This window comes from Nyctibius grandis, chromosome 5, assembly GCF_013368605.1.
Source record: "Nyctibius grandis isolate bNycGra1 chromosome 5, bNycGra1.pri, whole genome shotgun sequence".
Taxonomy (NCBI): domain Eukaryota; kingdom Metazoa; phylum Chordata; class Aves; order Nyctibiiformes; family Nyctibiidae; genus Nyctibius; species Nyctibius grandis.
Genome location: NC_090662.1, coordinates 12,930,647 through 13,002,735, shown reverse-complemented (window position 1 = coordinate 13,002,735; position 72,089 = coordinate 12,930,647). Strand labels below are relative to the sequence as shown.

Here is a 72,089-nt window from a genome sequence, read left to right as displayed (position 1 = left end):
CTCTATGATACAAAATTTCTCCCAGCATTCAGTCAGGCTTTTGTTTTGCTCTGAATAGATCCTATTAAAAAGCAGAAATGCATGAATAGAGAGATACCGCACTGCCCGCTTCAACCCACTAGAAGCTGTAACATGCTTGTGAATAAACAATATATATACATATATAAAGAGGAAGTTAAAATGAAAATGTTTTGGGTGAAAAATAACATTTATATTTGGATAGACGAGGCTGGTGTGGCCATGTCAGTACCGTAACACCTGTTCCTGAGAAAACTGCCATGTTTGTGTGATACCTTTACTGTTCCTTGTCCCTGAAATCTGGGTTGTTTGTTCTCTTATTATGGCATTAAATAGGGCACAGCAAGCTATGAACGTTCATTACTGTTTTGTAGTGCGGACACTAGTCTGGGTCAGACAGACACTTTCAAACCGTGCTGAGGAGCCGGAGGAGCTGGGGAGCCAATTCTGCAGTTTAGGCGAGGTACTGCACTGCGCCCGACCTTATAAGCCCTCCTTGAAGCATGGTAATGCAAAGAGTTTTTCTTGCACAGCCCTGTTAGCTCAGAAATTGCCATGCTCCCAACCACTGCACAGCATGGGCATCCCCTGTGTAAAATCAACTCACTATCAGCGCTGGTCACAGTCTCCTTTGTCTCTGTAATCTCCACACTTAAGTCACATATTCGCATCACATGTTCACCCATGATGCCGTAACTGGAAAGCGCTATCTGTTCTCTCCCCAGTTCTCATTATCATATTTATCAATTACGTATACTATCCTCTTTAGATATCAGATGAGAGACTGAAGAATTGGACTACTCCACACAATAATATAACTACAAAAGCGATTTTTTAATGCCAACACCAGCTTCTCCTTTCTGTCAATCACCAAGATCTAAAACTTTAGTAAGAATCAAAATTCAGCAGATCCAGTAAAAGGCTTGGTAAACCTGGTAGATAGACCTGTACTGCACACTTATGTGCCCATAATTCTCTTTTCCAAAGGCTTTTAGGTGATTTTTAATCAGTAACATAAATCAGGCTTTGAACTGTAAGGCCTAGCAGCTGTTAGGCTAGCAATGAGCTAAAAAGGAGTTCAAAGGAACATGAAAGTTGCCAGGTATCTCTGCCACGCTTCATAATGAATTGAAAGGTTCCTTTTATTCAAATCACAGAATTCTGTATCACATCTACCTGTGGCAAGTCCCACAGCTTTAGTTTAACTAAGGAACAATCATGCTGTTTTGAGAATCAGTTCACTTGTGGCCCAGAAAGCCAACCGTATCCTGGGCTGCATCAAAAGCAGCGTGGCCAGCAACTCAAGGGAGGTGATTCTGCCCCTTTACTCTGCTCTCGTGAGACCCCACCTGCAGTGCTGCATCCAGCTCTGGGGGCCCCAACATAAGAAGGACACCGAGCTGTTGGAGCGAGTCCAGAGGAGGACCACGAAGACGGTCAGAGGGCTGGAGAACCTCTCCTATGAAGACAGGCTGAGAGAGTTGGGGCTGTTCAGCCTGAAGAAGAGAAGGCTCCGGGGAGACCATCTAGCAGCCTTCCAGTACCTGAAGGGGCTACAGGAAAGCTGAAGAGGGAGCTTTTACAAGTGCATGGAGTGATAGGATGAGGGGGAATGGTTTTAAACTGAAAGAGGGTAGATTTAGATTAGATATTAGGAAGAAATTCTTTACTGTGAGGGTGGTGAGACACTGGCACAAGTTGCCCAGAGAAGCTGTGGCTGCCCCTCCCTGGCAGTGTTCAAGGCCAGGTTGGATGGGGCTTTTAGCAACCTGGTCTAGTGGAAGGTGTCCCTGCCTGTGGCAGGGGGGTTTGAACTAGATGATCTTTAAGGTCCCTTCCAACCCAAACCATTCTATGATTCTGTGATTCTATGATCTTCCGCATGATCACATTGATGCAATTTGTAATCTCTGATTAGAAGAGATTTGCAACAGTTCATTCCTAAATTATTTTATCATAGGTATGCTGACATTAAGGAAGTATAAAAAATGGATTATCCAGTTTGATTTTCCATCTATCACTGACCCTTGAATTATGTACTTGTCATTTGAGATAGAAAGTTACAACAGTCTCCTCAGCTCATTGCCTGGCATGAGGTGACTGCTCGGAATCCACACCTTCGTCTCCATGAAACACAGATGTGCAATGCCTTCTGAAGAGACTGTCCACGCTGCCGCGAGACACAGTGCAGCCAGCTCCTGTTGCTTCTCATGTGCCTCATCCTTTTTATTAGAGAATTCTCCCTGGGCATTTTTATGATGATTTATATATTGACTGTAGACTTTCAACTTCCTTATTTTGATGTGTCTACACTAGCTCTGTAAGTAATATTTCAATATTGTCTCATTAAAACTTCAAGAAGAGGTAAAATTGTCTCTTCATACACTTATACTTTGTTTAGTTGTATAAACACCTTTTTTCCCACCCCCGGGCTCCAGTATTACAATCGTTCTAGGTCACTGTAAAACTGCCTTAGCCTCATCATTACTCAATGTTTTGTTGGCCTGTGTGTCCTGTGCAAATTTTATCAGATATGGTATGTTAATTATTTTGAAGTTATCAAGTGCAGTGTTGAACAGAACAGAAATGAGTCCTGTTTCCTGCAGAACCCTTCTACAAATCCCATTCATCGGTGAAAATCTGGACATAATACTTACATAAGTGTCAAAACTGACAAAAATACTTATCTATATATAGATACAAAATTTTATATACATTTTAAAAATCTGCCAGCTCACTTCTCTTAAATATCTCTAAGGTCTGAATCATGGATAAAGCATATTTCTGCATTTTCAATCTGAATGTCATGGAATATTTAGTCAAAAAAAATGAGAGGATTTCAGAAGAAAAAAGAAAAATATTTATTTTGGGAAAATTAATTCAGTAAAATGTTGATTGTAATGGATTTTATTCCTACCTTTTAATCCATAAGGAAATGAATTGTGTATCTGTTTTCTGTTATTTTGACTCAGGCTGACCAGCCTACTGTAGCAGGGGATATCTCAGCACCACTATTTCAATGTTAATATCATATTTTTTTTTATAATATTACTATATGTATCATCCCATTCCTACTTTTTAATAGATAGTACAATAACACCAGATCTGTCTTTGTAGGAACAGAAACTTGTTGTAGAAACCTGCTGTTTATACATTAATTGAACACACTTCATAGTATCTCCTGAAATGAAAAAGCACAATATAGCCCAAACTGATGCCAACTTTGCCTAGCAAAAACAAGGGTTCTGATGGGACTTACTCTTACTTTGCTCCAATATGCAAAGGAAGTGTAGATCAATGACAGAGAAGGCTTATTTAAGATGAAGGAAACCTGCCAAATGGATCAGTTTAGAACTTAAGACAACATTATAAGGTTTTGGGGGTTTTTTGTTTGTGGTTTGGTTGTTTGGTTTTTACAAAAATGCAGTTTGTGGATTCCAAACCATTTTGCTCAGTACTTATCTGCTTTCAGTTTAAGACACAATTCTGGGGGGAAACTGGCCACTGCTGGCAGGTCTGCTCTGAAACCAGAGCCTCAGGCTCCAGCCCAGCCCAGCCGTGGGAGGTGGGCAGACCTCTGTGAGCCTCAGGGAGTGGAAACTTGTGAACTGCAGCTATTCATCAACATAATAATTCTTATCCATCAGCAAAGAAGCTGCTAAGAATCATACTGGTTTCTCTACTGACAAGTTTGGGTGAGCAGTGAGCCCTGCAAGCCTCTGAGTGTTCCTGAGATAAGCAGCACCATCTGCCCACCAAGTGCCCATCCATACCCTACCTGCCTCGCCACAGCCGTGGGAAGCCCAGCTCTTGACTCACACCATAAAGCACACTGTCATGATGCCATTTAAACCATTGCCACATCTTCCTTTTTTCCAAGGCTTTCTGTACGCTTCTTTTTTTTTTTTTCCTTTTTTCTGCAGATAACGACCCATTCTGTGTGCCAGCACCGTATCTGCTTGTACCTCCATTCATGATCAGCTCCTGATTACTGTATTCGTACCATATTACTCTGCTCCAGCTGGAGCTCACTGCTGGTCTGGACTTCACAGCTTGCCTCTGACTTCTCTGACCCTAGCTGTAATACTTCGCTTTCTTTAGAGTACCCTGCTCCTTTTTCTGATCATAATTCTTGTTTGCAACTTGGTCCGACTAATTTAAGGGATAGTTTAACTCCTGACTCCCTTGTCTCTAATTCCATTTTCAGCTGTTTTAACTAGCGCGGTACCTTGTGGACCGCTTTGCACTGCTGGCCTGGATTGTAGGTCTGGTTGCTGACCTTGGCCTGACTTTCTGTTAAAGCTCTAATCGTTTGGGCAATGGTCATCCTGCACACAGCATTAGCGTTCTGCAGTAACAAACAGTACTTGGTCTTTCCTGTTTAAATTCCTGATAGCTCTTTCTCATTTAAAAACATTTCCTGTTGTTGTTCCCTTGGACAGTTTTATCAATACATAGTTTTCTTAATCTGGGTTCCTCAAATTCTTGCAGCAAAGGCTCCTAACTCAGTTTTATAGTTCTGCCTCAGTTAGGGAAATATCTGGATCTTCCAAATGCCTCTCATGAGAGAAGCTGAAAACAGCATCTACTTTCTTGGGAACAAAGCCTAAATACACTAGCCAAAACTCAACATGACGGAATAAACTACGTAGAATAGTTTGCCAGATTATTTAATCAGGTGATCTTGTGACAGATGAGAAAGAATTATTTTTGCATACTGGAGAGGAGAAGAAAGCAATAAAAACCTTGTTAAGCAAGGTTTTTATTTCTGGATTCTTTTGCTGCTTTCTTCAACACTGTGGAATCCAAAGTTACAATCAAGATACCAATGACAGCATTCTTCTTTCCTTACAGTGTATGTAGGATTTGGTATTCATAACATTGACAGTATTTAGCTAATATATATTATTTATATTGCTAATCGTAACTTTAAAGAGAAAATATTACTGAAAATATTTTCTTGTTATTTTACAAATAGATTTTATGCCTGTTTCAACATAGTATTTTTATAAAAAACATTGTGTCACTTGATTTAATTCTGTTAACAGAATTGAATCTGCAAACTTTATTAATGAAAATAATCTGTCAGAATCATAGAATTGTTTTGGTTGGAAAGGAGCTTTAAGACGATCGAGTCCAACCATTAACCCATCACTGACAAGTCCACCACTAAACCATGTCCCTAAGCACCACATCTACACGTCTTTTAAATACCTCCAGGGATGGTGACTCCACCACTTCCCTGGGGAGCCTGTTCCACTGCTTGACAACCCTTTTGGTGAAGAAATTTTTCCTGATATCCAATCTAAACCTCCCTTGGCACAACTTGAGGCCGTTTCCTCTTGTCCTGTCATTTGTTACCTGGGAGAAGAGACCGACCCTCACCTCGCTACAACCTCCTTTCAGGTAGCTGTAGAGAGCGATAAGGTCTCCCCTGAGCCTCCTTTCCTCCAGACTAAACAACCCCAGTTCCCTCAGCTGCTCCTCATAAGACTTGTGCTCCAGACCCTTCACCAGCTTTGTTGCCCTTCTTTGGACTCGCTCCAGCACCTCAATGTATTTCTTGAAGTGAGAGGCCCAAAACTGAACACAGTATTCAAGGTGTGACCTCCTCTGGCAATGATTTTTTTTTTGGTGAGATTTAAACAGATCAACAGAATGCTCCAGGGCAAAACACCTTAGCTTTCAAAGGGAAGATTATATTCAAAATGTATTTTATAATACCAGGCACCATTAGACAGAATGTATTATTCAGCTAAACAATGTAATAGTATTCTCTTCACAACGAAAACTAAAATTTAATAACTTTGCAACCATTGATTTTCTGTATTCTGCACAGAGATTGAGAAAAGTGAACCAGATTATTTGAAAAAGAAGTTACCAGCCCATTTTTGCTACAAGTTTTAAGGACATTGAACATGTAAACAAAAAATAGAAAGAATAACCTTACCCAGGCAACTTGGACTAATGCGATATTTTTGTAAAAGTGAAGCAAATGCCAAGGCAAACAAAGGAGCACTGAAATATAATCAGCTATGGGCTGCGTTTACTTGTTCCTGATCGGAAGATGAAGGAAGAAGCATTAGAAACCGCTATTTCCCGTAATGAGGCTAATATCTGTTTTGCTCTGAGTAACTATTCATTTCATATAAATCAACAAAATACAACCCATCTTACCACTGCATTAGAGAATATCCTGCATATTTATCCACATTTCTGTGATGACAGGAAGTGTTCTGCTTTTTTTAGGCAATTTAAGAAGAAACTTAAATGAGAAAATCACTCAGCCCACACAAACACGAAATTTTGAATGGAGATGGAAATTAACTTAGACGTTACAATTTTAAGGCCTAAACTATATCCTTCCTCCCAAATCATTTAGAATCAGATTTTAGATGAAAAGTTATAACAACTTTCTTCATTTACCCAGTAAAAACTATGTTTTTGCAACACAGTAAGTGTCAGCATAATCTGTCTAACTACATAAGACTCAATTTTGAAAGATGCTGAGCACCCTGGCTGCAGATCAGGAATGCACTTAAACACATGTATAACTTGAAGCACTTGATCAGTTCCAAAAGAGAAATTCTGGCTGTACTGAAGTACAGTAATGGTAAAGTAATAGTAATGGTAACATTTCCACTGACGTCAGTGTAGCCAGGATTTGAACCATGAACTTCGTTGCTACTAATAAAGAGCTTAAAACTAAGGTTTGTTGGTAGAGGTGGTATCTTTTATTTAGATCAACTGGTGTATCTAAGGAAAAAAAGACAAGCTTTAGGGCACATGAGCCCTTCTTCAGAAGCAGCAGAGTTCAAAGCTAAGTACAAGCTAAGAGTAAAAGCAAGCATAGGTGTAAATATACTTCTGGATTGAATCTGGGACCTTTTATGACTGAGAATAAACACGAACATTGTGAAGATTGAGCATACGTGTAAACACAAAACCATGGCAAAGGCCTTCCTTCAGACCTGCTTCATGTTGCTGGTCAGTAATAATCACTAAAAGGAGACTGGCAGTTTTATGGCTTTGTTCCTTCTCCACCTCTTGTAATCAAGAGAATTCTGTAGTCACAGTAATAGAATCTCAAGGTCTAGCATTAGGCTTTATGTCATCGTGCCTGAGGAAGAGAAGGACAAACCCACTTTGATATACATTTCGAAATTACTTGACTTGGTGTTTATTTTTCAGTATTCACAGTTATGCAGCATTCTAAAATGGAAAGACTACTGCCATAACCCACACATAAATTTTTTTATTTATGGGTCTGGTTGAAGCGGTGAAGGTTGAGGGCAGCCTTGGTTGTAGTGACCATGAAATGGTAGAGTTCAGGATCTCATGTGGCAGGAACAGAATAGCTAGCAGAATTACAACCCTGGACTTCAGGAGGGCCAACTTTGGCCTTTTCAAGCAATTGCTAGGGGAAATCCCATGGGACAGGGTACTAGAAGGTAAGGGGGCCCAAGATAACTATCTTGAGCATTCAAGGACTGCTTCTTCCGAGCTCAAGATCAGAGCATCCCAACAGGTAGGAAGTCAAGGAAGGGTACCAGGAGACCTGCATGGTTAAACAGGGAACTGCTGGGCAAACTCAAATGGAAGAAGAGGGTGTACAGATCATGGAATGAGGGGCTGGCCACTTGGGAGGAGTATAAGTCTGTTGTCAGAGGATGTAGGGAGGCAACTAGGAAAGCTAAGGCCTCCTTGGAATTAAACCTTGCAAGAGAGGTCAAGGACAACAGAAAGGGCTTCTTCAAATACATTGCAGGTAAAACCAACACTAGAGGCAATGTAGGCCCACTGATGAATGAGGTGGGGGCCCTGGAGACAGAGGATAAAAAGAAGGCAGAGTTACTGAATGCCTTCTTTGCCTCTGTCTATACTGCTGGAGGCTGTCCTGAGGAGCCCCGGACCCCTGAGGCCCCAGAAGAAGTCAGGATAGTGGAGGAATCTGTCTTGGTTGATGAGTGCTGGGTCAGGGACCAATTAAGCAACCTGGACGTCCATAAATCCATGGGCCCTGATGGGATGCACCCGCGGGTGCTGAGGGAGCTGGTGGAAGTCATTGCTAGGCCACTCTCCATCATCTTTGCTAAGTCGTGGGCAACGGGAGAGGTGCCTGAGGACTGGAGGAAAGCGAATGTCACTCCAGTCTTCAAAAAGGGCAAGAAGGAGGACCTGGGTAACTATAGACCGCTCAGCCTCACCTCCATCCCCGGAAAGGTGATAGAACAACTTGTTCTTGGTGCTGTCTCTAGGCACATCAAGGCTAGGGGGATCATTAGGGGCACTCAGCATGGCTTCACCAAGGGGAAGTCATGTTTAACCAACTTGATAGCCTTTTATGAGGACATAACTCCGTGGATAGATGATGGTAAAGCTGTGGATGTGGTCTATCTTGATTTCAGTAAAGCGTTTGACACTGTCTCCCACAGCATCCTCGCAGCTAAACTGAGGAAGTGTGGTCTGGATGATCGGGTAGTGAGGTGGATTGTGAACTGGCTGAAGGAAAGAAGCCAGAGAGTGGTGGTCAGTGGGACAGAGTCCAGTTGGAGGCCTGTGTCTAGCGGAGTCCCGCAAGGGTCGGTACTGGGACCAGTTCTATTCAATATATTCATTAATGACTTGGATGAGGGAATAGAGTGCACTGTCAGCAAGTTCGCTGATGATACGAAACTGGGAGGAGTGGCTGACACACCGGAAGGCTGCGCAGCCATTCAGAGAGACCTGGACAGGCTGGAGAGTTGGGCGGGGAGAAATTTAATGAAATATAACAAGGGCAAGTGTAGAGTCCTGCATCTGGGCAAGAACAACCCCATGTACCAGTACAAGTTGGGGGCAGAGCTGTTGGAGAGCAGCGTAGGGGAAAGGGACCTGGAGGTCCTAGTGGACAGCAGGATGACCATGAGCCAGCAATGTGCCCTTGTGGCCAAGAAGGCCAATGGCATCCTGGGGTGTATTAGAAGGGGTGTGGTTAGCAGGTCAAGAGAGGTTCTCCTCCCCCTCTACTCTGCCCTGGTGAGGCCGCATCTGCAATATTGTGTCCAGTTCTGGGCCCCTCAGTTCAAGAAGGACAGGGAACTGCTAGAGAGAGTCCAGCGCAGAGCCACGAAGATGATTAAGGGAGTGGAACATCTCCCTTATGAGGAGAGGCTGAGGGAGCTGGGTCTCTTTAGCTTAGAGAAGAGGAGACTGAGGGGTGACCTCATTAATGTTTATAAATATGTAAAGGGCAAGTGTCATGAGGATGGAGCCAGGCTCTTCTCAGTGACATCCCTTGACAGGACAAGGGGCAATGGGTGCAAGCTGGAACACAGGAGGTTCCACTTAAATATGAGGAAAAACTTCTTTACGGTGAGGGTGACCGAACACTGGAACAGGCTGCCCAGAGAGGTTGTGGAGTCTCCTTCTCTGGAGACATTCAAAACCCGCCTGGACGCGTTCCTGTGTGATATGGTCTAGGTAATCCTGCTCTGGCAGGGGGATTGGACTAGATGATCTTTCGAGGTCCCTTCCAATCCCTAACATTCTGTGATTCTGTGATAAATGTTTGCAAAAATAAAAAGGACCACTTATTAAAAAATTATTTTTCATTTACATGTAAATGTCATCATTTGCAAGAAAACAAATAAAATTTATTGGATAACATAATCTATTCCATTCAATCAATAGACTTTACCTACAGTTTATTTTAAATTTGCAATTATTGAAAAAGCCTCTGAATCTCCATAAGTAATCAGTCTTATTCTTTGGTTTGTTGATATGCTTTATCACCAAAATGGTTGCCGGATTTGAAGTATATTTATAATTAGGAGGTTATACCTTGTATTAATACATTATAGAATCTACTTATCACAATAAGTAACGTTCATATGTAATTTTCAAATGCAGTAAAACAGACTATTCAAGCTACCTACTCATAAGAGCTGTCTTTCAGAATACAAGTGAAGACACCAGATATGACAGTCAAAAAGTTGTTATATATTCTTATGGTTACTTTGTGCTTATGTGAGAGAACAATGGAACATTCTTGCAGTAATTTTCCTGAATACCTTGTTTAGTACAACATCTTACATAGTTGTTTCACTCACTATGTTTTTACAGATTTTGAATAAAGATGTTTATCTTAAATTAATTTAAAAAGACACCAACTTACAATGACCTAGCATTATAAGAGTAAACATTATATTGATAAGTAATTTTGCATAAAGACTGATATTTGCTTCCTACAATTCGAAACTGAAAATCTCTACAAAAAAAGATTTACTAAAGCTTTACACAAATAGATATTGACTCTATAATTTTTGCTGATGTGACAATTGCACATGAATATACATATTCATGTATATAATGTATTCATGTATATAATTTTTACTCACATGCAATGACACTTATAAATACAACACTTAGTGTTTCACAGTACTGTTTCACACTCACTGTGAAAGAATTTCGATTTATCTATACCTGTAAAGGAACAAAGAATAATATAACTGCCCAGATCACATCACGGAGAGGCATGTATTTCACAATATTACATGTTTACCTAATTTTTTTGTGGTGTATTTTAGGTATTATTAATTTCTGCTATTAATATACTAAGGGCACAATGTTCTGAAGTTCTACAGGATTTTGTGCTGGCCTCTTAGCACTATGGAAATGCTTATCTGTGTGTCTCTCTCTTTCTCTCTCTCTTACAAATTAATATACACTTTATTACTAACATGCTCAATTTTTCAATGAGTTCTTCTTTTGTTTATTTATACTATGAAGTCCATATCATGATTAGTTCATTTGCAGCTCAGGGTTAGAACGGACAGTAGATTAGGTAGCTTCTTTTGCCATAACTATTCAATCTAACAAGACAATCTTTCAAAAACATGAAGACTGCACAAAAAGAAATCTGCCTTGCTGAACATTTGCTCCTGGCTCTATCATATTCTAGCAGAGGACTTATCTACAGTGTTTTGAACATTGAAATCATTGACTTACAAACTCGCACAACTTGTTGGAAACCTGATCTTTTGGAAAGGTTAACATAACATGAATTGAATGTCAAAATCCCCTCTGCCCCATATCTGAGCCTTCTCCTGGCAAAATACATGCAGTTCACCTTCAAGGACCCCTGGATTACACTAAATGCATACACAAATCTGGTTCTCCTCCCAAATCAGTGTAATTAGCATTGCTTTCATTGAAATTAACAGAATACTCACTGTATATTTCAGGGCAGCAGTGAGCACTAGGTTGTGCATGGCACTCACTGCATGGACTTCATGGCATACGTCCCCTCTCCCTCCCAACAGCACCGTCCTCACACAACACACACCTTGGAATTTCCTTGAAATCTCCCAAGGTACTGGCAACAACTACTTACATCCATATTAACAAGCACTGTGGCTGTTAGTATGCTACCGAGCCACAGCTTAATCAATTCAGTGTTGTTCAGCCACGGCATTAGGAAATTTTAAACCTGAACTTGTCTTGTGGTTCCAATAAAAATTTCATTTTGAATTAAATATACAAAATCTCTTAGTCCAGAAAAGCCTTTCACAGAGGTGTTGCACGTGACATCTGAAGTCTGCCCTGTTATTAGTGACATTGCTGAACAGGGACATTATAATAGCTAATTAACATCTAAAGTATCCACTGTCTATTAATTAATCACACTAATGTGAGAGGAGAATCAGCTTTGTGTATGCATACAGTGTAATCCAGAGGTCCTTGAAGGCAGACTGCACGTGTTTTGCCAGAAGCTCAGGAATGGGGCAGAGGAGCATTTGACATTTAATTCATAGAGTGGATTTTCACTTGCTAACTACCTTTGATGTCTGTTTTACCGTTTGTTCATCTGTTTAAATTTCAAATAGTATAATACAGCTTCTTACTGTTGGTAAGGATTAACATATGGTGCCACATGGGACCACGGCATCACCACAGTTAATCTGGAAAAAAATGGGGGTTACTAGAACTGTAAAAAAGTCAAGAAGCTGGCTAAAGGCAAAACTGCAATATACACACTTTAAAAGTGAAGCAATAGTATGCAAGAAGATATCTTGCATTGAATCGTCGTAACATTTTGTTTTCTTAGTACAAAAATAAATTAAATAAATTAGGTAAAATCTTATTTTAGCTTAGGCATTGAGTTATAATTATGCACATAGTTACATGCTTTATTCAGAAACTATTTTACTTTGGTCTATTCCCTTTTCCAAAGATAGAAATTTAAATTCTTTCCCACTATCCTCTATTTCTTTCATAACAATTATATTCAATTTCTCATATGTGATTTTGTGTAGTATGTCTAGTTAAAGACAAGAGCAAGTAAGGTGGATGAATCAGATGATTTAAATTAAAATCTGAAAAACAGCAAAACAGAAAGGTGAAGGCTGATCATTATGCCCACAAAGCACTGTATATGCCACACCAAACACAAAAAAATTTATCTATTAAGTTGATGCAATAACAGCTAAAGATAATCTTACAGAAAAATGAGCCCAAGAGCAGGTGATGGGGAGTCAGGAGGAGGTCATAACAAACAACAGCTATTTGTTGCTAAAGCAAGCAAAACAAAATCTCTTGAAATAATCCTCTTTCAGGAACAAGGCCACAAAACATACACACAGCTTCTAAGCAATCTCCCAACTTGTCAGATGAAGGGAAAAGCTGTGCAATTCTAACTATAGGGGTGAAACACACTATCTCATACAACTATACTGCTGTCAAGCAACTCTGATCACTGCATTAGAGCATACACATTCCTGACATTTTGGATTAAAACTGATAGATGGTATACTGTCCAAATACAGACTATATTTAACTATTTAACTATGGTTTCTTTTACTACACAGTAGAATATTTTAAATTATAAGAAAATACTTTAAGACACCAGAAGTGAACCTCTGCCACCATGTACAGATTATATTAGTTCTGGATGTAGATTCAGGCTTCCACTGCTCTACAACGTAACATCATGTAAGACATTATTTGTTGTAAAACATTGCACTGACAAACTTTGTTCTGAATATTGGGAGTTTCTTGGCCGCATCAGTTAGCACAATCATTCTTCAGCCCTCTTGTGCACTGTAAAAAGACTATGCATTATTCCATGATCCTGAGAGCTTCTATTGATGCCAAGTAACTCTGGTACATAATCATTTATCACCTGGGCCATTATTCCATAAATAGAACTAAACAACTGACACTGGTGAACACAGTTGAAAAGATCTTTTATGATTTCAAAGGAGACTGCATAAGAAAACAATATTGGTGAATCATATGTCACCTGTAACGAGTATTTCTTCTGCTCCTGTAAAATTAAGAAATAATACAAATTGTCTGAAAATTTCAACACAAGTATCACACACGTTAAACAGAACATACACCAGCAGATCTTCAGGAGTAGCCCTGTTTTTGGTAATGCTGTCCATGTACAAAAAGGTACACCTTATCCACAGGATTGTAATGGGAAAAAGGTAGTAAGAAAGTCCCTAATTATGAAATAAAGTGTTTTTAAGACAAACAGGGCTAAAAAGAGAATTGAATCTCTTTATATTTAAGACTAGCTAAGCCTGTAAAAAAGCAGATTCTACACAGTTCTGTTTTCCTGCTACAGGGTGATAAAAATAAAAGGAATTCAGGCCTATTTCACCCTTTATACCTACGGGTATAGTGACAGCGTTGAAAGGGCAAGAAGCGCAGAGACAGAACCGTAGCAGACACTCTTAGTAAAAAGTATAAAAATGTGTGTGCTAGGCACATGATTAAATGAAACAAAATCCATGCAAAGTTGGGGTGTCCTACTTGTAGTATTGCCATCCTTATAACATCTACCTCTCTCATTATCACATATTTCCATCTACCATAATCGCCGCTTACTACTTTCTTATCCCTTAATCTGCACACTTTCACTGGCCAATATCCAAACCACGTGTTGTTTACCTCAGAAATCATTCTTTATCCTTTATTTCCAAACCAGAAAACTATCCTTAAGCTTATTAATTTTCCTCTCCCCTCACTCCATTGTTTCCTAAGCAGCAGTCTACATCACTACCTCTGCCACTTTGTCACAGGAGACGCCAGGAACCCTAAACTAAGATTAGGTTCCCATATGTGAGCTGAACTGCTTTGTAAAAACTCTTATCCTGTGGTACCAGTGTGGAAGTCTGCGCAGGAGAACACAAAATGGACTGCGTACATGAACCACTCAGGAGGGCAAATGGCTGGTGGCAGAGAAGTGAGTCACACGTCTCAGCTGCCCAGCTGTTCTCCATACTGGTAGCACAACGAAGGTGGCCAAATAAAATGTCTCAGAGGTCTTATGAAGTCTTAAGAGTTAATGTTATTCAGGGTTCTTTAAGAAAGGATTTTATACCATACTTTGCTAGGGTTAAGGCATGCTTACCAACCAGAAAATGTTAAAATTATTTAAGTCACAGTTTAATTGAGTGTTATCTACTTCATTTTACATTCAGCATTCAAAAACCCCTGTAAAGAAGGAAATGCAATTCATTCAATAAAAATTGAACATTTGATACACTTTTCTGTCAAGATTAAGTATTACAGGAAAAAAAACCTTTTACTTTACCAAGTATAGTAATACCTGAGTCTAACTTAAAGTCTTCGTACTCTAATGCTAAAACATGTCTTGTACTGTAAAATTCTGCTCTTTTCGAGCTCTTTCTGGGGGCAGAAATTCTTGAGTTCCTATAGAAACAAAAAATCTTAAGGACTCACTGGGGAAAATGAAACTTAATTTAACAGATTTCCCTTGTAGACTCTTGTCTTATGAGACGTTTTGACTGAAACTTGTCCCGAGACTCACAAAGTTTTATCTCATCTCATGTGCAGGCTGTTTTATCTAAAAAATTGTGACATCTACTTTGTTTCAAACTGTCTGTGCTCACAAGTTGGAAGGGGGTGTGGGTACAAAGTCATGCAGAAGCTCAGCTGACTCTGCTTTGAGCAGGAGGTTGGCCAGGATGATCTCCTGAAGTCCCTTCCAGCCAGAATTTTTCTGTGATCCTATTATAAGGTAATAGGATCTTCCTTCTGTAATCCAAACAGCTCAACACATGCACGGTAGGGAGAGAGTTGGAGACATCGCATATAGTTTTCTTAGGGGTTTCATACTGAAGAACAAAACAAGCAAGAAACAAAACAGCCCATCGATGGGACGTGGATGCGCACAGTCCCACACCTGAGCTCTGAGAGAGCGCGCCAGGCACATGAGAGAGTTCACCGAGTGGTTTCGAGCCGTGGGGTGCGATATTTCGTTTGGCTTTCTTTTCGTGGGGCAAAACCGCTGCTGACTGCTGACTCTCCACAGTAGAAGGCCCCGCTACTGCCCTCTGCCCACTCCCGGCCTCCCCGACCCGAGGGGGCGATCGCCCTGCAGCCCACAAGCACCCAGCGCCGGTGGGGGCTGGACCTCGAGGCCCTTTGGAGGATCCCGGCAGCGAGGCGAGCACAAGGCAGGCGGGGATGCTGCTACACGACAGCGACTGAGGCGGCCTCAGGCGGTGCCGTGACTTGGAAGAGCGGCCGCCGCCTCCCCCGCCGGCTCCCGCTCCCCGCCACGCCTCAAGCGACCCCCGCCTCGGGAGCCGCTCCCGGGAGCGTTGGTACAGCCCCGCCCGGCGCTCCCCCGCCCCGATGAGGAATAGGACCGCCCGCACACAACCGTTTAAATCCGAGCCCCCAGCGGTCCCTCCCCCGCGCCACCGGCAGCCGGCCCGGGCTCGCGCCGCGCGCCATGGCATCACACAGACGCACCCACGGCGCGTGACGCCGCCTCCCGCGCCCGTTCTCAAGCTCATTCCCGTTCGGGTCCCCTCGCGCTCCCCCCACCCCCCGCCAAAACGCCCCGCTGATGCCGTGCGCACGCGCACCCGCCCCGTCCTTCCCGCCGTGCGCGCGCTCGCCGCTTCCCTCTCCTCCCCCGCGCCGCCGTGTGGGCGGTGCGCGCGGCCGAGCGGCTCCGGCGGGGCGGGGGCGGTGCCGCGGGAGCGCGAGGGCCGCGGCGGCGGGAGCAGCAGCAGCAGCAGCCCCTCGGCCGGCGGCAGTCCCCGGTGCGCGGTCTCCGTCAGCAGCCCTCTGCCTTCTCCCTCTTCGCCTTCCCCCGGGTACGGCTTCAGGCGAACCTCCCCCCGCTCCCCCCGCCCTGTTTTTTTCGTCTCCGCTTGCTTGTGTGTGAGGTGAACCCGGCGTGCGGTGCCGACGCTGCCGTTGCGTTTCAGGTGAGGGAGGGGGGGAAGAAGAAGGCGAGCGGGGGGGGACTCACTCTCCCTCCCTCCTCAGCGCCTCTCCGGCGGGCCCGGGCGCGAAACCCCGCCGCTCCCTCGCTTCTCTTCTCCCGGCGAAGTAAAAGCAGCCCCGTTCGCCAAAATGGGCTGCACGCTGAGCGCCGAGGACAAGGCGGCGGTGGAGAGGAGCAAGATGATCGACAGGAACCTGCGGGAAGATGGCGAGAAGGCGGCCAGGGAGGTCAAGCTGCTGCTCTTAGGTAAGGGCTCCCGTGAGGTAAGGGTCTCCCTCAAGTAATACCCCCGCCCAGGCCCTGAGGTGAGGTGCCCCTTGGGCTGCCCAGCCCTGAGGTGAGGGCCCCTGTGTAGGCGAGGGTGGGGCAGGTGCCAGCCGAGCCAGCTGGCACCTAATGTGGCACCCGAGGATGGCTGAGGAGAGGGCCCCGCTTTTGGGGCTCGGAGGGCGGCTGGGCGGTGGGATGGGCCCCCGGATAACGTGGCTCTGCCGTAGTGGGGTCTGTGCTCATGGCCCCCTCAGAAGTTTTTCGGGGTGAGGGGAGGCACAGCAGCCCGGTAACGCAGGTGGGTGCCGCGGCTTCTCTCGAGGCAGGGCCGTTCTGGGGAAACGGCACGGAGTAGTTTGTGCCGGGGCCCTTGCTTAGAGCGGGCCCTGACTTCCACATGAAGGGGATGAGATCTCAGACTTTTGACGGTGGATTCTGTATACCTCTGCTCAGACGAAGGAAATTTTAGGCTGGTGGGTGTTTGCTCTTAATATTTCTTTTAGAACCGAACATCTTCTAAACTGTTGCTCTAAGAATAAAGTGCAGAACGCATCAAAGGAGCACAAGGCAAACCACCATTTAACTTTTTGCATTGTTTTATTTTTGTGGAAGTTGCTTTTGTTGATGCAATCTCAGAACGGGAAGTACAACCTTCTTGGGGGTTCTAAATGTATAGTGACTCACATAATATGCTATCGTGTTCTTGAGTTTTGCTCACAAGTACTCGAAGCTAGCTTTTTTGTATATTTTAAGTGATATGTTTGTGTGTAAAGATAAGTAAAATAAGATTATTTTTTAAAAATACAAGACAGAAGTGAGGGTTTTAGTTAGAAATACCTTTGTGCAGGACTAAAACTACTGTACAACTTGAGGACAGCTGAATGCTGCAGGATTTGTGTTGTATTAATGTTGTAGGGAGTTTTGCAGTATATGCCGTATAGCTAAACCAGACTGGATCCTTCTAATCCAGAGTTAAAAAGCTATTGAGTTGCAGCTTTCCTCGTGCTGCCCTTCCCCTCCCAGAGCTACACTTTCAGGCAAACTTTTTAGGTGACTGCCCAATTTCTCACTCCCCTTGACACTGATTTTGCTGGATTGCTTGTCTACAGTGGTTTATTCACTACAAACATTGTACTAGACCTCTTAAATAAATTATTTCTATTGCTAAATTCTAAAATAGCTCCAGAAAGGTACAGGAGACTGAAGCACTTTCATGTGTAGATGAAGAGATTAAACAAACCCAGTATGGGAAAAGCAAATGTTCTAAAATGTGTTTATAGGTGTAAAAATTTGCTTGTGAGGGAAACAATTAAAGCTTTTCTTTTTGGTTTGATTTCCAGAAGGTGTTAGGCTTTTGGTAGTTACTGTGCCTAGTCCTGTACGCCTTTGGAATCCTCGGATGGTTGCACGGAAAGGTTACCCTGTGTGTGACCAGTAGAGATACTGCAGAAAACGTTACGGTCTTTTTCAAAAGTGGAAAAGTAATGCTTTATATGTCTTCTGGCAAGGCATTTAAAATGATTTTTCAGTATTTTGTTGTTCTATGTGGAACGTTTAGTACATGTAGTTTGGTAGTCTTCTTCATAACTTTAGTCATAGTGTATACGGATAAAGTCCACATCGACAGAAAGATGCTCTAAACTTGAGAATTTCGTCACTATTTTCAGTTGTTTAATGCTCTTATGTGTAGAGTCCTATGTTGTGAGCTTTTACTTTTAAATTTTATAAATTCTGTGTTTCTAATAAAAGTTTTTGAGGAAAGTATGTTTTTCTGCTGGAATCTCATAAAATCTTTAGGATATGGAACAAATGCTCAAATACATGTGTTTTCTCATAGTGCTCTGAGCTGTAGCTCAGTTGGTTTGATATTTCCCCCTCTCCTATTAAAAAGAGGTGTGAAAACTAGCAGGGTAACTTCTTTTAGGACCAGTGTTGGAATCATTATTTAAACAAAATTACATAAATGTTTCCTGAACTCAGAGTTTTGTATATACACCCATGGATGCATTTGTCTCTTTCGTATGTCTTGGAATGAAAGTTTTTCTGTTACTTTACCTTGCAGCTGTGTCAGATGTCTTAAATGTTATGTGAGTGCTTTATCTGATGGCAAAACTATTTAAAGTCACTTCCACTAGAGTAACTTTCTTCTCACCGCTTGCTTTCCTGATTGCTTGTTCAGCCCATATGTCATAGTTTATCATCTACTCGGTTGTACTCCTACATCTATGGGGTTGTTCTGTTAAAAAGATACTGAAATAAAAGGAAAAGTACAAATTGTGGTCTGCTGCCAGGAAAATACAATGTGTGAGAGGCATCTAAAATACCTTGCTTAAGTATAAGAAGAGCATGTAGCTGAATACCTATTGACCCAATAAGACAGATTTATTCCAGCATCTTTAAAAACTATATTTTTGTGTGGTAACTAGAGAATCCTACTGAAGCTTGAGCTAGAATGTTCAGCTGAGGGAAGATGTATTTATAAAATCAGTCTATTTCTAGCCTTTAAATTTAATTTATTCCATTATGTGCTTTTCTAAAGGTTTTTCTAAAACAGGAAATTGCAGTGATTTAACTGAGAGAAATGTCACATGGCTGTACCTAAACCATGACATTGTGAACAGTATCACTGATCCAGGTTAGATTTATGTTTTGCTGTCCTGTCTCTAGGAGGAAGCAGACATATTTAAGCTGTGCAAAATACTATTGACATGAATTATCTAACTTCTTTCATCCTATCAATAAATTGGTGCATCATTTTGTACAAATATGACTGCAGGACATGCATCAGGTCTTGGAATAAAAATACTGTATTCTGACCATTATCAGTATATAACAACATTTTAACATTGTAATTCTGTGCACTTCAATGTGATATTCCAACAGCAGGAGAACCTTTTCTGGAAAATTTCTGAAAGCTATCATCATTATTAGAAGTAAGCTGAATTTGAGCACATAGTTTGTAAGCCAAATGGAAGATGCTTGTTTATACATGGAATTTGGTGATTTTATTTTTTAAAATCATTAAATAAATGAGCTTCTTTCATTTAAAATTATTTTCAATCAATGTGTGACAAAAGAATACTTAAATTTTATGGGAACTCAACAGAAAATACAAGTGCAGTCTAGTATATTGTCCAGCACTAAAAGTTATTTATCATACAAAAGTACTTTTCCTTAAGCACTTTAGTATTTGTCAAGTTGACAGTTCCTAAACTTCTTTCAGTTTCCTAATGGTCTGAAGTAGTATTTTTGTTTTATTGTATTCTTTTGTTGTTGTTGTTGCTTACAGATAGGCTCATATACTTCCTCTGAGAAAGACTTTTGAAAAACAATGTATATTTTGGCTGGTTTCCAAGTAGAGAAAGCAGTGGACTCGAGTTGTTTTTGTCTTCCATCATTCCTCATCTTAACTTTTTAGTATTCAACAAATACATTCGTTCTGCAAGCATCACTGGAATTTTTAATTCTACCGATGTTGGGAGATGGTGGTTCTGTGTGACCGATCTGTGTGCTGCATTAATATACATGTGATCTAGATCAGGTGTGGATTTGCAAGTACGTTTCTGTTGAATTAACTAAAGCACATAAGACTGAATTTATGCCAACTGCAGGAGAACAGGCAGTACCTCATTTAGTAGAAAGCCTTCTGGTATGAGGTTAACTCATCAGGTTTTATTAATACTTTCAAACTGGCAGCATGAGTTTATAGGATTAGCACTTTGTCTTGTGGATTATCACATTCTTCACCTAATATAGCAAATTCAGTGTTCAGGTTCTTAGTAACTTGAATGCAGAAGGCAATAGATACGTCTTAAACATTCTTTAGGAGCAGATCTGGGGATCCAGGAGGTCACAGACCATATATTCGACAACTGTAATTATGTGTCTTCTTTCTGGATAATCATGTTTGCAGATTGAAGTTCAATGGATACCTTTACTCACGACCAGCAGAGCCACTTTTCCATTCTTGAACAGATCCTTGTGATTTGTACTAGAACATTGGCATGTCGTGTTTTTAAAGATACTTGTTTTTTAACTTAAGACAGAGTACTGCTCTTAATCTTTTTCATTGCAGTTCTTCCTATTCCTTAAGGCTGTAACTAGAACAATTCTATTCAGTTGTTCTTCTAAGCCTTCACGTCTCAGGTATCTTTTCCTGTCTGCTTTTCTTTTGTTACAGACCTGCATCTTTCTGCCTGCTCAGTCAACTGACTCCCACTGCATACTCATCTTTTCAACAGCATGATCCTCACAGTCCTTGGCAGTTACCTGCCTTCCTCCAGATGTGACTGCACATGGACTGAAAAAAATACATATGCTGTTTGTACCATTACTTCTCTTGCCTTTCCTCCAGAGTATTCTCTTTCTCCACGCTTGCAGACAAAAAAGGCTTTAGAAGTCTGAACTTATGGGAGCTCTCAAAAAAGCCTTATTCTCACAAACAAGTATTGCACATTCCAGAGGTGCTGACCTCATAAATTATGCCAGCCTAGTATAAAACATTTCTAACAATATATATCTGTCTCACCTTCAGAGTCAACTATCTATAGATATTTACAAAGTTCACCTCTTATTTAAAGGCTGTTTTGTGATACTTGAAAGAAGTGTTTAATGCTTGGTTTTGTTTTTTTTGGTGTTTTTGGTTTTGTTTTTTTTTTCTGTCTGCTTAGGTTTAGCAGGAGTTTTGAACTGGGAGCTCTTGCATTTCAATGTGGTACAGTTGGACTCTGGCAATCAGGATGTTACTTATATGGACTTTTATATCTGACTTTGTAGTTAAGTCAATGAAATCCTCAAACCTTTGTACTAAATATAACAATAATTTCAAAGAACAGAGTCAAAATTACTAGATTCCCATAGAGTAATAATCCCCCTTGCTTTTGTGAAAGGAGGCTCATGGATGTAGAGAAAACACAGCCATTCAGCTATGGTTGGTTGTGTAATTGCAGTTTGGGTTCTTTTATGCCTGTCTTTATCTGAATGTTGGTGTAATAATTTACAACATCATAATATTGGTCTTTAATGTGTATATAGACTTCTTTACTACAATACAAATTATCTTTAGTGATTTCAGGTCATCTGTGTTATTATTTTAAATCTTCATTTTGGAATTTTCTTTATAAAATCACCATTTATGATTGTATCATGATTTTAAGTCTTTAACATTCTTAGGAAAAAATTTACTTCAGTACATGTTGTTTTACAAAGGGCTAAAGAGAAACTGTACGTTTTGTACTAGGTCATGATACCAGTAATGGCGACTTTGATTTTTTTTGTCTATTGATTTAAAAGTGTAGTTATGGATATATAAAAACTACTTTAACTTATCTTTTGCATCAGGCATTAAAGCTTTTTTACAATATTTTATTTTAAGAGTTAGAAAACATTTTAAGTTTAACAAATTATTTTTCTTCAAGTTGTCTTTAAAAACAATGTAATGCTTTTTTTTTTCCACCTCCTGAATTAGAGACCATAAAAGCTCTGGTAAGGTACTTTTTGGTAAGCCATTCTCTCCCAGCATCAGTAGTGTTTCAAGACTACGTGTAAGTTCTGTAATAGACTGATTTATTAGTTTCTTTCTACTTCTGCTAGCAGCACAGTTTATTGTATCATCATTGTGCTGATATGAGAGATTAATTCAGTCCTACAGATATTACTGAAATGATCGTGTATTTAAGCTAACCTCCTTTTGTGAAGTTATTTTTAACTCACTTTAGAACTAAAGTTTACAGTATAGCTCCTTGCATAGTTGTGTTGGCACAACTTGAAGTCGGGCTTTGTGCTATAAAGAGCTAGACTGTGCTGATTTATATAATCATATCGCCAAAGTGGATTGTTCTTTTGCTGCCACATTTTACCCTTTAGTTGTTTTGTTCCTCTGAGAAGGAAGAATTGAGTAGTCGGCACATCCTAAAGTCTGGCTAAGTATTTTGAAACCAAGCCATGGGTCCGGCCTCAGAGGGCATGAAATTCTGAAGTCAGTTTTGCTGCTGAGCTTGATGGATGTCTGCGGTGTTGCCTGTAATGTGCTACCTGGCAAATGTCAAGGTAGAAAACTGGAAGTAGAAAAGAGGTACTTAAGATGTTCTGTTAAGTGTGAAGTTTTTCTGGCATGGAAATGCTGAGATAAAGATATGAACTGACTTGATAATTAGCTATTAAAAGGTTTTTTCAAGATGTGTGTGGGAGAACCTGTATTGATGAAAACTTGCTACTCTGAGGTTGACTCTTAGTCATTGTTCAGCTTTAGTGAGGTCAGATGTTCTATTTATTGCCCTTGTTTGCTCAGTGTCCTACTGTTACCTCAGGCTTTGTGTAAATTACTGTGCTGTTATTCTGTAAATGGAACTTAGTTGGCTTCACCTGGGAGATTCTGTATCCAAAAAGTGTTTGTTGGTAAAGTACATAAAGAGCAGTTGGAAAAATCAGAACTTTGAACTCATGAGAGCAAAAATGCGGAGGTTTTGAAGTGGCTCAACTTTTCTGAGCAAAAAGATAATTAAGATATTGGAATTTATTAGATGATTAAGACAAAAATAAACTCTTTTTGCTGAGACACTTTTGTGTACTAGGAATGTATGCTTTTGCAATAAAAGATTTGAACTGATCTCTTAATGCTAAACATATTTTGTTCTCCTTGTCTGTTGAATAGGAGCAGATATGACAAAGTAAGATTTCTTAATGAGAATCAGGGTGGGAAATGAAGGAATGATATGATGTCATAGACTAATTATCCATGTTTGTGACTGCTCATAACCCTTTTGCAGTGTAGCTGTAAGAAATGTTAAGAGTTGGAGATTTGGAAGATGTTTCCCATTATCATGGCTTTGCTCTTGGAATTTGCAAAGCTGTGGAGCCAGCTTCAAAATCCCTGGAATTATCTATAACTTGAATATGTAACAGGAGGTAAAGTATCATGTATCTTTTTATGCTGTCCCAGCAAAATGGCCTAAAAATCACCTAGTGTCACAGATACCCATATGCATTATTCCTTGATTTGAAAGTATGTTGTCTGTTCAGGTCAAATTTTGAGTTTGTTTCATTTTGGTTTAATTGTTGGCTAGCCCCTTCCTTGAAAACCATATTTCTGTGTAATTTTTAAAAATTTCTCTTTACGTCATTCTTTCAGGATCTGAACTGGTGGGGGTAATTGACATAAAACATTTAAGAACCAATTCTTTAAATAAGAGATTTGTTTTTAAGCATATGATAGACAAATAAATTGCTTTCCTTTCCTGGCTTTGGTAATTGAAGGGTCATTGAAGTGTTGACATATATCTATATGTTTATACGGGCGCTATGTATTTATAATTAAGAGATGCATGTAAACTGCAATATTGTATGTACCTATATAAACTGATATTGAAATTAGAAGATTCTTTTTGTAAAGCTACTTATTTAAAGGAATCAACACCATTCAAATATACAATGCTTCAATTTATGAAATAAACTGTATCTCATTCCTTTTCATAGATGCCTTTTAGAAATCTAGTATTGCATCTGAAGTGCGTAATATACTTAGTAAAGGTGCCTGATCAAATCTTTAGTGAAATATAACAGTATCTAGGCAACCAGAATGGACAGGAAGTCTTTACAATCATTGCTCTAAACAGATCGCTTTTAAAGAAGAAATCAGTGTACTGTAATGAAAATTACTGTTGAAGCTGTGAAGCAGGTTTATAATTCTTAATATCTTCTAGAATTTAATATGGTCTGTTTCTGGAAATGAAAATACTGTTGGAATCAAATGGCTACCTGTATTCCATCTTCCCTTTGCAAAGTTGATAAAATAATTTCTTGCATACAACTATATGTTGTTTTTTCACATGGATGAAGCTGTTGTAGGTGTTTGGCTCATAATATGAGTTGTTACCCATCACGACTGTAAGGATGTTCTGAATCTCTAGGGTTTTTTTTAACAGTTTCCAGTAAAACTCAAGAGGTCCTTGCCTACTTTCTAAATCCATACCGGAATGCGGAAAATAAGCAATGCATGTTGTGTAATAAGCAGTTGAGCCATTCTAGAAGCCCTGTGATGCTAAAAAGGAGAGTGCTCTTGCAGCATCTGGCTGAATGGTTTTGCCATCTCCGTGGCGCTCTTAAATGCTTAATTCAGTTTTGTGCTGGTTTAATAGTCAAATTGGCTGTCCTGTTTGGACTTAGTTTGCTGCTAGAGTGGTCGATGTAACTGGTATTTCGTGATGGTCTGTTGAGGACCTGAATAAAAGCATGATGAGGAGCAGAGATACATGCCTTATGCAAATGGAGTACTGGAAATGCATAGCAGCAGGTGGAGGGGAAGATGGGTGCAGAATAGGGTTCTTTCAATTTCTGCATTTCTGTGTCACAGGTTACTGTAGAATCAGATTAGGGATAATGTGAAGTTATGTTCACCTGCAAGGTCCAGTTGGTAGGCATGTTAAACTCTATTCAAAACCTTCTAATTTTAAAACTTCGTTGTTGGAATAGGAGATAATGCCAGTCTTTCTCAAGGAGTGTGTTGCTTAGGGCACTTCATCGGAAAATGGAGATAAGAGTTTTTGTTCCAAGTTCAAGGAGTCTCAGACCTATGTTTCCTTATGCTATTCTAATTTATAGGTTGTAGGCTTGACAAGGAACAATCCTAGCAATTGTACCTAGCACTTTGTGAAGAACACAAGATGGTAGTGGACATACAGTGTGAATGTAGTATTGGAATGAAATTCTAAAACTAGTAGTGGACAAGAAGCGTAACTGTCAGCTCAGTGTCTGAACAGTAGAGATGAGAATGGAGACATTAGTCTCCAGTTAAAACAGTAAAGTTATACTCATATTGTAAATAATAAGTATCTTGCAATAATAAAATTGGGAGTAAACAGGACAATTGTATTGAGTATTTATGGATTTTATTTAATGAAATGTTATTTTGAATGCTTGTTGATTTCAGAATCTACCAGTGATACACTGTACAAGGGTGGACTAAAAATAAGCTGCTGAGTCTCATTTAAGTGTTGTCTATATTCTTGATGCATTAAATATTTCTTGAAGCGTTTTGAAAGTGGATTTCTCAGCTGTATGCAGATTCAGTTGCTGATCCTTAATAAACCCGATAAACTCTTGGTAAAACCATTATATGCCTTCTAAAGCTCTTAAAGATGTTGACAGGGATTCCTTCTAATATGCTTTAGTGCTGCCTCAGCGTTTGCTAGCAAAGGCTGTCATTTAATTCCTAGATGAGACTACTTAGGTTATTTTCTCTGTCTGCTGTTCTGAACATAGGGCCTTTTGGGATTAGATTAGATGGGGCTTTGTTTGGGGCCTACCAAGATGCTATTTATGTAGGTGTCTATCTTATTTCTTGCTTCGGGGCTTGTTGGGTACAACTGCCTGTTTGGGTTGAAATTTTTGTATACTTTAAAGCTTTGTCAGTTTAATTTGAGACCAGTTAAATACAAAGGCTATTTAAACAACAACAACAAAAAGCCAGATTTTTGTTTTAGTACTGTTAACCACAAATAATATTCTGCTTGTAAGTAGCTTTGTGTGGAAAAGGCACATGCATGTAAGAAAAGAATACAGGTGAGTATACACATGAATCTTCTTTCCTGGTTCAAATACAAATAAGAGTTCTGAAAATGTTTGCTTTTGAAAAAGATCAATGTGGATAGCTAGATCTTTTCATTTAATGTTTCAATCTGTGTCACTTTGTAAGTCCTTAGAATTCTTTTGGTAGAGGTGGAGACCTTTTTTTTTTTTTGTAGTGAATTTAGGTTAACTATCAATATGCTTATTCTCCTTATTTTTGTGGCTCTTAGTCCTCGAGCTGCAAGATGAAAAACACTGTTAAGTTAGATGTGGGTGAAGACTGAGAACTGATGTGAACTAAAGTTTATTGCACTACTTTTACAGTAATGGGCTAACTTTTGGTATAACTGCATTTGCTGTGGTATAAACTTTGTCAGTGCCCATTTATCTCATTTGCAAATAATGCCTTGGTGGTACATGACAAGTAGAGCTCTGAATAAAATTAGTTGAGATTTACATGAGAGATCTTTTTTCCTGTTGTGATAGGAATGCACGCACTTTGCTTTCTCATTTTCCCCACTCTTTGTACAGTTACATAGTAATATGAGGTAGCAGGGACAGTGGGATCTGTCACAATTGTACATAATACAACAGTAGTGTTGTTCTGAATTGCAAGTGGAGCCTGAGATGAAAATATGCTGTGAATTCCAAGTACTTCTGTTGTGTATCTCCACCAGAATAACCTGCACAAAGTATGCCTCTGTTGCAGAGGGAATTTTTTGTAAGGTATCTTTGATTGTGTTTAATGATAGTCTGCTTAGTAGTAGAAGTTCTCTGGGATCTCAGTCACTGAACCTACCATCTTTGCACACCATATTTATAGCTCAGCGAACATTAAAAGGCCATGACGGCCAACCACACTGTCAAGAAAAATGTGAGGGCACTCTGGATTTCCAGAGGTTTATTAGATATATATTTGGAGGTCTGGATGAGGCATGCTGTACTCTGTTCACAGAAATTGACAGTAACTGTCTTGGAAACATTGTGAGAGCAAAGGAGGTGGTTCTTTCTGTTGGAGCGCTCAGCATTTATCTCGTGTAGTGTGGTCATACACAATATTCGCTCAAACTCATGTTCTAGAAGGTCTTTAATCATGTTCTTTCATACCATGATTTCAAATTATGTAGTGATTGTTTCTGAGAATACTACTATGTATGGAAGAAGATAACCACTGTAATTGTTTTACGTAACAAATTTAAATTTTATCTTAGTTTTGAAGAGAAGATCAGTTATTTGCTGTTAGTGATGTTCCATTAGAAACACTAACAAGTTTCTGGACTTTGAATTTTGAGGAGATTCCCAAATCTTTTAGAGGATACTAGTGTGGAGGCTGGCCTTTCATACATTTAAGTAGTTAACTGATACTCTTACCAAGCTGCTGTCAGTATTGACATATTAGATAAACCCAGAGCCACAAATGTTATAGCTGCTGGTGGTGTGGCATATAATTGTCAGGCAGCAAGCACGACTACTGTGTGGTTTTCATCTCTAAATGTGCATCCATTCCCTTATTTAATTTCTGGCATAAGAGGTTTATTTCCAAACCTTTGAGTCTCAGCTTGTCACGGTCCTGCTGGGTTTGGCACCTCACACAAAGGAAGCTACGCCTATGTCTTAACTGAAGAAAATGCTTCAGATTTTAATAGAACAATGCCACTGTCCCTCTGTAAGTTGTGATACTGTTCTTAAGCAATTTCTTGTATGTTCTCAACAGATATGTCTTTTTAAAGTAGATTCAATACCAAAGTACCATATTTCCCTTTGAATGTTTCACAGTGTCTGAAATAGTACACTTGGGAATGTACTGGTGCTCTACTTTATAGTGAGACAACGCGTCCACGATGTGGTTATGGTATAAATGATGCACATAATGATAAAAGGGTTCCTACTACAGTTGAGGAATATAAATATAAGAATAGTTTTGAAGAGCTAGGTATAATTTTTGTTCAAAAACTGCATGCATTCAAGTGTGTTGTACATAAAATTGCACATAAAAATTTCTACTAAGGTGTCTGCTTATCACATGGGTCAAATTCTAAGCAAAAAGATTTCATAAAACCTTTGTCATAAAAAGATACTAAGCACTAATAGAAAACTTGAAATAGCTGGAAACTCAATTCATACTTCTAAAGATAAAGATGTGAATAAAAGTTACCTTAAGGTTTGAAAATGGAGCGTATGCTCTGCTTGTTTCACCATAAGCTTTATTTTTTAGAATTCATTGCATTCCAGAGGTTATACCAAATATAAAACTATACTTTTTTGTTGTTGTTGTTTCAATAGTAAACTGATTCATACAGTCTTTATCACTTGCTTATGTGTTTACTATAGTAATAGCCTAGGTATCTAAGAAACTTAAAGCAGTTTATTGAAGATCTAGACCTGAATAAACACACAGGTTGCTAACGTGAGTTAATATGCGATTGCTTCTTGAGGTAACATTTTGTATTAACTGTTTTCTTAAATGAAGTTTTATATATAATATATTGACTATTTTGTTGTGTACTATTGTTTTCAAACATCTACTAAGAGTAATACTGAAGACCTAGGAAAGAAATAATTAGTTGTACTTAATTCTTGATTTGTTAGGGAATTTACAAAAGTCACAGTGGTTTATACCTTTAGATGATGCTGCTTCTGTAGAATTAAGGCAGTGTGCAGCTACTGAAAGCTTGAGAATTACCTCAAATCTTTTATCTGAGTCAGTGTCATAATTTTAGAATCTGTCACTCCTGTGGTTTCAACCAGTGATTTAATCTGGGATTCACACTCTATCACTACATTGCTAAGTTACTGAAATATTTTCTTCCAGATCTTATTCACACATCTTCTTTCTTAAGTCATTCAAAGTTTCCTGGCACGTTCAAATTCCAGTAGCTATGAAAATTCCGAGACTAATGCCACCTTATAAGTAATGAGTACTGTAAACCTTTGGTTGACTATATGAAAACAGTTGGAAAGGGGAAAAAGAACAGGAAGGAAAAAGGAAAAAGAACTCTGTCAGTGGCAGCATCTGTTCCAGAATTAGAAGAATACAAGATGGTAGTGGATAAGAAGTGTAAGTGCTGGGTGGCTTCAAGAAGAGGGAGTGGGGACACAAGACAAAGTAAATTTTGCAGGGAGGTAGAGCATAGTGGGTGCTGGTGTTGGAGAATGTTTCGTTTAGTCCTGTCTAGTGGATGCGTAGCAAAAAGTTTCGACTGTGGGTTTCTTGTACTAGCATTGATGTATTTTGAATATAGTAACAATGATGAGCAGCTTGAATTCTAATTTGAGTCTCATGTCTGGTAATGTGTCACGAGGTGATAAATTTGAGAGATTATACTTCCAAGCTATCTGCTTGGCATGTGCTTTTGTAAGAGATTACTGGCCCCATAGCAGAAACAGTAGAAATCACTGGGTGTTTAGCTTGTGCTGTGACCAGTGGCAGCTGAGGAACAGGCACCATTCATCTTGTACCTTCTACTGCGAAATACTAACATCGGACAGAGGACTGGATAGGAGAGTTGTGAGGAGAGGACTTCACAGTAGATGATCCAACAATTTACGAGTCAATGTGTTTTTATTTTAAATTTCACATGTGTCTCTGTTTAAGTTAATCTGGTGCAAGTCTCCTGTTTTACAGTCTGAAAAACTGGCGAACATCCATTGAGAGTTTTATATTGATTACTCTTGTCCATAATTGAACTCTTTTTCTGGCAACATACACGACTATTCTACTTGTTTGTGGGCTCTGTTCCTTTGTCCAACTTAGCTGGTGGTTCAAAGCCAGCCCCATTCTACTCTTAGTTCATTCTTCTCTTCATCTGGTTTTTTTTTTTTTTTCCCCCCCCAAAATTTAGTCTACAATTTTTTCTGTGTTAGTGTTGCGAGGAGTATATTTGTGCTATTAGGAATTGTTGTACTTGACAGTTGGTTTCCTCCAAAGAGGGATACTATGAACTTCAAGTTTACATTGCTTTTTATTTTGGTATTTGATTAGTTTCTTCAGTAAACAATGAGCAAATGCTTCACAAGTTAGAAATGTTACTATTAAGATCTCAGTACTTACAAACAGCAGCTTCTGTGCTTGGGTACATAAAACATTTGTTCCAGAAATTTGTAGTTCTGGAATGCTTGCTATGTAGGCAGTGTATGGGATAATAAATCATGAGACACTGAGTAGTTTAAAGTAACATTTTTGCTGACCTGTTATTTTCAATCAAATTATAAAATACTTATTTCAATTCTTTTTTTAAACACAGACCTGCTCCATTTAGAAAGTAAAAGAATATTGAATCTTTCTCAAATGATGTTTGCTACAATTTCAAAGAATCATAGAATCATTTAGGTTGGAAAAGACCCTTAAGGTCATTGAGTCCAACAGTGTCTGTCTTTTTTCTTGTGTAACTGGTGAAATAGCAGCTTGGAGAATCAAATATTGCTTTAGCTGTTTATTAGATTTATTTGAGCTTTGCTAGCCCAACTCAGTTCCTTCAGAGTACTATACATGAGGTTGATCTGTTAAATGGGGTTTTTTGTTTGGTTATTTTTGTTTGTTTAAGACACTTGTATATGAAGATGCTTTGATTTTTCTCTCTATTTCCAAAGTTGAAAGTTGGCTTTGAAAGAAAAATTATAATATAAGTTTAGTTCTTATTTAGCTGAGCTTCATATTAACTGTGCCATGGGTGGTGCAGCAGGGTTAGTCATAGGCCTGGGTTTATGTGCTAGGTATAAATTCAGTGAGTGCTATCATAACTTATGCTGGATCCAGGTAAAGGACTGCTTTGGATAGCAGCAATACTAGCTGTGGAAGTATTGACATGTGAAGGTAGAGCCTGATGACTAAACTTTGAGGCAGAAGACCCTTCAGATTATAGTAGGATATATGGGGAAAATCATGATTCTGCTGTTTCCTGTGTTAAATTGTGCTGATTAAGTTGGACATGCTTTGCTTCCACGCTTTGTCAATCTACATAATAAAGCATAAGGATCTACCTGCTTTCTGGCAGGAAGATGTGATAAGAGTATTAGAGTTAGTTGAAATTATATTCCTACTGAACTATGTGAATAAAAGTTTTAAAATTCCATGCTTTAAATGAGATTTTCATAGGATGTGTGTTGCCCTCTTTTTTTTTTTTTTTTTTTTTGTAAGGAGCGCATGAAGAACACAAAGTGTGCGAGAGAGGTGAAAATACTCATCAGTTATTAAAACTTTCTTTTGTCAAAGTGATGACCTAACAGTTAGTTTAGACTTTCATTTAAAACTAAGCAAACGAAAAATGCCCACCCTTCTTTCCCGTTCGGAACTGAAACACTGCTGTTTGTCTAGTCTGAGCAGACTGTCACGTCTTATTATTAATATTTTTTGTTATACATAAATGGTAACTGAGCCAATAAGACTGTCTGTTCAAATTATTGGCGGTAGTGAAGCTGAAATCAAGTATCATACTTAAGGATGCTATTTATTGCCTACTACTTTACTAGATGATTGAGGAATATAGAATCAAGTCTGTCTAAATTTGGGTGGGGTTTGGTTGTGACAGTACAGCTAGCTCTGACATTTTATATGCAGCTGTCACATGAAATATTTAATACTGCTTGCTCCTGTCTAAAACTTTCTAAAACAGAGTTAGTTCTCATTTTGCTGTATGGACAACATATTCACACTGAGATAAAGGAGGAAATTTTACAAATGTATCCATCAGGAAACCTGGCTGAGCTCTGCTTTCAGGAGTGCAAAAATAATGAATCTCCTTTCAGTATGGGACAGTGAGTAAGGTGTAATTTTCTTAACATACGTTGCGAAGATTATTAGGCAAGCTGCAGGCGTTTTAGCATGCAGTTAAAAAAAAAAAAAACAAAGCAACCTCAACTGTTTCTATGTTCCATTAAATAAAATAGGGGAATGCATCTTCCAGGAACTCACTGTTGATGTTAGGTACTCTAATAAATGACCTAACTTTTTTTCAGATGTATTATGAGTGTTTGTGGTTATGTTACTGAGAGGGCTTTTACGAGAATTCTAGGTATTTGGTACACATGAATTCTAACACCATAGAGAAACACACATATTTGACTCAGGAAAAACTGAGTAGAAAGTGTGTTACAGAATAATTATTTTGATACTGTGACTATCCCTGACACTGATCTGCTTGGCTAGTCGAATGTGGTGATTTTTTAACAGAAAGGGCACTTAACATGGTAACATAAATTAAATGCTGTGGTAGTATTTCTTATTATCTCAAAAATTGCTGTTGCATGCAGGGGTATATATTTTCTTCAAATTGTTCAAATAAAAACATTAACCCAAAGCAAATTATAGTAATTTCATTAAAAAAGCTAATCTTTAAACTTTTGTCACCTATTTGTGCTTTAAGTGTGTAATTCGGTATTTACAGATTAAGTGGTAATTTAGTTTATAAATGCTTCAGGTGTCAGAATAACAAATTACTTTTGTACTGGTGTCTCTGTTTTCAGTTTATATTAATATACTGGTATTGAACTTCCATGGCAGCTCAGAGTCTGAGAACTATTGCTACTCTATAAAGAAACTTGCAGGTTTATAAGAAATAAGTCTTTTTCCTGGACATTAGCTAAAGCTGGGATTAAGCAATCTTAGATTGATGTTGACACGCCTACTCTGTTCCTTAGCTACTTAATTCTGCAGCACACTAGCTCCTGTTGGTGCTAACACTTATTCTACTGTGCGCTGGAGGAAGGGAAATCTAGCCACATCAGCAGCAGTGCTGGGGAGGAGGTGGGACAACTTTTGGCAGTCAGTCTTAAATGGGCTTGAGCCTGTCATTATTTGGTTTAATAGAAGGAATATCCCAAAGGCATCACTATACAGTAGTCAAAGTATAGAAATATTCTGTTATATGGACAACAAATAGTATTTTAAGTAGGAAGAAACCTCTAGAGGTCATCTAGCTCAACCCTTGGCTCATAGCCAGGCTAACATCAAAATAGATAAGGTTTCTCAGTCTTGTCCAGTTGAATCTTGAAGCTACTTCCTCTTTGTGCAATTGGTTCCAGTATTTAACCTCTTCCATTGGGATAGGTTCACTGCCACCTCTCACATCTCTGTGAAACTCCCTGTGCTGCAGCTTCTTGATTGCCTCACATCTTTTTGTTGTGCACCTCTGAGAAGTTTGCTTCTGCCTTCAGCTGTCTTAAGTGAGTTTTATGGAGAGGACAGCAATTAGACACATCCTCCACCTCACACACCACTCCCCACTTCCTCTACCCCAATCCCCATGCCCCCCCCCCCCCCCAGCAGTTCTTTCCAGGATTAAAAAGCCCAGTTCCTTTTAGCTTTTCTTTGTATGCCGTGTGCACCAGCCCCCTAATCAACTAAGTGACCTTCTACTGTTGTGTGTTTGTTTGTTTTTTTTTTTTTCCTAGTTTATCAGTATCTCATTTACTGGGCTCTGGGCAGGGGAACAGTATGCAGTACTCAGATACAGCATCGTGAATTCTGACTGCTGGGGAATAACAGCTTCTTTTGTCTTGCTGACTGCAGTTTTGCCAGTGCAGCAGTGGCAGCTGTTGGCCGGAGTCAGCCCAAACACCCACACAGCTGCTTGATCACTGTCCTCTCTCTCAAGATATGGAGAAAATAGAAGGAAGACAAGAAGACTCGTGGATCAAGATGATGACATTTTAATAGGGAAAGCAAAAACTTGCACACACAAGCAAAGCAAAGAGAAGAATTAATTCCCTGCCTCCCATTGGGAGGCACATGTTTGGCCACTTCCTGGAAAGCAGGGCCTTGACATGCATAATGGTTGTGTGGGAAGAATCATAGAATCATAGAATTCTTTTGGTTGGAAAAGACCTTTAAGATCATCAGGTCCAACCATTAACCTAGCACTAACAAGTCCACCACTAAGCCATGTCCTTAAGCGTCTCATCTACACATCTTTTAAATACCTTCAGGGATGGTGACTCCACCACTTCCCTGGGCAGCCTGTTCCAATGTTTGACAACCCTTTCCATGAAGAAATTTTTCCTGATATCCAATGTAAACCACCCCTGGCACAACTTAAGGCAGTTTCTTCTTGTCCTATCACTTGTTACTTGGGAGAAGAGACCAACACCCACCTCGCTACAGGTAGTTGTAGAGAGTGATAAGGCCTCCCCTGAGTCTCCTTTTCTCCAGACTAAACAACCCCAGTTCCCTCAGCTGCTCCTCATCAGACTTGTGCTCTAGACCCTCTACCATAACCACCCTTCCAAAGGTTATGACAAGCAAAGGTTAAGACAAACACCATAACCACAAATGTCTACCCTTCCTCCTTCTTTCCCCAAGCTTTTACTGCTGAGCGTGGCATCATGGGTGTGGAATATCCCTTTGGTCAACTTGGGTCAGTTGTCCTGGCTATGTGCCTTCTAAACCTCTTGTCCACCTCCAGCCTACTTGCTAGACATGGGGACATGGTGGAAAAGAGGAATAGCCTTGATGCTGTGCATGCACTTCCAGCAATAGCAAAAACACTGGTATGTTATCAACACTGGTTTAGCCACAAATCCAAAGCACCAGCACTGTATGGGCTGCTGTGAAGAAAGTAAACTCCATGCGAGCCAGACCCAGTGCAGCAGCCCTGTATGTGGTTGACCTTCATTGTCACAAGGGCCCACTACTGCCTCTTCAGGTTGTTGATTCCCACAGTTGTTTTCCACTAGGCTGTTCCCCTAACCCATTAGTCACAAGTCTGTATTACTGCATGGGTTATTCTGTGCCACTTGCAGGACTTTGCATTTGTCTCTCTTCACTGTCATGAGATTCCTGTCAGCTCAGTCCTCTAGCTTGTTGAGGACCCTCTGAATAGCACCTCTCTTCTCCAACAGTGTGACTGCTTCCTGGCTTCCCAGACTGATGTTGTCTGCAGACTTGTTGTGGGTGCATTCCATCCTGGCTTTCAGGTCATTGATGAAGATGTTAAACTGTATTAGCCCAGTATCATCTCCTGAAGATTGCCTCTTCTAATTGGCTTCCAGTTAGATTTTAAACCGTTGACCGCAGGCCTTTAAGTCTGGCTGTCTAGGCAGATTTTCAAACACCTTGAAGCTGACATTTGTCCAGTTAGGTACAAGGATGCTATGGGAGGTGGCATTGGAAGCCTTATTAGAGCAAAGTAAATGACATCCATTGGTGTCCTTCATCCCCAAAACCAGCTGTTTCCTCACGAAAAGTTACCGAGCTAGGTGCAGTTTGCACTTTGTAAATCCATGCTGGCCATTTACAGTCACCTTTTTGTTTGTGTGCCTAGAAATGATTTCCAGGAATATTTGCTGTGTAGTTAGTCTGAGGATCAGCGTGAGGCAGACTGTCTTGTAATGCCTCAGATTCCCCTTCTTGCCCTTTTTTGAAGATGAGTACAGCCTTTATCAGTGGCTTCCCGTGGTCACAGTGACCTCTAAAGAGGAGAGTTTTCTTTGGTTGTATTGGAATTGCACAACTGGTGATCTGTTTGCATTAGAAACACCTGTAGACTGTGTGAAGATTATACTCACTTCTGCAAAACCGTATTGAGGAACAGGAAATGAAAGAGGGAGAATTCAGCACAAGCCACAGACAGACCAAGGAGCGTGCTGTCTAGAGGGATTAAATCACAGCTTTGAGTTCAATTTTTCAGAGAAAGAAGCAGACTAAAGAAAGTGGAGGTAAAGTAAACTAAAGTTGTTGAGACAGCAAAAACTGCATTTTTTTTCCCTGTGTCCGCTGACAGACATACTAATTGCTTTTGTAAGCTTTGTATTTTAACATAGCATGCTGCTTTTTTTTTTTTTGGAATTTGTTAAGCTTTGAGAATGGTATTGGCATGTCTGGCAACACTCATGTAATCCGTTCCAACAAAAAGCAGTCTGACTGTTGGTTTATTCTTCCAAGGGCCAAAAGATAGTTACAAGGACTGGAACCCTGAAGAGTTTGAAGATGTTAATTTGCAGCACTGAAGACCATTAATGCAGTGTGAAGAACTTACAAAGGAGGTTTTTGGTTAGGTGTTGATTAAAAAGGCAGTTAGAGGAATTGAGCTTCAGGCCCCTTTGAAGTTGAACAACCGATCATCTGTTTGCATTAGAAACACCAGCAGACTGTGTAAAGATTATGCTCACTTCTGTAAAAAAGAAAAGCAAAGACTCTTTAGAACTGAATGATTTGTTCTTAAAATGTATTGATTTTGAGCCTTCCAGCTTGAGACGCTTATATTTTGATACTAAAAATTAATTTGTAACAAATGTACTTTAACTATCGAAGGTTTTTATATTGGTTAGGTATTTAAAGTATAGAAACTAAATGTATTTTCAAAGATTAATAAAAGTCTACTCTAATGAATTTGCACACATTTATTTTTCAGGAGCTGGTGAATCAGGGAAGAGCACAATTGTCAAACAAATGAAGTAAGTATGGTGAAATACTATGATAGAGAATTTTTTTTTTTATTTGAATAGAGAATTTATTTTTTTTCCTTCCGTAGGATTATCCATGAAGCTGGTTATTCAGAAGAAGAATGTAAACAGTACAAAGCTGTTGTCTACAGTAACACCATTCAGTCCATTATTGCTATCATTAGAGCAATGGGGAGGTTGAAGATAGACTTTGGTGATCCAACCAGAGCTGTGAGTATTGAAGTACACACACAGATATACAGCTGAAATATCCATTCACTTTCAATTTTTGCCCATTACTATTTCCTGAAAAAATCTCTTGATATCCAAAAACCTTCTTTGTAGGATACAACATTTGATTGAAAACTGAGTGTCATTGGTCTTTACATGGCAAGGTGACCTACAGAGCAATCAGCACTGGGTTGATTCATGACAACTGTTTGGTATAGATACAATTCTCCAAATTCCATCTAAATTTGGAGCACTAAAGATCTGAGTCTTACTGAGTTTTTGAAAAACAGGAAACTATGTAGTCATGTCTCTTCATTTGTATGGACTTGTGGGCTGTTATGTTCTGTAAGTCATTTAAGTTAGACATCTTTATGTTCCTTAAAAAACACAGCTTAAATAGGTAGGCATCTAGCTACTGTCTGCACTTCTCTGAGCTTGATCCTGTTTCATACTCATTTCCAGTGTGGAGGACTTTATTTTACTCGAAGCAGAGACACGGGCATAGCCCTGCTGCTGGTATCCCATTTTTTCATGATGCTGTATGGAGTAAGGATTTTTACCAAGAAGTAGGAGATGTTTTTCTAAGTTTTCTGCACCTTTTCCATCTCATTTCATCTAATGTCCTGCACACAAACCTCTGCTGAGTCTATTTGCCATTCCACCTATTGAAGCTGGTCTTCAGAATTGATTCTTTTAGCTTATTGTTCCTCCAGTCCTAATCCTATACTCTTACCTGTGGTTACCCTGATTACGTTCACATCTGGTCAGGAGGTTAGAAGCTCTGAATCTCTCTGTAACTAGCTTAAGTGTTTTTGCTTGTCCTCTGGTTACAGGAATCCACTCTGTGCTGCAGGGGTGAAATTGATTGCCAAAGTTGTTAGTCTGAATAGCACTGAAACTTAGTTTGGGATGTGTGCTTTTGTTTTCTTTCCATAGAAATCAATGTCAGAATATGGGATGCTCACCAGTACAGTTTTTGAAGCAGGAACTAGCCACATTATGACTGTCTTGCAGGAAAGATGGAAGAATTTTTTTTCCTGTTCATGTATTGAAATAAGTATGTAAGGTAGTCAGAGGGATATTTTGTCATAATTAAGTTATTTCCGTCATGTTAAGGTTGAATTATGGTTTGGGATGAGAGAAGGATTTTGAAAAATAAATGGTGTGTAAATTCTTCCTTCATTACAAAGTCTTGTGTTCAAGATCTTATCAATTGCTTAAAAAGCAATTTATAAATTTTGAGAGTATACCTTCAGTGACCTTGTGAAATGCATTATGTATGGTTTTCATGAGGAAGGCAAACATTCATAAGATTATGTAAAGTGGATCATAAAGTTGTATCTGAAGTCTAAATCTGGTTGGCAGTTGTGCATTATTAGTTAATTTTCATTTTGCTCTTTGATAGTCATTATTTTATTTACATATGTTAAATCTATCTGAAACCTCTTCAATTGTAGACATAACTAGTAAAAGCTTTGATTTCATTGGTTATTCCTCTCTACATTTGTTCTCATGTTTGCTGTTGTCTTCCCTTAAGACCAAAGTTTTCCAGGGCAGCAACAGTATCTTATTTCATGTTAGTTCAGTATTTGTGCAATGGAGTCCTCTCTGGAGTCTGGCAGTTAATGCTGGAAAGAGGCAGATGGTAGACTTGTGTTACTAAATACGTAGTAGGAGAAAGCAGAGGAGGAATAAATTTAGGTGTTAGCAGATAAAATGACTAACAAGATTTTGAGGGCTATTTTATATATGATATCAATTTGAAATCATCTGAGTTTGTCAACTTGAGATCTATATAAATGATGAGACAAACTTTTGTCAGGGATAATTTTAAAATAGCTGTCCATCCCTTTGCGCTTAGGCAGTTCTTGGTGGGCCAAATTTTTTTTTTCAGAGCAACACTGCTATGGAATATCAGCACTAGGTTTTTGCCAGTTTTAAAGTCAGAAATGGAAAAAAGAATTCAGAGCTTGTGTTATACATCAATCTCACTTTAAAAAAAGAAAAAGTATGGTTACTCCTTGATTATTATAGTATAGCCTTTTTAATTTTATTCTATTTTGTTGTAATTTTGTAATTTTTTTGGAAAAAAAAAAGCTGAAAATTGTAACTCCTGATGAAAACTTACATTCAGGCTCTTTTCCTTAAATTTCTGAGTGTTTTACGCTAAATGGGATAAGTTTGTTTGGAAAATCACATACTCTTATTTCTGTCATAAGACTAAAGCAGTGAGTTGAGTTGAGCATAAGTTAAAGCAGTGAGTTGAACGTTTTCTTTTTTAAAGCTGTTGAATCAAGAGAGCACAGATTACACCGGCAACTTTAGTAGTGGTCAGTCTTGAGACTGTTGTGTCTTCCTTTGTCCTACAGGACGCTTCAGTACTAAAGTAGAAGCTATATTTTGAGAGACATTTAGTGAATGTACTTTAAAGGACTACAGACCACTTTCTGAATGTGAGATGTGCTGTAATTAGCTAGAAAGATGGTTAAATTAGTTTCTTTACATTATCTCATTTATGAAATCTGGTATAAAAATACTGACACCTGGAGAGGAAGCTGCCCTATTCCAGTATAATTAAAGTATCTAGCATTGTTTAATAATGAAAATAGGACTTGATCATTTCATACTACCTCACTTGTGGTGTCTGTAGTACTTGCTATCCTTAGAAAAGGGAGTATTGGGGTAACAGAGACCACTTTTTATCTTAATGTTTGGACTTCTAAAAAGCTGAAATTGATTCTCTTGTTCCACCTCCTCTTTCCCCTCCCCCACATTTTAGAGCATGTAGGGATTAGAGCTATTTGAAACAGAGTAAATATTGTGTGTTTGAAAGTCAGACCCTGTTAGGTATAAAGTGGTGTAATCATTCATGACAAAATTGACTATCAGTTTCTAAATGTTTCCATCATATGTCTTAGTATACTGGCTCTTCTTCAAGATCTGCTGCTTTTATGAGTTGTGGATCCTTGGCATTTGCATCCACAAACAATATTTAAGACCAGAACTGTCATTCAGGTTTCTTTTATGCAGGTATATTGCTCAAACTACAGTCTGTGAGATCTGACTATCGAACCCTTAGATCTTTACTGCTCTGTTTTTTATGTAATTTTATGTAATTATTAGTGCAATCCATTGAATTTTTATTAGTTGTCCACAGTTTGTCCTGTGTATATACAGTCATCAGTATTCTGTTAATTTGACAAATATTCATTTTAGATTTGTAACTACTGTAGCTTTCAAAAGACATTTTGAACTATGTTTCAGATACCTGTTGTTGATATGCATAACTACATATGTATACATAGAGATATATATAAATCTCTTCAAGTTTGCCTTGAGTTGACTGAACTGCAAGGTTTTTGTTTTCAAGCTGTGAATATCAGTATTACTCAATCCATCTGTAAACAATTTCCCTGTTAACTGTCATATTTAAGTCTACAGTGTAGAATATCTTTAGAACAATCACTACTTTCTGTGCTTATCCTGATTTTTTTTTTTCACAGCTTATTATTTGAACAGCAAAGGTGACAGAACCAGATTTTTCTACAAATTTGCATCTGTATCTTCACTTACTGTTTTGTGAGAATAACCTTATATGTTGCGATCTTAATCCTCTTCTTTCTTGAAATACTTTCAGTTCTCAGCTGATGTGCCTAAGTCTCTCTTCTCCGTCCTCTTTTCCAGTATCATCTGTTCTCTTTCTTTTAATTGTTGGACAATCAGTACATGCTGTGGGTAGCAGTTAGAAGCCACAAGTATACTGTTTTTTCTGGCTGCCGTAACCTTGGTGCTAGATCACATACAGCTAATAACCAAGGTTAAGCAGCTACCCACAAGAGAGCACTAATGGGGATCTCTTTCCTCTGCCCAGCTGCTATCTTCTTTTTCCAGTGCCTTACAGGTCTAACATTAAGTTTCTTTCCTCAGTTAAAACTGGATGAAGGCAGCCAGCTGGTCAAATTCTGTTAAAATAGACTGGTGGATTGACATCCTGTACTCCATTAGCCTCACTTTCAAAGGCAGTTGTTATATATAGTCTTAAAATCCAGCATTTGCTCTCTTAAAAATCTTGATGTTTGCTTGATATTGCATTACCAAGAAAACTTTCTCTCTGTAGAATAATTAAGGTAATGGATATTTATAACTGATTTCTCTGGAAAGGTTTTAAGAAGTATTTTTCTATTTCCTCATGCGTGATTTGGGAAGAAATGATCACTTTCAAACAAAGTTGTTTTTTGAAGCTTAAGTGATTAATGTGTTTTCTTCAGTCAATCAATATACCTCTGCATTTCTGAAGGTTCTGGTATGCATTGTAACCATTGTATTCGGTTTGTGGTATTTGATAAGCAAATAAGGTTAACTTTTTAGACTTGAGCACAAAATATGTTACTACTTCTGTTTACAGAAGCTTAGTTCAAGTTATAAACAGATCAGAAGCAGCTTTATCAGCTAATAAGAAATTTGGTTTACTAGTCTTCTTCTGTTGTTGAAAAATGTGGGATATAATATCCTATGCAGAACACTAAAACCAATTGTTCTCCTTCACATTTTTTTGTTTGGTTACATTCACGTTTGCCAAGTTAAGAAAGTAACTAATTTGCTGAATATAGTTCTTAGGTGATAATACTTATGTTGTATTTCTCAATGTTTGTCTCCCCACTTTCTGTTTACATCCTAAAGGATGATGCTCGTCAACTCTTTGTGTTAGCTGGAGCAGCAGAAGAAGGATTTATGACTACAGAGCTTGCTGGAGTTATCAAGAGACTGTGGAAAGACAGTGGAGTTCAGGCTTGTTTCAATAGATCTAGAGAGTACCAACTTAATGACTCTGCTGCCTAGTAAGTACGATATGACAAACAAGATTCTCTTTGTCTTGTAAGTAGTTGCTAAAGGAATATAAGGGAAGTCTCATCTCTTGAGGAATTCTGCTTCCATGTAGATGGAAAATTTAGAAGTATCTGGACAAAGATATTGTCTACTTGGGTCAAAATGCTCCAACTAGGCTTCAAAGTTGGAAAGGAAGAGGTGTGGTATAATTATGAATTTGAGTCATGTTCTGATCAGTTGTTTCATCGTCTTAAGGAAAACAAAAATTGCTTTAAGGTGCTTTAATATAATTTTTATTACAAAAACATGACTCAAGTACCTGTTCAGTATCTGAACATGTCCAGGAAACTTAGTTACGTGATATGAATTGGTATTACCAGGGATACTACTTTTATGTTCATGATAGAGTTTCTCCTATAGTTCAACGTTGCTGCATTTTCTTTGTTAATTAACGGTCTCTGTTAGAAATGTGTTGAGCAAAGTTAACAATCGTGTCGTCTGTGCTAGGGTACTTCATTAAAAAAATAAAATAGTAAGTAATCAAGGGTGTGAGAAATAAGATGTGGTGGCAGCAAGTAATGGTAAGTCAGTCAAGGAAAAGAGTCCATTGAGAGAGGGGTAAGATGGTAAAAAATGGCATAGCAGTGATACTGACCCTATAGGGCAAATTTTTAGAGCTTTATCATTCTGAATTAATTTGTACTGTTTTAAGTTGTTTTTCGCTTACCTTAAATAAGGTACTTATGTTCTTTAGAATAACTGTATATAAATAAACAACGTGCAGGTGAAGTAACAGTGAGAAGACTACAACTGGAGTAATGTAATTATGGGCATGCTGAATGAATAACAATGTGATCAAATTGTATTGGAATAACACTGATAACTTCCAGCATGATTGTTACTTGTTTGCTGAAGTTGATCTAAGGGTACAGAGGGTAGATGGCAACAAGCTGAGCTCACGATGACAGACCTCAACTGAAGAGATAGCACTTGCATAAACTTCCTTCAATATGGAGCACTTCATTTGGAGGATGACTTACTTTCTTCTGGTAACCTCCTCCTTTCTATTTTGTTGGTTTAGATACATCTACCTCCAGTTTCGTAAGAAAACTCTTTTTCTAGCCATACAGTTGTACCCTTAAAATTGCTAACTTCTGGTTAGACTGAAAGAAGAACATAATGCCGTCCCTGTTTACTATGAGAAAAGCACAAATAAGATTTGTATCATTTTTTAGCAACATTGGGCTTCTTGGCTTGCATCGCAAGAATTTTGGCTATGGAAGTATACTATTGTAAAAACTGTGTGCAATGAAAAATTCTAAATAGAAATTTAATTGTTATGTATTAAGCATTTTCCTCAACACATTAATTCCAGCCAAAACACTAGGTAGTTCTTTTCATACCTATTATGAAATCCAGGGTAATTTTGGGCTTTGGTTATAGTTCAAAGTAACTTGTAGTTCACTAGGTTACAAAGATGAAGGTGGTGTTCTAGTTAGTGCAAATAACATTGTTGTATGTGGAACCATGTTTGCATTTTGGGATTTCAATAGAAGAATTATTTGTAGTGGAGTCAATTGCGTAAGTTTTCTTCTAGGATGAAGTATCTTTGTGTCTCTAAAGGTTATTTCAAAAAACCTTGGAAAATTGAGGGAAATAATGTCTTTGTCTTAGAGAAAGCTATTTTACAAAAGTCAAGCACAATATAATGAATGGACCTAGAACTTCTGTAATTCTTTGTAATTATCTTGTTACTATTTTATGAATAACTGAAAGCAGTGTTTATTTTTACCTTCAGTTACTTGAATGACTTGGACAGAATAGCACAAACCAGCTACATTCCAACCCAACAGGACGTTCTCAGGACTAGAGTGAAAACTACAGGAATAGTGGAAACTCACTTTACTTTCAAAGATCTTCATTTTAAGTATGTAAATCATGCTGCATGTTCACCTGTCAGTTACAGTTTCTGTAAAGTTTTAGCAGATGGGCTTTCGATGATGTAATTTAACAGATTTGTCTAACCACAGCTTTGATTCCTCCCCCCCATTTTTTTCTGAAAAAAATTCCTCATGCTTGGCTCAGTTTTCTGAAGGGATGTGGGAATTGTTGGAACTCCTGTGATTACTCAGAATAAATATACAGATATTAAGTAATAAATGCATTGGTTTTATTGGAGGCTTTTTGTAAAGATATTTTATATGTAAATTAAATCTCAAAATATTCCATTTTCTGCCATGTTATATACCTGTTCTACTATCAGATTCTTCCCTTTAAATTCAGCTGGAGGCTTATAAGTGTTTGCTGGTGTATGAAAGCGTAAATAATTTTCCTGAAGAACTGAATTCAAATATGTGTTGTACTTTAAGGTAGTACTTTATTTAGTGATGAAAAAGTGTGACTTATGTTTCCTGTGGTGTGGGATTTACAAAATAATGTTAATGTTCTAAACATTTTATCTTCAAAGACATTAATGATGAAAGCATAGTATAGTATAAATGTAATAATATTCTACCTCCTACTGATCAGGAAGAATGAGAAGAAAACTCAGTAAAACTCACATTGAATCTGCATTTAGATTGTGCAGAGATTGTTTTCAGTATGTCTATACAATGTATTTGTTTAGTATCTTCATTGAAGTTTTTTTTTGTCATGTAAATGCATAGCAAGTACTGTAATATGGATGCTTCAGGGCCATCAGTACTATGGAAATATATTTTGTTTCCTTGCTTTAGGATACAAAATTCGTATTCATCCATAAAATAATTGCTGGTAAATGGGAATTAATATCTTGCAAACCTAAGGAGAATAGTACTTAGCCAAGCCTCAAGAGAGGTCTTCAGTATTCTGAGCTGTCTATTTTCTCACATATTTTCTATTGTTTCTTGTTCAATTCCCTATTGTAGATGAGTTTAAATTCTTCTACACTCTCAATGAATGTGTATGCAGGTAGCTACTTCCAGTCTGTACTGTTTATCAGGACTGTTACAAGGACCATATGATTACAGTCCTATGAAGTCCATTATAAGGACCATATGATTACACTTCTATAAAATGTGTAACTTCAAGACAGGCCTTTGGAAGTATTTAGCTGTAATGTTGTGCATTTAAACACCTGTACAGCAGGTGTTTAAATTTTAGGTGCCTCAGGAGATAGGCTTAATGAGTTATTGGAAGGGCTTGAAGAAGTATACTCTTACATGACATTGAAAAGAACTTTTAAGATGAACTAAAGGCATAAAAGGCTTGATTATACCAAGATGAGGGTATATAAACATGACTAGCTGTGCAATGTTGTATACTTCAATTTTTTTTTTATTATCTTTTCTGTTTTGCTGTATGTGTTTACGTTCTTTGAGGTTGAGCCTCACTTCAGCCTTCTCTATAAAGCACTTAGCATAGCTTTGATTATTGATTCAATCTAAAATGCAAATAGCAAGTCATCTTCATCCTGTCTCTATAGACTATTTCAGAAGTTGAGTGATTTATTTACTGCTTTTGTCTTCAGAGACCACCTTATTTTGTAAAATGTTCTTCTGATAATTTGACAAATTCTTATGGAAATTCAGGTCTTAGTACAAAATTATAAAACATTAGCATTAGAATTGACATACTAACAACTAAAATTTAAGGTATTAAAGTATACAAGTATGAAATATCTTCCTATGGGTACAGCTATCAGTAATTATTTGAGAACAGGGTAGGAGTAGGTGGCTGACTTGCATTTATATGGGGTGATATCCAGAGACTTCCCTTCAAAGATATCTCTGAAGGTCAGGAACACTTCTAAGGAATCTTTGTTTCGTTTTTAAATTCCAACAGGAGTAATCTTTAAAATGTTTTTAAGATGGCATTATTCTGTTGTAGACCATTAAATGGGCAATGAGCATTGTCACTTGCACGATAGTATACCCAAGTAGAAGACCTTGTTAGAGATTATGATGTTTCTGACAGTTTTTGATCAGAAAGCAAAGGGTCTTTGTTTTTCTTCTAATTTGTTTCCTTCTCTACTGATTTTTACTGGTTTTTTTTTAATAAAAATCTAGCAGAACACTTGAAGATTTCTAAAAATAATAACTGTAATGAATCCCTTCAAATGCAATTTACCTAGTCATGTAGTACACTAACATTAAGTTGTTAGGTTTTTTTATCTACCTGCCCCCCCGCAATCTTACAGCCCAGGGAAATAGGAAAGGGGGGTAATAAAAAATACAGGTCAGTTTTAATAAGTGTGTAATATGTGAGAGTTTCCAGATATCTATCATATTTTTGTAAACACTCACCCTGCCTCAAAAAAAATATTTGTCAAATTCAGAGTCTTTTGCAAGGCTGGGGACTGGAACAAACAACTTGCATAACCTTAAAGAAGTGAAAGCAATCATAATAAATATCTGGTGTCCTTTTGGCCCAGATCACATTATTTTGTATGGGTACTGGAATCATGTTCTGTGCTTAAATAGTCTGAAAGAAGTAGAAAAGCAAATCTGGCAATACTAGCTTTCAAAAACATCTTGTGCTACTGAAAGGACCTTGCATCAGTCCTTAAATTTGCACAATTGCAGATAAACCATTCAGAAAGCTACCCATTTAATATAGCTAAGTAGCATAGCTTAGTAGACTGGTGACTGGAGAAGTGCCTTTAATGCTTTATAGTTAGTTCAGGGAAGTAATTAGTCTTAATGTGGCATAGTCACCTTATAATCTCATTGCAGAAGTCTGTTTTCTTTAAATACTGGAAAGTCATTAAAACATTTATCTAATACCTTCATTCTTTAGATAAGGGGGGGGGTAGGTTCAGCTGTTACAAAGTAGCTGCCCAGGGCTTGGATGAGTGGACTCTTCAATGGGTTAAAAACTGGCTGGATGGCCGAGCCCAGAGAGTGGTGGTGAATGGGGCAAAGTCCAACTGGCGGCTGGTCACTAGCGGTGTTCCCCAGGGCTCAGTTCTGGGGCCAGTGCTGTTCAGTATCTTTATAGATGATCTAGACGTAGGGATTGAGTGCACCCTCCGTAAATTTGCAGATGACACCAAGCTGGGTGGCAGTGTCGATCTGCTGGAGGGTAGGAAGGCCCTACAGAGGGATCTGGACAGGTTAGATAGGTGGGCAGAGACCAACGGCATGAGGTTCAACAAGAACAAGTGCCAGGTCTTACACTTTGGCCACAATAACCCCATGCAGCTCTACAGGCTGGGGGAAGAGTGGTTAGAAAGCGGCCCGGTGGAAAGAGACCTGGGGGTGCTGATCGACAGCCGGCTAAACATGAGCCAGCAGTGTGCCCAGGTGGCCAAGAAGGCCAATGGCATCCTGGCCTCTATTAGGAATAGTGTAGCCAGCCGGTCTAGGGAAGTGATCGTCCCTCTGTACTTGGCACTGGTGAGGCCGCACCTTGAGTACTGTGTCCAGTTCTGGGCCCCGCACTTCAAGAAAGATGTTGAGGTGTTGGAGCGAGTCCAGAGGAGGGCGACCAAGCTGGTGAAAGGTCTGGAGGGTGTGACCTACGAGGAACGGCTGAGGGAGCTGGGGTTGTTTAGCCTGGAGAAGAGGAGGCTCAGAGGTGACCTTATTGCAGTCTACAGCTACCTGAAGGGAGGTTGTAGTGAAGTGGGAGTCGGCCTCTTCTCCCTGGCAACTAGCGATAGGACAAGAGGACATAGCCTCAAGCTTTGCCAGGGGAGGTTCAGGTTGGACATTAGGAAGAATTTCTTTTCAGAAAGGGTTATTAGACATTGGAACGGGCTGCCCAGGGAGGTGGTGGAGTCACCATCTCTGGATGTGTTTAAGAAAAGACTGGACATGGCACTTAGTGCCATGGTCTGGTTGAGATGGTGGTGTCAGGGCAATGGTTGGACTCGATGATCCCAGAGGTCTCTTCCAACCTGGTTGATTCTGTGAAACTTCAGTTCTTTCAGCACTGCCTTGTATTTCTTTTTAGTTCGTTGTAGATATGACTTAAACTTTGCATAAGCAAAATATGGTTCTTTTGAGTATTCAAACTATGGACAGTACTACAGCATGGTAGGACAGTAATTTTAGCACCTGAGGCAAGTGCTTAAAAGATGGGCTCGCACACAACCCTGTGTGCACACCCTCCCATATTGGAACGTGGAATCTGTAAATCATTCTTTCAAAACTTTTTAAAAATTTATCTGCGGATTAAGTGGCTTCTATGACTGTTTCAGTCTTTTGGGACTGTGACCTAACAGGGTTCAGTATGACTTCTAACAGGGCAGATGTAAAGCCTGTGAACTTTAGCCATTCTGAACAGAGTGATCTTAAGGCTGCAAGTATCTTCCAAAAAATTATCTTTTTTTAAGAATTTTGTGTACCAAATAGTGTTTTTTTTTCCCTGTATGCCTGTATTTGTCTGTACTGATATCATATGGAGAAGAAGCTTCATTACATAAAACAATCCATCAGGTTCTTATTGCTGCCAAAACTTCATTCAGCACTAGATTTTAGTATATAGCAACTTCAAAGATGAGTGCAAAAAGATGGTTTGCATAAAGAACTGGGAGTTTGTTAGGTACACTGTCAGAAAGACAACCCCCAAAAGAGACAAGCATCACTGGTGAACTACACCACTGTCAGAGAGGCTATGCTGAACTAAGCAAAGATTTCTGGCTAAAATCAATATCTGTGATATTATCACAATAAAATCAATATCTGTGATATTATCACAATAATAACACACATATCACAATATCAATGCAAACTGGAAATTACACTTCTGTGTTCTAGAAGTTGTCTGTCTACTGTATTTTCTCTCCCTTCCCAGGATACATGCTGATAACATAGTCTGAACAAGCGAAAATCACACAGTGCCTCTTGTGCAGATCTATTTTCTTCACACATTCTTGCTGTTTGTTGAAGGAATACTTTTTACTACAGTTTATTATTAATATGGGAGGTTGTGCCATATGTTCTTATACCTCTCAGTTACTCTCTTGGTAGTAATATTTTTGTATTGAGCAGTGCCAGGAGATATTATTGAACTAGGTGAGATCTGTGCTGTGTGAGTCAGCACAGGCAGGGCGCAGGAACAACCACAAAACCACAGCTGAAATGCAAAGAGTAAATTTATTTTTGTTACCTTGCCAACCAGAAGATCCCTGAAAGCAGCACCCAGGCAGAGGCACACAAGCCTGGACGCAGGCACCACAGAGCTCGGTCCTTGCTAGAGGATCACCGAACCTGCTCTTCTCATCTGTGTTCCAGGGATTTACACAGGCATAGTTTACCACTGTCCTTTGATCTTTCCCACAGAAGGGCAGGAATCTCAAGCGTGTTTGATAGGGTACCTCTAAGTCTGTCACAGACCTGTGTTATTTAAACACAGATGTTGTACTTGTTCGACACACGAGGCTAAACAACAATTAGTGTGATATATGTGTTTTTCTGCACCTCAGCTGCAAGCCACTTGAGCATGTTTACAATCCTCCAGTCTTCAGTTATTTTCCCACACATGCAGATTGATATTACAGTACTGCCATCAGTATAAAGCATTTAATTTATCATGTTCTCTAGAAGCTGGTGTCCACAAAAATAAAAGGAGCAATTTTCTTGTTCAGCTTCTCAGTTAATTTTTCTGTCTTGTATTCTGTTCTGTCCTATAGAGAATGAGATCTGTTGTTGTTCAACCGTACAGGCCCTACTGTCCACCAAAAGCCCTCAATGTGATAGCCTTATTACTAATATAATTCTGAATGATTTTAGGCAATGCTGGAATATCTTTACAAAAATTATAACTATGCATCTTAATAATTGTTGATCTGGTCTGGATTCCTCTTCCTGTTCACATGACATTTTTGTCAAATAAGACTTTCATGATGGAGCTGGTCATTCTACTACTTACAGCAAAGAGGATGGAGATGTAGGAACTGGTCTGTCCTCTGTTCTTTCTGTTCTCCCTTCTCTCTTCCTCCTCTCGTTTGAACATTTTTATACCTACTGAATTTTAAGCTTTTTTTTTTTTTTGTGATGATGTAGAAAAACGTTAAAATTACTTGTGAAAATTCCTAAAGACAAAAGTCAGGCCTCTTGAAAGGAATTAATTGCATTTGCTTGTAAGTAGGAGGAAAACTAAATTTTTAAATGATAGAATATTGACTAACACAGCGAGGGAAGTAATGTATGACATGTTTGCATTGTTTTGAAGCCGTAAGTCATCGCGAGAATTTGAGACAACAGACTTCTTTTTCTGTGATAGGAAAGAGACAGGTGGAAAAGTCTATGTTCTCTCTCTTTGAGAAGATCCTACGATGTATATACCACTTAATTTCAGGATACCACAGTTTGTCTGCTTTTTTTTGTCTGTCCCTCCACCCCATGATTCACAGTTCATTATATCAGGATGCTGTTTATCTGCCTTGCAAAATACTTGAAGGTCCTAATGACAGTTAAGGAAAGTTCTGTCTTTCAGAGTGGCTGTAGCCCATAATAGTTAGTAAATGGCTATTTAAAGCATTTAGATAGCAGAGAAAAGCAAATCCATTCATAATGTGCTAATTTACTGATCCTCTGCTGCTAAGTTCTGGAATGTGGTCTCTTCCTGTTGCTCTACTTCTGCTGAGCAAAGAATTCAAAAGTAACAAGACTCACCGTTACAACTCAGTTTTCCCACTTAACTGCATTTCCAAAAAATGCATTTATTACAGGGAAAATTATTGTTCTTACTATGTAATGCTTATTTTGTCTTTTAAAAGAATTTTGAAAATAATTTTAGCATCTCTTAAAAAAAATCCCATTTAAACATGGACAGTTGAAAAACAGATCAAGTTGCAGTTTGGTTTAGGAGAGAGAGAAGCTGAAACTCACCAGGAGTTTCCAGATTAAACATCCAGGTTAAATTTGAAAAAGTGAAAATTAGATTTTTTTTGTATTTGTATACAGAATACTAAAACAACAATAATAAAGTCAGTGTTACTTGTATCCAACTTCCTTAGTATTGCATTATTTCCAAGTACTAAAACAGACACCACTGTGCTCTTAAAGAATCTTACATTGTTGATCAATACCTTTTATTATTTTAGACTTTGTTCATTTGGGCTAAAGGTTGAATAACATTTCGTAAAGCTAACTCTGTGTATTTTTAGTTTTTATCGATTACAATTAACTACATTAATAAAATATAGTATTGTAAATAATTAGTTTTGTTTAGTTTTCATCTCACACTTCCTCAAGTTTTGTAAAATGCTGTATAGGAAGGCTTTTAAGACTTTATTAAAATTGCTTTTTATACTGAGACATAAAAATCTGCAACATTTATTACTATTTAATACCTTTTTTAAGATTTTCTGATCAGATTTGCACAGCGGATGCTTTCAGATTTCATTGGTTAACATTCAGAAAGCTAGAAATTCCAAAGTTCATTCCCTGCTTTGCACTTCTGTTTTGCAGAATGTTTGATGTTGGAGGCCAAAGATCAGAGCGGAAGAAGTGGATTCATTGTTTTGAGGGTGTTACAGCAATTATTTTTTGTGTGGCATTAAGTGATTATGACTTGGTCTTGGCTGAAGATGAGGAAATGGCAAGTACCTTAATGTTGAAGAAGGGAATAGTTGTTGGACAGAAACTAAATAAGTTTGAAAGGAAAGCTATAAATACATCTTTTAGAGTATTAGTGCTTTTTAAGATGTATGGGATTTGTGTAAAAGGTCTCAGAGAAATGGTGATAGACTTCATGCTTTTAGGTTTCAAAGTATTTCCTTGTATTCTTAGAAATACTATGAGACAAGTGTTCTTTTCATCTACACTCTCTCATATTTTAAAGGATGCATAAATTAATGAGGATGGATTGTCAGTAATAGATGCTTTAGTCTCTTTATGGATGCTAGAAGTATATAACGAGAAATTGCTTATCTGTTTCTACTTTACTGCATGTTTTGTTTTCCTTTCCTTCCTCAGTCTTCAGTTTTTGTTTCTTTCTAAATGTGTTTCTCTGATCTCTTCCCTTAGTTGCAGAAATTTTTCTCTTCTCCCTTCAAACTCCTTTCTCCTCTTTCAAGGTGTGACTCCTCCCATACCAGTATGCACAGAGTGCATATTTTTTCCTATCTGAGTGCCCTAAAGTGATGCTTATCTATTGTGTGTGAATCGTTAACAGACTTCTGTGCTCTTCCTCATGTTCTGCAACGTCTTATAAAATATAGTTTGGGGAGGAAAGAGAAATAAAAAAACCTTTCAAGTCAAATGTCGTCAAAGAAGGTCATAGCTAGCATCCTGCTACTTAAATGACTGGAGCTTGGCCAAAGTACTTATGTTGGATATTTTTTCTACAGAGTTAAAAATTAGGGTAAGAGGAAAAAACCTGCTCACTTAATTCTCTAGTTCTATAGAACTTTTTTTTTCTTATACTGGAATCTCAGATAGGTGCAGAATTTAATTTTCAATTTGCAGAAGATATAATCACTATAAGCAAATACAGATAACGCAGCAACTCTTGTAGAATATCTGTACTGCAAAATGTCAAAACACACCAAAAATTTATAAAATATTAGACAGCTTAAGCCTGGAAATGAGAAAAACAAATTAAAAAGTAGTTGCTTAAAACCCTACTTCTGAAAACGCTCTTTGTAGTGATCTTGGCCTCTGTTTATTTCCCTGTGGTAAAATGTGATTTGGTATGCTAGAAACTTTGTAACTTATCTGATTCGTTTGTAACTAATAAAAAAATATGTATCCTGATTTTACTACTGAAGTCTGATAAAATACAACAAACTGTTCTTTTTCTAATTACAGAATCGAATGCATGAAAGCATGAAATTGTTTGACAGTATCTGCAACAATAAGTGGTTCACAGACACTTCTATTATTCTCTTCCTGAACAAGAAAGATCTTTTTGAAGAAAAAATCAAAAGGAGTCCTCTCACTATTTGCTACCCTGAATATGCAGGTATCGGAGAGGGGTGCAGGTGTCAAGTAATTTTGGTTAAATTACCTCATTTTTGATGCACAAATTGGGAGGAGTTTAATAACTCTAGGTATCTAAAAATGTTTAAATGAGAGAAAGTTTAAGATGGGGTGGTTGTTTTTATGGATCACAAATAAAACAGTGCTAAGTCATATTCATCTTTTTAACCAGGTGAAATAATGCTGGTGCACTAATAACATTTACATGTTACTGCTGCAACACTTTTCAGCCTAATTTATTTAGCCCATTCTTTTTTCTGATGTCCTCCTATTTTTGTACTTAGATGTAATTTTTTTCACTATTGGGAATCCCTGAGGATACATGAGAGTTTATTTGAACAGGGAGTGTACATACATGTTAGAAGTAGGTGGCTTATTCAGAAAATACATAGGAAAAGAAGATTATTTCATTTAATAAACCTTAGCCTTTTTATATATCATTTTCATTGTAACTTCAAACTATTCCATTGTAGAGAAAGTAGCACACTGGAGGTAAAAAGCTTAGGAGAAATATGCATGCCACATGTCTTTGAGTTTGGGAAAAACCCAAATCTTTTAAAAACATAAAAAGTGAAAGTGAGTAGCTTGAATGAAGGAAACAAAATATCCTAATCTAGGGAACAGTGATGGATCATTAATGACTTACTCCATCTGCCACTGAAGTAAATAGAAAGACTCTTCCTGCAGCTGGAATTAATAATTGAGTCCTTAGTTTTTATTCTTAAAAATGTGTCCAAAAGGTTTCCTTCAAGATTTATTTATGGTATCTTAAAGCAATGGCTGTGGAATTACTCCTCTTCAGGTTTAGGTTAACTATTTCCAAAGAACCACTTCCTTCAAAAATATAGTATGTATCATATTCTTTCTCAGTTTGAAACTACTTACTGAGCAATTTTCTCCTTCTAGGATCAAACACTTATGAAGAAGCAGCTGCTTACATTCAATGTCAGTTTGAAGATTTGAACAAGAGAAAAGACACGAAGGAAATCTACACTCACTTCACATGTGCCACAGACACAAAAAATGTGCAGTTTGTTTTTGATGCTGTAACTGATGTCATTATTAAAAATAACCTTAAAGACTGTGGCCTCTTCTGAGAACAGACAAAAGGTTGTTAAATGGTAACTTACATCCTGAAAACAGGACTTAGGCATTTGGAATATGCCCATGCTGTGTAAAACCTGCATAGATATACTTAATTCTCTTTTATTTTATTTCTAGGTTTGAAGAACGACTTCGCACAATTCTAATCTGATTCTTTTCAAGGTGAAAGAAATACAAAATACATTGTGCTGAATGATAGATCAGTACTGTACTTGCCTGTTTTAACAGCTTTATTTATGTTTGTCTTGTAAATTTAAGTAATTAGTTAACACTGAGATGTCAGTTGATTGTATGTAAACTTATAATTGTAGTAATGTATTTGTATAAACGTTGAACGGAATATTTTAGTAACTTGATGTCCTCTAAACTTTCCATGTTTTATGAAGATACTCTTAGAGGAGACAGACACTTTTTGCCTTTGGATTATTTAAACATCTTGTAAAATTAAATTTTCTTTTCATCTTAAGGGTGCATGCTGCCTTAGTCTTTACTTTTGTTGGTAATACTGTATATGGTGTTAACTTTTTTGATATTTAAACAGCCTCGTACACCTGCTCAGACTTAAAGAAACATAACCAATAGAACTTGTTTTTTGCCTTAAGTTTTGAAAAAAACTTTTTATAAATTTCAGATAAATGCAAAGATTCTTTTTAAAATTTAAATTAAATCCACAGTTTATGAAATCTGGGCTTGCAGTCTTTGCAGTGCAAATGTGGCAACACTGAGAAATTTAATTTTAAGATTCAACTGTCGTTGAAGCTGATGGAAATGCAACAAGAAAGTTAAAACCATTCATATCAATAAAAAAGAAGTTTGAAACTGGTCTTTACTCAGTGGAGCGAATGGCAAAATTACCTTGGGGTTTTTTTTCATAGACCATTAACAAAGGCTGGACTTCAGACTACTATTTTTTCTGCTTACTGAAAAAGTAAAAAATCATGTTCTCCTTAAACATTTTGCTATTTTCTGGTAATAAAACTAGTTTGATAATTTAATAACCACAGAAATATTAGGTTCTCCCACAAGACATGGCACAGTGGATTCACAGATTAAAGCAATTTCCTGTTGCATATAAAAAGAATCTTCAGTATTTTGCAGATAGGGTGTTTTAGTGACTTGCAAATGCTGATTCTTTAATTTCCTGTTAAGTTATAATTGAAGTCTCACAGTTTCTTTAAATAATAAGCTAAAGGATATGATTTCCTTCTTGTTACGCTTTCGTTACGTGATCTGTTATCTTAGGTACATCATCCATTGCCTTATGGGTAGTGCCAAAACTGATTTTTTTTAATACAGATTTTAAAACAAATAAGCTTCTGTTTGTAAATAAGTTCATGGATTATTGTCTTAAATGTATGTCCTCTAGAAAATACGAACGTACCAAACTTGGTAATATGATTTTCTATAATTGTTAAAATATTTTAGGCAGCTACAGTACACCATAAGTTCTTTGAGAAGTAAATAAGTCTTTGAACCTGTTGCTATTTTTCTGTATTACCTTAGCATTTTTGTTCTTACAAATGTTCAACCAAAATATTTAAGTCTTCTGTTATTTAATTTTTGATTGTGTATGTTGTTTCATTTAGGTCTCAGACAGCTTGAGTAAAACTTATCTGCACTTCTCATTCTTTAATGCTTCCTTTGTTGGGTACAGAATTGCTAAATGCGTTTCAAATGAAAGATTAGAAAGGAGATAACTTATTACTGGAGGTTGTTAAATGTATTTGTATATTATGAGCTCTTTCAGCAGTTATGGAAAGCGATCTGTATATCCTGGACTGCTTTTAATTGTACTTTACAGTTCTGGATACATAACTGATTTTAGCTCTCATTGAACTCCTTTGTGGAAATTGTATTTACACCTACATTCAAGTTGGTTTTTGTACTTAATGTAAAACAAAAATTGGGATTAGTCAAATTACATAATAAATCTAAATTTTGTGCCTTGCTTGAAATAAATGTTTTTCATTAAATTTGCTGATGGAAATCTTTTTGCATCCATCCTGTGGAGATAACTAGGTAGTAAAAATGAGAAGATATGAAGTCAAGAGTAAATTCAAAAACTTTATGCAAGAAACAGTAAAATGAAAATGAGCATAAATTGGTGATTATTGATTAATTTGTAAATACACTTCCTTTACCATTGTTCATAACACCTTCATTTGGAGAATTTTTGGAATTTCATAACTGGTGTTTTCTGGAGTGTTTACATCTTAACACAGAACAAAATTGTGAAATACTTTTGCTTGCTAGTCCAGGCAGATGAGCTTGTCTTTTCTGACTCGATGAGTGGACAGCAGGTATGTTTCCTTATAGATGCTCTGTACTGGTTGATCAGTCTTTGTCCTGAGATGAAGGTTGTCAGCCTAGGCCACTGCTCTAGGAAGAGCTACAAGAGGATTTACATGCAATAGTGGGAGCCACACACTTAGTTTTCACTGCAGTTGTACTGAGGCATCTCTGTTCTGTCAGGAGGCTGCTTCTCAGTCTGAGCGCACTGCAGAAAATGGAGGAAACCCTGCAGGTCTGCCACTGTCTGAGAAGGACAGTCTCATCCCTTAGCAATCTGAGCCTTCGTTCCCCATTCCTCTCATTTCTTCATGCAAAGTATCCAGGCAAACTGCTTTTTCTAGCCTTACACAAGGAAGCTCCCTCTACTAGCTTAGATATTGCTTCAGATTTTTTTTAAATAGCCTAATATAGTATATGTAGGGAATTATAACCTTATGGAGACTTGTCCAGCCCCTGTGGTCTTCTGAGCATATTGTCTGTGGTTGAAGTCTCAGTAAAATGCAGCCATCGTTAAACATGTAGTTATTGTTAAGGGGCTTAACTGTGAGGAAGTGAAGTTTGGAAAATGAGGTATTTGGCTTCATGATGCTACCTGTTGAATTTGGAGAAAATTTTATGTTAGATGTAATAACTTCTTAGTAACTGAAATGGAGTCCAGGATCATAGCATGGGAACAGCATAGCATTTGCTGGATTGCAATTTCTGTTTCCAGGTACACAGAATCACAGAATGGTTGGGGTTGGAAGGGACCTCTGGAGATCATCCTGCTAAAGCAGGTTCACCCAGAGCACGTTGCACAGGGTCGCGTCCAGGCGGGTTTTGAATATCTCCAGAGAAGGAGACTCCACACCCTCCCTGGGCAGCCTGTTCCAGTGCTCTGTCACCCTCAAAGAAGTTTTTCCTCATATTCAGATGGAACTTCCCATGTTTCAGTTTGTGCCCATTGCCCCTTGTCCTGTCACTGGACACCACTGAGAAGAGTCTGGCCCCATCCTCTTGACACCTGCCTTTAAGGTATTTGTAAGCATTGATAAGATCCCCCCTCAGTCTTCTCCAGGCTAAAAGTAGCACAGTTACACAATTAGCAGCTTCATGATTTAAATTCTACATAAAACCTTAGGGAGCAAAAGAGATCAATCTGCAGCATGCTGAACAGCATGATGGCTAGCATGCATTTAGAGTTGGGGAAAATGAAAAGGTAAGTTTCTGTTCCAAATCAATCAAAAAGGAAACCCTACCAAGATACTAGCTAACCTACTGTGTGGATGTCTCTTGAAGTTGTTCTACTTCATATTAATGTGACTAATAGTCTCTGCATCAAAGAGTAATGCTGGGGTTGTAAGCTTCAAACACTTGACTATTTTATTTTGAAAAAAGTGTAGAAGGGGCAACAAGAGGCTGAAAGCAGCTCATCCTCGAATAATTCATAGCCTGTGAGAGTATGCATTCCCAGGCTTTGAATGAAGAAGATGAGACTGGTGAAAGGAACTGGAAATCTAAGGGACACATTTTGTTGAGTAACTTAATTACCAGCCATTAGCTATGTCAGTGCCTGTAGTTTTTGCAAAAACTCAGGTTTTCTGGACTATGAAGAACAGGAATATTAAAATTTCAGTTGTATAGGTGCAAGGTTTTCTGGACTATGAAGAACAGGAATATTAAAATTTCAGTTGTATAGGTGCAAGAAAACCATTTCCAGCTCTTCCAGATCTTGCAAAGAAGCTGCCTTGATGTAGAGGAAGCTAGGAGAAGAATTTCAATCCGTTATGTTTCCAAGTCATGAAAATACGGTGTATTTAAAAATGGCTGAGTTAAAAATGCATTTATTAAGCTTTTTTTGCGTAGCATATTTAGGAGCAGTGCTTTTCAAAGTTGGTCATGGTTCCAGACAAGGTGTTTCTGGTTGGTTTGCTCTGCATGTGGTTTCTTCTTTGTGGTAGTGGGAAGGCTTTATGACTGTTACCTGACACGGCAGAGACAAGGGTTATTGAGCAGTTTTTTAGTAATAATTTGCTTGGACTAAGGCACAATTCAGATTATTTTTTAAAGTGCAGTCAATGGGTTGAGATCCATATGGGATAGTGTAATGCTATACCATTTGTGGTCATACTCCCTTCTGGATATTAGGAAGGAAAAGAGTTGAGCTCAGAGCATAGAAATACAGTTCTATAGAAGAACTATATTTCTGTAGTGCAGTGCCTCGATTCTGAAAGGATTTTCAGAGCAGCTGTTACAGAAGAAAGACGTATGTATGCAAGGATGTACTGATCACGATGTGTTATCTGAAATTTGACTGGTTTTAATTGCAATGGAACAAAAGATGTTTAAGACCAAATTTGTCAGCAGAAGTCACCACAGTTTCACAGAACTAGCTGTTCCCAGCTGACCTCTTTATTCTCCCTCCTTTTCTGTTCTTCCACTAATAGAGAAGTTAGGGAAGAGGTGTTGTCACTGGGCTTTTCCATGCTCTGATTGTGCTGTTGTGTAGACATCGAAGGAATGGGTACCTGGAATAGTGCGGAATATGCTGATCTGTAATTTCTTTTGCGGATAAAGAACATACAGATGTCTGTATGTAATGTAAGATGATTATTATTAGTGGTAGTATTTATTATTACAGTAATGTAAGAATATGCACACTGATTAGAGAATAAATAACTGTACTTAAAACTGCATGTGTTTATATTGAAAAGCATGAAGAAAAGTCTAGGAAACCAGGAACCTGAGCAGGTGAAGCTTTTCAGTTATGTATCTTATAGTTCCAGAGTGATACACAGTCTGATCAGAAGTCCTTATGGTATGACACAGAGCACATTTCAAATACCTCGTACAAGTAAGTGTCATCGTTTCTACAAAATCAGAATGTACTTGGAGACTGTACAGTACACATGGCTGAGTGGGAGACACATTTCAAATAGATACCAAGATACTTCCAGAACGGTTTGGCCATTTGTCAAAGTAGCAGTTATCTAAACTAAAACAAATGAATAATCGGTCAGTTTTGCACATAATCTCAAAGGTGTAAGTTTACCTCAGGAACCATAACGTCTTACTCTGAAAAAATATGCTGAGTTATAGTCATGAATTCTGGCTCTTTCTCTGTTCCAATGTAGTGATTCTCTTACAATGTGGAAAAGAAACGCCACAAAATCTATTCTAAAAATCCTGTGAAACTAGGTCATTTTGTGAATGTTACATAATTTTTATTGAAAAAGGCTAATACTTTTCTTGTATGCTAGGACTTTTTGGTAAATTAAAACAAAGATGCAGCTATTCCTGGTTTGATTCCATAAATCACAAACTTAAAATACTTTGTCTAACTTTTATCGAGAGCTTTGTTATTAAAACAAAAATTATTTTCCAGTGAGACTAGTATTAACTTTCACTTGGTGTAAATTGCCAAAGCTTATATTTCTTTAATAGAAATTATTGGTGGATTTATTAAAATAAATAAAAATCAGAAGTTATCAGCTGTGTAATTTAGAATATAAAACTGAACACCAAGAACCAGGAAAAGCATATCCAAATTATATTCAGTGACTTCATTGTAGCAAACATATTTGAACATGTGTTCAAAATGTGGTTTTGTCCTGTGTATTGTCTTAAGTCAGCAAGAATAGTGCATCACATCCAGTTTCTAATGCTGATTTAATACTTGTAATCTTTAACAAAAATATGGTTTTAATCCTTCATAATTCTTGAAATGTTATTGTAAAAGAAATAATTTGTTAGAAGCTGCACATGGAGATTTGAGTACATTTGATCAAATTCTGAAGTTGTTGCTTATTGGTTCTACCAGTATCTTTCATAACCAAGTTATGTTGGTTTGGCTTAAATGTTGTTAGTTTGCCTTGCTTTTCCACTTATAACTTAATTCTTCATAAAATTGTTAGTCTTTGGCCTTCTGAATGTATTTAAGGGATGGAAGAAAGTCATAAACTATATCATGTACTAAGACAATAAGAACATTTTCAAGATGTTTGTAGTCAGTCAGGCATATGAGACTGGTGTTCTGGGAAAGCTTTAAAGAAAATACCCCGTGATGAACTTCAACAGCTGTGTCCAACATTTGAAGAAAGCAACACTGGGAGAGTGATGTGGCATAAAGTTATTTTTTGTTGTGTTCTTATATGTTTTTGTTGTCTGGAACTCTAATTGTGAGGAGATAGTGAGATATGTGCAGTTGCTCAGCTTCTTACCCCTTTCCCAGGTGAGGCCGTTAGATGTTTACCTATTAAGGGCCGAGGCAGCCTGATCTTACAAATATTGAGCAAGAGTTGTGAGCTACTCAGGAAAAAGAAATAGGCAAGAGGCGCCCTGATTCTCCTGGAGAGGAGAGAGGGAGCACTCCCCAGAGGGGTGAGCAGAGATGGGGAGAAGGGAGGCGGCTGCTCTTCTGATGTCTTTTGATTTGTATTTCAATGCTCTCAGGGTTTAATACAATTTTGCAAGAAGAGATGGTGTATTTGGGTGCTGCTAGGAGAAAGTTACCGGGGTATTGTACACTTAATCTTGAAATGTCTTGTCCTGTCCAGGTTCTCAGCCCTTGAAGATCTATCTTTCTCTAGTTAAAAGCCATGCCAGAAAGAATAAAATGTTAATATAACTGCAGAGTAATAGTTTGCTAGTCTTGAATGATGTTTTTCTTCAAAACCAGAATTTTTGGTGTGGTAGAGAGTCTCAAAGATGATCTAAAAGATAAATCCTGAGGCTGTTAAATGAATTTTATAGTGTTTTAAATATTAAAGTGCAGAGATAGGGACAAGCTATTTCATTTCACTTCATTTTTTCCCCAGTAAATCTGTGAAAGAGAGAGTAATGGAGCACTCGGGGTGCTCTCTGTGAGCCTTCCTGAGACCAGTGCTGAAGTACAATGCTCCCACAGGCTGTGAGAGAGGCAGAATGAAGCATTTGTATCTTCCGTGGAATTACAAGCAAAGAACTGATGGTGCTTCCTGATAGCTCCAGTGTTTTAATCCAGTACACTGACAGTTGACATCCTTGATGAAGAGGAAAGAAATATTAAAGTAGTACCAATGATGCAGGACCCTTAAGGACCAGAGCACAAGTGTTAAGGTGCTTTGAGGCCAAACTGTGATGACTGCTGTAGAAGGGTTGTTTACATAAACTGACTTTCAGTGAAAGCTTTAAAAGGAGTTGGCTGTTTCGTGGCTCTCACTAGGACTTCAGAAAGCAATGAGCAGTTCTGTTAGAAATGGGATAATTTGCCTCACTTTAATCTTCAGCATCTCAAGTGAGTTAAAACAGTTTGTCAAGTGATTGCCTGTCAGCTGGCATGTGGTAATGAGTGTGTTTTCTTAGCCTTTGACAAATGCAGTGTAGTTCAGTTTATTTAAAACACAATGAAACTTGTCCATCTAAGAAGTGAGGAAGATGTGATCACTAAGGAAATAATCTGCAAAATTAAAATTATACATGTTAGGTAACCAAGGCTTGCGTTCTTCCAACAACATGATCACGTTATGCCAGCATTTCAGGAACTCATTTATGAAGTAGATCTATGCCAGGTTTTTGGAGATAGCACTTCTCATTGTCATACTATATACAGAACGGAGGGGATGAGGGCTCTAATAGTGTTTTCTGTAATCCAGTGGCAAGGCTATTTAGCTGGCAACTGGGGCACTAAGGTTCAAATTCAGTCTGATTTTTGAAATGCGTTTGCCTGCTCAAGTCTGAGCGAAGTGCCCTGACGAATGGGCTTGTAAATACTCTGAAATGGTTATTTTCACCTTGTCCTGTTAAACTGATTCCACTTGACATAATACTGACTTTGCATTTCTGTCAGGGCCAGGATCTATACGTGTCAGTTACAAAACCTAATCATTCTTTTGCAGCAAATGTGTGTGTCTTGTACGAAGTAAAATAAGTTCAATAGAAGATCTCAGAGTTAGACCTTCACTCATATCCTTGCTCTGAACCAAAGCAGATGCTGACCTCATTTGCCTGTATTCTGAAGGAATACCCTAGCCAGCTGTATTATGTTGTGTGACACTACAGTTATGTCCCTCCACTTCACCTTTGAATGGTAACAAAATCATCCTTTTAGACCTTTTTTCGAGATACCATCTTATTTATAATAGTTTACAATGTCCAATTCAATTTGAAATTAATTTATTAATTATTTTTGAACTACCAGCAAACAGGAAAAACTGAGAGAGCTCACTTAAGACTGATCTAGTCATCCTTTAGCTTTTTCTTTGTTGAGCTGTTGAGCCTGATGAGACTTTCTGTACAATGCATGCTTTTTTAGTCCTTCATTCATTTTTGCAATTTTTTCTTGCATCAGTTTCCGTTTCTTCTTGTGTATCTTGAATTGCAAAGCTATTTATAAGTGAAAAGGGTTTAAAAGTGGAAAGCTTTTTTTTTTTTAATTTTCCTTTTGGTAGGATGGATAGGGAAAGAATACGAAATGAGCATTTTACCAAAAAATATCAGTTTGCATCATTTCAACAAGCTTCAAAATTTTCCACTCCCAAAGTTTTAAATATACTTGAGAGGTTTGTAGATTACTAAACAATTTAATGGATAGATATAAAGAAAAATACATTATCAAAGGCTAAAATACCAAAAACCTTTTCTGTCTTCATGCTGTTTGTGGTCAGGTTAGAATAATTAATGGATGACTTCCATTAAGTCACAATGTCATTAGACCAGGGAAAGACACACAACAATCAGAATACTACGTTCATTTTGGAAGAATTCAGGTAGCCTATTGAGGAAAGACCAGCCATGAAACAGGACGAAGGAGTTTAAATGGACAGCAGAACACTTCAAATTTCTGAATGAAGGCATGCAGCTTCCCTTGCAAGGTATTTGTCTCTTTGCCTCACTGCCAACCAGAATTCTGTTCTACAGCCATTAGTCTTTGACTGCTGCATTCAGAAAGAGATTCCTAGGAAGTCAGTTTTCTTCTTTGCTTAACTCCTTAGGGCACTTCTATGTTCTTAGGGGTCAATGGCCCAGGAGGGATAAGCTGGACTTCTAAGGCAGATCTTTTTTATGAGCTGTATTCTGGAAGGCAATATAGTGGAGTTAACGTGTCTATATAGGCTTCTGTGCTTTAAGCCCAGCAAATTGATGTTTATAGCTTTTCATTATACCAAAATAAGGTAGTTTGTTAGCCATTGTATCAGCACAACTCTTCACTTGAATTCTAAGTAGGTGTCCAGTAGTGCTGCACTCTGCCTCTGTGCTGAATCCTTTGAAGGAGAGATGACTTGAGAAGTATGGTGAGAAGCTACCATCATTTACCTTCCTGTATCTATTCATTTTTAAAATCTGTTTTGTTTTTTTTTATTGCTGTCAAAAAACATGGAGGGTATGCCGCAGAACATGATAATCATGAAACAGCACAATCAAAATGTATTTTGAGTCACAAAGATGAATTTGCTTCTAATGCCAAAGACTAGATAATGGAGGAGTAAGAGCCAGACAGATGACAGAACTCAACTGTGGGGTATTTGAATAGTTTTGCTCAATGGATCTTTGCTTTCAATCTCAGCTGGCTGCTGCTCATTGGAGGCTCTTCAGCTCAAGACGCAAGTGGTTAGTTTTGTGGCCTTGGTAGTTTGTAATGCTTTGAAAAAAATTTCATACTGTCTTCATTGCAAAGTGTTCCATCATAAGTGTGCCTCTCTTCCAGAGCTGTGATCTTATGCAATATATGGAAAGTGCCTCAAATAACCATCCTTCTACAGCTTTATTCTCATTGCCCTATTATAGGTTTAAATATTTCATGGGTTGAATTTAGAGAAGATTTTTTTTTTCCTTCTATGTGTTTTTTATTCTTCTCTGTTGCTCTCCTTTCCATGTTCTGTAGCACTACAGCTGTGCTAAAGTTACTGAGAAAAAAAAACCCACAGGCACTTACAGACTTGGTGATACTATGATTATTGTGGACCACAATAATTAAAAGTTTCCTTCACAGTTTAGAAATGTCATGCATGTTTTCTTTTTCTCTTTTGGGGCTCCACTTGAAGGTCTGAGTGCTTTTTCAAATTACTTTTTAGTGTAGGCAGCCTGAAATCTCTTTGTAACCTAACTTGGGCCATTAGCTCATGAAACAGACTTTGGTAAAAGTGAAGTTGTTTAATGAAGCTGTGAGCCAGTATACCTTTCTACTTACTTACAGGGTTTTTTTCCCCTCTAGTTATTTATCTATAGCTACAATAAATGCACTTGCCAAGTAATGCATTGATTTAAGGGGATTTTTATTAGCAGAGGAAGGTAACAGGAAAGGCAGTGAGTGGATCTTGGGGAAGAGGAAGCAGCTGGGGATGCCAGTGGCTGTGGGATTTGTTATAGCTGAAAAATAAGGCTTTGACGTCTCTTTTGTGAATGCTATTTTTAATGTTCTGGAGAGGAAGCAGATAGAAAGAGACTATCAGATCTGCACAACATGGAAAGATAAATACTAAGCCCTTTTAAAGCAATATAACTGTAACAGTCTCCATATGATGATCATATGGACATACACGCAGCCTCTGGCTGTCTTCCATGCAACTCCTGAGCTCCATGCCATATGTATGATCAAAGGAGGTTTTGACATGTGTTTCTGAGCAGTTGCTGTGTGGTGTTTTTATGTGCTTTGTGCACGACTATCAACTATACCATGTGTGGCTTTATTGGGGTGCAGTTCTCAGTCACTGTTACCCTGTTGATGGAAAAACAGAACTCGTGCCTGGCTGCTGTTTTAATGGTAGTAGTCACAGCTGGTCAGTCTCATCCAAGGCAGTGGAGTGCTAAGTATGAAACCATGCTGAATTGGGGATGAAGCGGTGATGGTACAAGAGGATTCAGAGGACTGCCAAAACCAGACTTTCTATATCTTTCCCATTTGAAGTGAACAAACTCATCCTGAATTGGAAGTTGCCTCATTTCCTAGACAATTTACCCTCTGTAATCAAGAATGCAAAATCCTTTTGGCTTTGTTTCCATAGATGATCATTTGAGGTGAACTATCTGGAATAGCATTTCATGGAAATAAAACATGGGTAAGATTTAATCCCCCACAGTTAATTGGGACACATAAGTCATTCCACAAAGTGAATCGCAGCTGAAGGAGTCTGCAGCATGTGCAGATGACAATGATTTACCGATCAGATAGGATTTTACTGCAGTAAATAAGCTTGAGAGATTAGTCTGGTCTTGAGAGGGACATGAATCCTCTTTAGAGAAAAACCCACAAACATCAGAACACTTATCACACTTTGTCCCTCAAAAATCAGCATCAGAGGTAGGGAATTTCTCTCAAGACACCAGCAAAAGTTACTGGTAGTAGAATACAACAGTAAAATGCACCTGACAGTGCTGCTCGTTGCTTTGTTGCCAACGTAGACGGGAGTTTTGTGTTCAACATTGTCTATCCCACACAACTGAATTCTGCTTCCACTGAGGTTAGGTGATGACTGGCTAACATAACGCTGACTTACCTGTGGTGACCACAAAGCCCCACACAGGCTAGTAAGTCAGGTGAACAATCACCATCTAACATGGCAGTACTTTTAATGGCTGTTGTCTTATGCATGATGCTTTAGTAGCAGTACTTTTTAGCAAGACATTTGGTATCCAAAGGTCATTTAAGATGGTCTCTGTTTAGTCTGATGCAATTAGATCCAAATGCTGTCATAAACAATAGCATCATATAATAACTACCAACAAGACTTCCTCTATTAATAATATGTTTTAATGAATCTAAATATTTCTACTATATACTTTAAAATCTCACTTTTATTCTGAATTCAGTTGCTTTTTATTTATTATGTATGAGTATATAAACAATACCATGTACAGTACAGGTGAGGATGGTTCTTGTACCTGTAAAACAGACCCTTTGCGCATTGTAATGTGCTGTCTTGTGTTTAAGGTATTTTCTGTAAGAACAAACTGGAAGTTCTTTTCCACTGATGGAAATGACATGGGGTATTACTCTTTTACTGAAAACAAAAGCCAAAACTGACTTCAATAGATCTCTCAAAGACCATTTCCTGGCATACCTAATTCATTATAATAAATTTCTTGCTCTAAGTTGCAAGTGAATATGAGGTATTCAGCCTTACTCTTTAGGATGTCTCCAAAACTGCACTATTATCCCTCAGCCATTTTTGAGATCTGGTTCTTTGGGCTGCAGTGATGTAATACAGACAATTTATTTAGTACTTAATTATCCTTGTGTCCTGGAAAGGTACTGAGCCTTTCTTTAAAGGCATAGGTTAGAAAGGTAGTCTAAACTTTCCAAAGAGACAGAGTCAAACGCTACGTTAGAAATTAGGTATATAATCTTTTTCTTGGAAAATGTATGTTTATGTCCTTTTTGAAAACATATTTACCTGAACCTTATCTTAGATCAGTCTGTTTTATCATGTTTTCTCTGCCATAAAAAATAGCTGACTTCAGAGTGGGATTAACTTCTTGGAAATATATTCCATGGCTTCTCTTCACATTTTCTGTGCTTCTCAAATCCAGTTGTAAGATAGTAAATGTTATGTACTAACCCTGTTTACAATATGATCTGTCAGCAATCCTGTTAAAGTAAAACGGAACCTTTTTTTCAAGGATGCATAAAAACTGGTAGTAAAACCAGTTTGTAGCTGAAACTGAAATTGCCAGACCTGCTCCAGACTGATGTGCTTTTTATATCCAGAGAAAACAGAACACCACAAACACACCTTGAGTATAGAAAGAAGCTGAGGAAGGTTGTGTCTATGCTAACTTAAGGGAGTGCATTTAGGTCCTTCTCCCAGGTGTTGCAGACTGGCTTGTGACCATACTGTGCTCTTGCTGTGCTCTACAGTGGCTTGCCTGGGCTGTACCATGGTTCAACTGCAGCACAAACTGTTGCTTCTTCTGGAATGTGTTTCTAGTGTTACCCATGCTCATGGATCACTTTTCTCACACTCACCTTGGCTATACCTGTTAGCAAGCGGTGGAGACCAAGAGAAGCGAATTTGTTCAAGTGAAGTGCCCATTGCTACGGATGCAATGCCCAAGCTCTGTGTGTTCCAGGGGATGTTACTCTGAACCAGCTGCTCTTTTGGACCAAGTGCCCCTTAGCAGCTAGAACGTGATAGGTGCACTCCTGGTTCAGATGTTGCAGAACTTGTCCACAGTGGAAACCAGTGAGGATGACTAGGAAATTTGCTTTGGAAGCACATTCCTCATGAAAACTAAATCTAATGTAGACATACCTTATGCTATTCACTCTAGAGTCTATGCACAGATGCTCAGCCACTGTGTATCACTGGTATAGAAGCAGGCAGCAACCTGTCTACAATTACCATGCCCAGTGCTTTTATTCTGCTGAAGGGGCATACAGTCTCCTGGGAACTCACTCCTCTGGAAGAGAGCCTTGCCATTGCCCTCTGGATCTTGGAAATCCTTCACTTGCACTGGTCAGTGAGGAATCAGTTCAAAGTAAGGTGACCATCTGCTGGTGGCCTAAGCTTGTGATGTCATCACAGAATCACAGAATATTAGGGATTGGAAGGGACCTCAAAAGATCATCTAGTCCAATCCCCCTGCCGGAGCAGGATTGCCTAGACCATACCACACAGGAACGCGTCCAGGCGGGTTTTGAATGTCTCCAGAGAAGGAGACTCCACAACCTCTCTGGGCAGCCTGTTCCAGTGTTCAGTTACCCTCACCGTAAAGAAGTTTTTCCTCATATTTAAGTGGAACCTCCTGTGTTCCAGCTTGCACCCATTGCCCCTTGTCCTGTCAAGGGATGTCACTGAGAAGAGCCTGGCTCCATCCTCATGACACTTGCCCTTTACGTATTTATAAACTTCACTTCCAGTGTAGTTTGGTCCATAACAGTTGCATAGCTGAGGTTTATTGGTACTGGTGGTCTTATCAGGAATCTCTCAACTGAAAAGGAGTACGCATCCCTATATGCAGCTTTCATAATACAATTACGATTCTGTTAACTAATAATGATCATTCTGTCATTTTACAGGCCCTGTGAAGCGTTGTAGAACATCGGTGGTTTCTGTGAGTCTCTGTGGCAACAGCTTACATCACAAATTGGCTTTTATACCTCAGCCATTTTCCACTGAAGATGCATTTCTTCTCCTCAAGGAAAAGCTCATCATCCAGGGTACCAGTACGTTAATCCACACGGTTTGTTACCGTTCAGCTCTACCAGAAGACGAGGAGGCTCATGCACTTGCTTTGAGAAGGTCCTAACTCCTCAGCGTTGACATGCAGTGTGTTTTCTGTCTCTCACTAAGGAGAAGGATGCTGTGGGACAGCCTTTCTGCCAGCAGTGCAAAGTGCTTGAAATCACTGTGCAGGGAACAGAGAGCTGTGGTGTACCCCAGTGAATTGTTCGGCAGGGCCAGGGTTAAGCAGGCTCAGCCTTGCCCCAGGCTGCCTTTCTCCAAACGTTCCTGCCTCCCTTCTAGCACAACTAGACGTTGCTCTGTATTGTTTCTGTCTCCCTGCCTAAAGTGACGATCTTTCCTCCATACCAGAAGCGTGCTGTATGCACAAAGTGTCCTGTAGTGTATACGGGCACTTACAAGGACACTTGTACAATATAAGGCATAAGCAGCATGTTGCTTTCCGTTCAGACCATTCAATCCTCATAAAGGTCATCCCTATTCTACAGGGCTAGGAAAATTTTTGTGAAAAACTCTTGGGCATGTATGCTGGAAGGCTGCTCTTTAGCCACCACCAAACCTCTACAGGCTTCTGGGCTTTCCTCCTTACTGCTGCCAGCCTTTTATCTATGGAGATAAAGCGTTCCTCTATACTCTCTCTCCTGTCTAGCAGCCTGGATTTCTGTATCAACCCATCCATGTGGGCTGCCTTCTTGGCAAAAATCTTGCTGTTTGGGAGAGGAGTAGGAGCAGAAAAGGCTCCCAACAAAACATTGAATCAAACAAATTTTTAAGATTTACTTTTACAATTTTGGTAAGGATCCAGCCAGCCTGTGGGTGGGGAGGAGACTGGGAAGAGATTGCCAACTGTCTTGGTGGCAACCTACTTGGCCTCTGCCAGGGCAGCTGCTTCCTGGACACCTGCAATTCCTCTGGGGCCAGAGAAGTGTCCTGCCATTGGGGTCTTCTGGGGTTGGAGGCTCAGATTAGAAAACATGACCAAGGAACTCCTTTCTTGGTATCTGTGACCTTCCTTTGAATGCAGCTCATGAGACAATCTGTTTTTCTGTTTTTCCTTCGTCTTTTGTTTGCAACATTTTGACAATCAACTGCTGCTGGATGAACCACACTGAATTGTATGTGCCAGCCTGGGAACAGGTGAGGCTAAATTCTCAGATGTTTTCGTGGTGCAGAACTGTTTTAGACTTAAGACACGCACTGTTGCCCATATCTGTGCTTAGCTTACTAGGACCTCAAAAAGAGAGTTTTTAGTAAGAATCTTCAGTTTGATGATTATACCAAAAAAAGACTTCCTGGAGAAGGGTTTTTACTGAGATAACTTACTGACTACTACTAAACATCCTTCAGCATGGAGGGGGAATGGATGGCAGTGCCCTGTGTTCAGTCTGGGTGATCTCTCTGTTTTGGTAGTAACCTAGAGATGAGAACCTGGAATGAGCTTTCCTGTAACTGTGGGAAACAGCAGTTGAGATGGGAGTGTTGGTCTGGGTCTGCTGTTGGAAGGGCTTGATGCTAATGGTCCATCCCTGTTTTTTCCTTGTTTCCTGCTCTGGAGGGATTGGATTGATTTCTTGGTGCTGTTGCAAGTTTTTGCTCCATCATTAATCACTATAGCCACACCATCCTTTGGGGAGACATCCTCTTCTGCTGGGAGTTGCTTTTAGTCTTGCTGCTTCTCAGCCAGATCTTGGACTGAGACTGTGATGTGCTGCTCTTCCTGGTGGTGAAATACTTGAAGTGGGCACTGCAGGAAAATCTGCTGATGTTCCTTCTCCTGAGGAGGTCAACATTTGGGATCCGTACCATGGACAGGCTGTCCTGATAGAGGACAAGCAGCCTTAGGATCCTGGAGTGGTCTTGTGGACGAAGGTGGAATGTGGAGGGCAGGGAAGATGGGAGCGGGAAAATAATTGGGGCTTCTTCCGTACTGGATTATATGTGTTCTGTGACGTCCATCTCCTAGGTGCCAACAGCTACTTGCTTTCAAACCATACCATATGTCCCCAGTGTGCAGCCTGTGTTGGCACTTCCTCCTGCCCCAAGCAAGCACAATCAAAGCAAAGCAATGCATCAGGGCTGCTTCTTATTTTGCCTTGCCATAAAGGATCTGGGGGTGAATTGTTTATGATCGAGGCACAAGGATGGGTGATGATGTTGTATTTAAGGCCTTCTATGGCCTTAGTGCCCTCAAGGGTAGTGAGTCCATGCAATTATGGAATGTGCAATACTTAGGATTTCCCAAATACAAGGAAAGCTGCCATGGAGTTCTGGATTCTGATACTCTGGGATGCCAAAACAGCAAACCTGAGGATCTGCAACTTTTCTCCTTGTCTTGATTCAAGAAATATTGTTTTAGAACTGACGGGTAAAGAAAAATGCAGTGAAATAGCACAGAACTCCTGTCAGGAATTTTATGGCAGATAATACGGCAGAACAGATGCTGTTGGCACAGGAAGAAAAGGAAAAGGGCAGGTTTGCTGCTAGAGGTTTCTGAGGTCAAATCTTCTGAAGCTGGTCTGTATCTCTACCACAGGGCTTGATTGCACAGTCTGAATTTTGTGATGTTTTCATAACTGTAGATGTGAATCATTCTCTTTGGAAAAATAAGCTGTGACCTCAATTTGTTTTCTTACTTTTTCACCAAAAATTAAAATGGCAATAAAAAAAAGAACATAAGATTATTATATTGTTCTTCCCAGTCTTTGGTGCTTGACTGCATTATATAAATCCACCATAGTAGTCTATGTAACTTTGTTCTTCAGTAACAAAAAAACAGTTGAATCAATGAGATTCAGCGATTGTTCTGTTTGCTTATAGATCTGCTCACTGGTAGAAACATTCAAGGACGTGGCTAAAAATAAGCATCCTCTTCCTGCAAGGCTGTGAACACGGACTGTAAAATGCATCTTTAAGGGAGGTCCGCAGAGTGACAGGAAATCAGCTCAGGCTTATTTCAGTTTACTAGTGCTTGGTAATGATGTCACCTTTCTAAAACAAGGGTTAGGTCCTGAGAACAAAAGTAGTAATTTTCTTTGTTCCACAATCCTATGCTCGAATGACATGGTCTCTGGTTAGCTCTCTGGCTGAGCCAATATGCAGTTAAGAATAGGAAGGCAGGGTCGTTTGAGCTTTCTTCTGGGGCACCTTGTCATCTTGGAAAAAGGTATATATATAGATATACACTTTTTCCTTAAGTGATAAAGCCAGTGATAAAACTCATGTATTTAATATTGTGTTCCTTATGCCAATATAGTTAAAAAAATTGTGTTTTTGCAGGTCCTTATTCCCTTCATTTCCCCAGTTAATGAAAACACCTGATAATGTGAGTGACTTAAGTTAACACTTGATTTGGGCTGTCAGAATTCTTATTTGTTGCTTAAAAATGGCAAAACCAAACAAAAAACAAGAAGAAGGAGAAATTACTCTATTGTCCCAGTAAAGGAAGTGCAGGGTCTGTTCAATTAAGTACTCTCCTGCTTTTTAGAGAACAATGATAAGGTTTTAGCAGATGAAAACTTTTTATTTTGAAGTGCCTTGACTCAAGCTAAAGGTGTTGGTTTCAAATTAAACTTGTAACCCATGAGCCTGTTTAAAGTAGTTACTTTAACAGCCAATGGTATTTTTATGTTAGGTGAAAGATTTGGAATTATAACCTATATTCCAAATTTCAGTGAGTTTTCTTACTTTTGCTGATTTGTGGTTTTTTTTCCTTTCCCCCCAGAGGAGGGGTGGTTAGGTCTGTTTAAATGTGTTAATGGCTGCACACTAGACCCCTAACAGAAGTCTAATCTCAGAAGTGATTAAATTTCAGTGCTGAAGAACCCCATGCTTTTTCTTGCTTCTTTTTTTTCAAGTGATAGAAATTTTTGTTAATGTTTGAAGAGTTTGATGTTCATGTGTACTTTGGCACTAAGAGGAGGGATTGTCCTCATTGCATTTATAATTTTCAGCCACCTTTTGCATTGTGATTTTAACACTTTTGTGAAGTGTCTTACCTTTAGTGCAAACATTTAATCAAGATTAAAGTGCTTTATTAAAAGAAATCAATACAGTTATTCCCATCCTATGAGTGGGAAACTGAAGGAGAAGAGAGTGAAAAGA

General features: G+C 38.6%; 1 protein-coding gene across 4 annotated transcripts; it reads left to right on the top strand.

The window, feature by feature from the left end:
• Nucleotides 1–16,010: 16,010 nt before the first annotated feature.
• Nucleotides 16,011–55,529, top strand: GNAI1 (G protein subunit alpha i1). 4 transcript variants are annotated; one of them, XM_068400560.1, is made up of 9 exons: nt 16,011–16,139; nt 16,315–16,519; nt 36,454–36,496; nt 36,574–36,715; nt 41,396–41,553; nt 43,341–43,469; nt 50,941–51,070; nt 52,282–52,435; nt 53,359–55,529. In XM_068400560.1, the coding sequence occupies exons 2-9, from the start codon at nt 16,402–16,404 to the stop codon at nt 53,547–53,549; spliced, it is 1,065 nt and encodes a 354-aa protein (XP_068256661.1). In that variant the 5' UTR covers nt 16,011–16,139; nt 16,315–16,401; the 3' UTR covers nt 53,550–55,529. The 4 variants fall into 4 exon arrangements, with proteins under 4 accessions (XP_068256661.1, XP_068256660.1, XP_068256662.1 ...); XM_068400559.1 differs by having other exon boundaries at nt 16,254–16,519; XM_068400561.1 differs by having other exon boundaries at nt 16,011–16,519; nt 53,359–53,562; nt 53,674–55,529.
• Nucleotides 55,530–72,089: the final 16,560 nt, after the last annotated feature.

Bases quoted from the DNA above. Each gene is read 5' to 3' on its own strand.
- GNAI1 (XM_068400560.1), top strand. From the start codon at position 16,402: ATGGGCTGCACGCTGAGCGCCGAGGACAAGGCGGCGGTGGAGAGGAGC. The intron at 41,554-43,340 runs GTAAGTACGATA...TTTTACCTTCAG, and splicing joins CTTAATGACTCTGCTGCCTA to TTACTTGAATGACTTGGACA. The intron at 52,436-53,358 runs GTATCGGAGAGG...TTCTCCTTCTAG, and splicing joins TTGCTACCCTGAATATGCAG to GATCAAACACTTATGAAGAA.